Genomic DNA, 65,609 nt, shown 5'->3' on the forward strand with positions numbered 1-65,609 from the left:
GGACCCAGCAGGCATTCACTCCGACGGTGGAGGTGTCGGAGGCAGAGGCAGCTCCTGCTGCTCTGCTCCTGGCAGTGGTGGAGACAAAGGCAGCTCCTGTTGCTCTGCTTCTGCCGGTGGAGTTGGTGGAGGCAGAGGAAGCTCTTGCTGCTCTCCTCCTGGTGGTGGAAGCAGTGGAGGTTAAAGCAGCATGTAGCCTCCTGGCAACGGAGGTGAGTGCAGCGTGTATTCTCCTGGTGATGGAGGTGGGAGCAGCATGTAGTCTCCTGAGTACGAAAGTGGGAGCAGCATGTAGTCTCCTGGCGACAAAGGTGGGAGCAGCGTGTAGTCTCCCCATGTTGCAAGGGACTTGTGAGTCTCTCCTTCACTTGCTGGGGACTGATGAGGCTCTCCGTCACTTGCAGGGGACTGGTGCGGCTCTCCTTCACTTGCAGGGAACCGATGTGGCTCTCCCTCACTTACAGGGGTAGGGGATGGAGGCAGAGGCAGCTCCTGGTCCTCTCCTCCTGGTGGTGATGGTGGGGGAAGTGATACCAGCAGGCATTCACCCTCTGCTGGTGGCTTGGGTCCTAGGGCTATGGGATTCCCCTTCTCAGGCTGTGGATGTACCGGCTCCCCTTTTTGGGCTGTGGAAGCACTGACTTCCCCCTTTTTGGGCTATGGATTCACCGACTCCTCCCTCTTGGGCTGTGGACGCACCGACCCCCCTCTCTTGGGCTTAGGACATCCGGGCTCCTCCCACTCAAGCGTAGGATGTTCGGGCTCCTCCCTCTCAGACATAGGACGGTTGCACTTCTCTCACTCAGACGTAGGATGACCGGGATCCTCATCCTCCTCCTCATCATCATCATAACTGCAGAAGGGACAGGAAGCAAAGTAATGCTTACCCTCACAGAGGGGGCACAACGGTATTGATATGTATAATCAATTCCTTTGCAGTTTTTGTAGTTTCTGGATTGCTTTCTGAATATTCTTTTACAAGTAACATAAATGTTGATAGTTGCAGTAAAGTTGATTTATGATGTATTAGTTGAATTATTCTGCATGCATCTTGACTGTTAAAATACCACTTTGGCACCCATTTTGCATCCACTTGAAATATTTGTTGAATGTGAAGAATCTTTAGTTGAACTGAAACTGTTTGACAGTCTTTTTGATACAAGGACTGCAGGAAGAGGACAGGCTGTGGAACTGAAATCTGTTTCAAACCTTGGAACTTACCAGCAACATGTGCTACATGTTCCCAGAGACCTGATGAATGTGGGAATAGGGGCTTTAATATAAAACATTTGGTCTGTTTTCAGCTTCTTACACATATTCCTGAGTTCATGTTCAGGTTATCGGAAGGAATCTATGAAAAATGAAGCTGAGCACAACTGCATATCATCAGAGCAGCTTAACCTTGTCAAGCGAGGGCATGTCAGGAAGTGCTTGCGACTCAGACTGGTACAAATACAAAGTGGTAAACGAAACATACTGGAGACTTGCAGCTCGAAAATTTAACTGTAGAGCAGACAAGTTTCCAATATACACAAGACTTAAGAAACCTTTTTGGCAATTAACTCAACAATACCCTGTTCTGGCTGGTGAGGCCCAATTTAATGTGTATACAATTATAATCAATTGATCTTATTGATTGATTGAATACATTGCATCTAAATTGCACTCAATCAGTCACAATAAGGACTCCTTTATTTGGAAAATGAACCCAGAAAATCAGAATAAGACAGCTTACTGAAAGATAACTATGCAGAGATACACATTTTGTTTCATCAGATCATAAAGTATGTGAGGTACTTGTAACAGTATAATGCACAGATTTGAACAGAAGGGCATTTAACAGTAGTTTCGCCAGCTGACATGAAAAACTTTCAACAATCCTTCCTGCATTAGCTGTCCAAAGTTTAAAATTAGTATCTATACTAACTGTGACAGAGATCAAATGATTCTTGGTGTTAGATCTCCCTCCCGACCTGTGAGGGTGCTGGGTAAAGGAATAGAGTATCCCGGACTAAATGGCATGACAGTTTATTCCCAGGGTTAGGTGGAAGTCTAGAAAGGGGGCTGAGCTACGGTACACAAACTCAATGACCTGGACAGAAAACAGCGTGGCATCTGTGGATTTGAGGAACGGATGTGCTCGTTAACCAAGGGGTCATGAGTGAGGATATAAATAGGGGACGTAGTAAAGTGATCTGTTCCTTTGTAAATGGTTAGAAACAACCTAAAAGGAGAACCTGTGGAAAATGTGAGTGTTATTTTTGTTTGTATTGTCTTCAGTTAAAACTGTTTGTTTGTTATTTAGACTACTAACACAATCCAGGGCTGTATCCGAAAGCCAGCATCAAAACCAGACACCAGCACACCCCTTGTTTCACGGAGAACTGTATTTGCACCATGAGCACTAATTCACTTTTTAAAGTACCTGTGTATGTGTTTTGTGTTAAGTGTGGGTGTATAAAGGACGGGAATTTTGGTTATCTGACTGTGACCCACACCTGCCTAACCTGGATTTTCTATTCTGTCTCATAGTCCCTCCCTGCTGGTGCTATCATTGGCTGCGTCAAATTTTTATTACAAAAAGGACAGCGATAGGTTGAACCACTCCAATTCATAATATCAGTAATTTTCTTTTTATGGGCCCTTGGAACAACCAATGATATCAGGGATTTCTATTAAGCCGTCCATTGAGAGAAGTGGGATGCAGTTATGGGGAGTGATGCTGTGACGCTTGCTGACGCTTCACTTCCCAAACTGAGCATGGATGAGAGGGGTTTACATTTTGTTTTTCACTAAAGCATTATACTTAAAATAATATTATTTTCCCCACAGTTAAATACTGTTGTGCCATTAAGTTAACATGTTCAACAACACTGATAAAGTGATAACGTGTTTTGATTTTGCTTTTGAATTTCCAGGTCAGGAATATGGTAGTAGGCAACTTGTTAAAAATTGTAATAACCAGCAATACGTACAAGGTGGAGCTCGATAACGACCTGGATGATGACCATTTGCTAGAGGGTACAGAACGGCAGTTTTTCACCTGCCGTTCTGTACCCTCTAGCAAATTATTGATCTATTTAAATGATATTGAAATGTATTCAAATGAAGAAAAGAGCATGGAATTGGGTGGGGATCTGGAATACTAAGCAAGCGCAAACATTATAATGAGGATTTTGCCTTACACTTGGGCAACTGCTGACCCTCTAAAAACTTTGCACCTCTTCTAACAAGGTGCAAACCATTGTAGAAATGAGTAATTAAGGAAAGACGGAGAAGACCCTGCATATTCAAACCCAAGGTCACTTTGTTTGGGATGCCAGAGGATGTGGTGGTAAGGCATCATCATCATACTCCGCAGGTCATCCTAGACCCAATAGATGAATGTCACCTTTTCATCACCTGGTTGACTGTCCTAGTAACACCGACATGCTGAGTGACCTCAACCGTAAGGACTCTCAGCTCCTCCTAGAAAAATGTCCTTTTCTTTTCCATGTGCCAAGGGGACTTTGCTGCCCTTCCTTGGACATATTTTTTTGTTTGGTTTGATTTTTTATGCTCCACAAATCTCATACAGCACCTACTGCTCTCTGTACTCCTAACTCACCTCATCTCTGGACTGCAAGTGCGTCCACTATATATCCTGGTACACAGGTGGTGCTCATTGTAACCCTCATTATCATTATTGCAGCTCATTATTTGTGTCGTGTTGAGTAATTTGAGCTTACATAAGCCGCAGTGCAAAATAATTGCCTGGCCGCTAGGCAAATTGAATTTTGCAGCCGCAATTGTTTGCACTATGCCTATCCTTACATCAGCCCCAAACTATGAACAATATGTTTGTTTCTTGGTTTCTATAGCAAATCCATAAAAACAAATCCATGCAACAAATGTTAATGCCAAAGTTAAAACAAAAAAAAAACAAATGATGCATTAAAAGTCAAAATCCCCCTTTCATATAGTTATCAAAATATTTTCGACAAGTTTCAACAAAATATCTACTGGGCAGAAAGAGATTGATTTGAATAAAAAACAATTGCAAAGGCCTAATAATGCCAACTCATCATTTAGTACTTAATGATTTAGTGGCAAACTCAGGTACTATGCTACTTTATGCTCTAACAAGATGTTTAAGACTGTAACAAAAATGGAAATGAAAGTTATATTGAAATAGGCGATTGATTAATTAAGTCCAAGATGTGTTAGTATTGGTGTTCTCATTAGATACAGATAACATTAAGTATTTTACAGTTGCACAAATTCCATCATGAAAATAGAACGACATGCCACTAAGTATGCTGTAAGAACTGAAACAATGACACATGATTAGCTAAAGTCTTTAGTACAAATATTAACCATGTTCAATACCAAGTAGAATAAAGGTCATGTTTTTAGATAGCTGTGCACATCAAAGTCGTGTACATCACATTATGTTAGAATAACCCAATGCAAATACAAAATGGCGTAACCGTTTCTGGTAATATATAATTTATAACATCCAATATCCCTTTTTGAATTGTAAATTCACCATGACAAATATCTTTGATATTTTCAGAGACAATACGGCAGCAAAACTGTTCATTTGCACTGGATAACATTGTTAAAAGAACTTGGTTGAAAGTGCAGTAGAAAACGGCTGTGTCCTGCTGGGTACCAACTGCAAAAACCCTTAGGCCCTGACGAGATTCCTCAACACTGAAAATATAAGCACTGCATCTGAAATGACTGCAGTTGTAGCAGAGGCAGCAAGAAGAAAGATCTCTGTGACTTCAAAAGGGGCATGACAGTGGGTGCATGTAAAACAGTTGCTGATCCCTCAACAGCTGCATCGACCAGCGTATCAGTCTAGACAGTCTCCCAGGTGTTCCAGGAAACTTTCAACACTGAACAAGACATACCTTTTTCCAAACAAACAATATGCAGAGCTACGTGGTTATACCCTGAAATGTTTAGCTAGTCAATGATGATAATGCAGCCATTCAGAAAACACAAGCAAACCCAGGCTGAATAGATGGAGAGAACTTATGATATAAGGATGTGTAATTTTCTTTTGTGCACCAAGTTTAAAAATTACTTCTATGAGTCTTTTTAGATAGGTCTCTACTAGCTTTAGATTTTGAGCATAAACTCCTTGTTTCAGGTGCTTCCACGACATCTCAGTGGGGTTTAGGCCATTCCAAAACTGTAAATTTCTTGTTCTTCAACCATTCTGATGTATTGTAGACTTGCTTGTGTGTTCCGGATCATTGTCTTGTTTGCTGCATGACCCAGCTGCGCTTCAGCTTCAGTTCACGGACAGATGACCTAACATTCTCCTGTAGAATTCTCTGATACAGAGCAGAATTCATGTTTCCTTCAATGATGGCAAATAGACCAGGACCAGCATCCCCAAATCATGAAACTACCACCACCATGCTTGACCGTTGATATGAGGTTCTTACTGTGGAATGCAGTGTTTGGTTTTCGCCAAACATAATGGGGCCCATGTTGGCCAACAAGTTCCACTTTTGACTCATCTGTCCATAGAACATTGTTCCAGAACTCTTGAGGATCATCTAGGTGCTTTTTGGCAAACTTCAGACAAGCATTCATGTTCTTCTTAGTGAGCAGTGGTTTCCGCCTTGCTACTCTGCCATGAATCCCATTTTTGCCCAGTGTCTTTCTGATTGTGGAGTCATAAACACTGATCTTAACTGAGACTAGAGAGGTCTGTAGATTCTTTGTGACTTCCTGGACGATTTTACGCCTTGCTCTTGGAGAGATTGGCAGGAAGGCTTCTCCTGGGAAGATTCACTACTGTCCCAAACTTTCTCCATTTTGACAATATGGCTCTGACTGTGGTTTGGTGGAGCCCCAGAGCCTTAGAAATGGCCTTGCAACCCTTTCCAGACTGATAGGCATCAACGACTTTTTTCCGGAGGTCTTCAGGAATTTCTTTTTATTGTGGCATGATGTGCCTCTAGAACCTGTGTGCTGACAACTTCACTCTGATGGTAAGGGCCAAAGTTTGTCAAATTTATATTGGGCAGGGCTGGCCCAAATCAGGCCTGCTTTTTAACCAAAGTATTCAAACAGCTGGCCCTAATTATCCCTTTAATTGGGTTGCATTAACTAGGGGGGCAATAACTTTTTCACACCTGAAAATTGCATGTTTGATTACCTTGCACACCAAACAAATGACAGAAGCACCAAACTTTGGTGTCATTTTTTCTCTCAGACTCTCTCTATATACTACTACAACCCACAAAAAGATCTGACCAAATTCAATGTGAAAAATGTGCAAACATGCAGAAAATCACTGATCAAGCCAGTGTCAGAAATATGGGTCACTCCTAGTTCTATGGGGGCTGCCCACCCAGGACCACTACAATTCAGGCAGCAACTCACATCAGTGAGAAGGGGTTTGAAACCCTCTTTTTAAATGTTTTAACTTGTCAGTTTCAGCAGTCAAAAGACACTAGAAAAGATAGATCGTATCTGTATTACATATACTACAAAGCTGTCCTTAGTAAACACATCTAGTTGGCAAATGTATTTTCTTTTAAGTATTTTAAGAAGAAAAAAAACACAGGTACTTTTATTAAAACCAGCTCTGTACACTATTCTGTGAATACCTATTTATCTGGGTGTTAGCAGGTCTACAGCTCCAACATGTACGAATAAGTGTTTACTTAAGACCAAAAACTTCCAGCAGCATGCAATATTAGAATAAATACAATGTGCTTAATTTGCCTTCAACCAAATGCAGAGCTCAGAAATGCAGCTATTGTCAGCACTATTCTTTTCAGAGTTGCTGAGTTTATTTTATGCTGGTCTGGTTTTAGACACTGGGGGGGGCGGGGGGGAGATCTAGGTTTGAGGGAGGCAGGGTATTAAAAGGCAAGCATTTGCCAACTGGAAAGGATTTATGCAAATAGGTCACTCACTAAAAGTATATACTGCAGAATTCAGGAAGGCAGCATATAAATAAAACCACGGTCAAGGGGAAAGGATTTTATGAAGCCTTCTGGGTGGGCATGGTTATCATGCAGAATTTGAAGCCTGCAATCAAAAATTTTGGATACCAAAAAACCTTTCACGAAACTGTTCCTGCTATATATTGCACGGAATCACAATAAAGGTTTGCTTCTGTTCAATTCCATATAGCATTATAAAATTACATAAGTTCATTATTTTAATACAAAAATGGTATATACAGCAAAAACATTTAAGTTACATTGCTAAAATTCAGGGGGGAAATAAAATATATTAAAACTGGTACGCTTATAAGGCATTAAAAGAAAATTGTATTTGGAATAATCATACAAAGAAGGATATACTGTACCATTTGACTTACTGCCATATTATGGAAAGCCAAATTAAAGTTATGCTGTAATTGACAGTCTTTTTAAATGACAGCATCTGATAAGTCTGAATTTTTTCTTTGTTTCACAACAGACAATACAAGGAAAGGAGGCACTTTACTAGCCACAGTCAGGGTATAGCCAGTGCCAGCAAATGGTGCCCTAGGGCTCTGTGGCTTTTACTCGAGGAGGCGAGTATGCTAATTGCATTTAATGCTATAAACAAAACAGTTCTGTTTATAAAATACAAAGAACAAAAAGGAGAATTCCCGTCACAACCTTTATACTCTATTTCCATCTTATTTTATTCACAGACGCAATGTAATTCCACAATGTAATAATTATACAGCAGAAACACGCATGGAATGTCAGCACTCACATCTCATGTAATGAGTGCCCCCTCACAGCTCAGAGCACATTTAACACATGAATTAACCTGGCAGTGCACAATCCTTACACAGCTGTACCCGGACATAGAGGAACCTTCACTGCTTACGCAATCCAGAGTCTCTTTTAAACAACAATCGTCAATTCATTCACATTAATGTTCATTTACAGCACACAATTGAGCACTTATGGGCACAGGGAATGTGGGCTTTTTATATCAGGAACAGTTTGAAGCTTGCACAGTTCATTCACCCCAGTTCATTCACCCCTTTTGAGAGACAGGTAGCTATGCCAGGAATAAATATTCACTGCAAAGCAAAACTTGCATAGAGTATATTGCAAGCTTACACGCACGCAAGCACGCATACAGTGCCGTCAAAAGGTATTTGTCCAGTCTGATTTTCTGCATTTTTGTATATTTTGACACTGAATGTTATCAGATCTTCAACCAAAATCTAATATTAGATAAAAAGGACCCTGAGTGAATAAACAACACAAAATGTTGATACTTATTTTATTTATTTATTAAAGAAATCTATGCAACACCCATTGCCACCGTGTGAAAAAGTAATCTCCCCCTTAGACTCAACAACTGGTTATGCCACTTTTAGCAGCAATAACTGCAACCAAACGCTTTCTGTAGTTATTGATCACTGTCTCTCACAGTGCCGTGGAGAAATTTTAGCCAACTCCTTCATGCAAAACTGCTTCAACTCAGTGACGTTTGTGGGTTTTTGAGCTTAAACTGCTCGTTTCAGGTTCTGCCACAACATCTCAATGGGGTTTAGGTCTGGACTTTGACTAGGCAATTCCAAAACTTAAAATTTATAGTTCTTCAACCATTCTGATGTAGATTTGCTTGTGTGTTTCGGATCATTGTCTTGCTGCATGATCCAGCTGCGCTTCAGCTTCAGCTCACCGACGGATGGCCTGACATTCTCCTGTAGAATTCTCTGATACAGAGCAGAATTTATGGTTCCTTCAATGATGGCAAGTCGTCTAGGTCCTGATGCAGCAAAGCACCCCCAAATCATGACACTACCACCACCATGCTTGACCGGTGGTATGAGGTTCTTACTGTGGAATGCATTGTTTGGTTTTCGCCAGACATAATGGGGCCCATGCTGGCCAAAAAGTTTCACTTTTGACTCATCTGTCATAGAACATTGTTCCAGAACTCTTGAGGATCATCCAGGTGCTTTTCCGCCTTGCTATTTTGCCATGAATCCCATTTTTGCCCAGTGTCTTTCTGATGGTGGAGTCATGAACACTGACCTTAGCCGAGGCGAGAGAGGCTTGCAGATTCTGGATGTTGTTCTAGGGTTTTTGGGACTTCCTGGACGATTTTACGCCTTGCTCTTGTAGAGATTTTGGCAGGACGTCTACTCCTGGGAAGATTCACTACTGTCCCAAACTTTCTCCGATTGGACACTATCGCTCTGACTGTGGTTTGGTGGAGCCCCAGAGCCTTAGAAATGGCTTTGTAACCCTTTCCAGACTGATAGGCATCAAGCACCTGTGTGCTGACAACTTCACTCTGATGGTAAGGGCCAAAGTTTGTCAGATTTATATTGGGCAGGGCTGGTCCAAATCAGGCCTGCTTTTTAACCAAAGTATTCAAACAGCTGGCCCTAATTATCCCTTTAATTGGGTTGCGTTAACTAGGGGGGCAATAACTTATTCACACCTGAAAATTGCATGTTTGATTACCTTGCACACCAGACAAAGGAAAGAAACACCAAACTTTGGTGTTATTTTTTCTCTCAGTCTCCCTCTATATACTACTACAACCCACAAGAAGATCTGACCAAATTCAATGTAAAAAATGCAGAAAATCAAATGGGACAAATACTTTATCACGGCACTGTGTGTGACATTATATATAAAGTGTTTAGATGTAAAACCAGACATATTCATGGTTCCTATTTTTGGTAAATGATCATTCTTTTTAGGTGTTTTTCAAATAGAAAAACTAAACAAATATAAATTTAAAATCAAACAAAATAAAAATGTATTGACACCCTAAAATTGTTCATTTTATTTTTTGTTTTGCAGTAGAAGGTTCTATATCCATGCAAAACCACATTCCACTCAATTAAGCAAATTGATTAATCAAAGTCACAAGGAATTAGCAAACATTCTCAAATTTGAAATCAAATAATATAAATTCTGGAGACAAAAATTACTTTTAGACATTTAAATAACTCAATAAATTAATAAATAAACAAAATCAAATTTTCTGCTTTTACATGGTACATTAACTGTCAAACTGATACCGACATGAGCAAACTCTTAAAAGAAAAGTCAGTGATTTTCAGTATTACAGAGGCACCCTCAAGAGGGTTCATCAAACAAATTGCTTAAAATTAATCAAAATACAATAATATTAGGGTTAGAAACTAACAATATTGTGCCTTTTAAAACTTGCTAGTCCTTATGTGAAGTGCCTAAATTGGAATCAACAACAGTTGGGGTCCCTAAAAATAGGCTTAGATTTTATTTTGCTAAAAAAAAAAAAAAAAAAAAAAAAAAAAAACACAGTTTATATATATATATATATATATATATATATATATATATATATATTATATATATATATATATATATATATATCTTAAACACCTTTGTAAAAGCTCATACAGATCAATCAGCTGTTTCCACCTCGTTACTGAGCAACTACTGTACTGTGTGCTGAGAAACTAACACTGACAGCACCAGACAGGAAGACAGAGGAAAACAATTCTCTCAGCTGTGTCACCTTGCCGACCATGAAGCTCCGCCCAAAACTGACACCGATGACACAAATAAAATGTTTGTTTTATTGTACATTACATGTGTTGCTGTTTACAAAAATGCTGTTTACAAAATTACTATCTATAATAATGAATGTACTCACGTACACATGCGGTCTTCACTAAAGTCCCAATTTAAAGACAGTACGTTTCACTGTAGCCCTCGGGATGCAAGTACAGTAGGATCTGCCAGAACTGACGGACGCTGTATCTACTACAAATACTAATGAGAGCAAAACAAATACAAAAAAAACAAGGGAAACGCAGATCTTTTTAAGAAAGCTGGGTCTTTGTATAAATGGATTTTATATTTTTTAACGCTGCAATAACAGCTCTGTTTGTAAAGCATCCACACTCTAAAATTGACAGGCGATTTATTTGCACCTTATTTTCCCCATTGGTGCTTGAGCCCCGGAGCACTCACGGAATCACTGCCTGTGCACCTATTACACTATGTAACACAATTTTTGTTCCTGGGTAGTAAGTGTTATTTCCTAATTGCTTATGCCTCAAAAGTATAGAAAATGGCTATTATTCCCCACAAACTTTGCTTTTGTGACCAGGACAGTGATATTTCAAAATATCACTATTTCCAATGGGAAAACGGGCAAATGTGTGTCTTTTTGTTCACATAAAGTCAGAAAGAAACAACATATGAATCCAAATTAACATGTATTTATACTAAAGTAATACAAAAATGACTACAAAAGATTTAGAAGTGAGTAGTTTTTCGAGATTTACGATTATACTGTAAATACAGTATAATCGTAAGCGAGAAGGGCACTAGTCAGTGAGGCCACCAAGAGGCCTATGGTAACTCTAAAGGAGTTACAGTCTTCCACGGCTGAGCTGGGAGACACTGTGCATACGGCAACAATAGCCCGGGTGCTTCACAAAACTGTCCTTTATGGGAGAGTGACAAAAAGAAAGCCATTGTTGAAAAAAAACTCACATCAAATCTCGGCTATAGTTTGCCAGAAGACATGTGGGAGACTCTGAGACCAAGTGGAAGAAGATTATGGTCTGATGAGACCAAAATAGAGCTTTTTGGCCTCAACGCTAAGCGCTATTTTTGGCACAAAAATCCTGAGAACAACATCCCTACCGTGAAGCATGGTGGTGGCAGCATCATGCTACGGGGATGCATCTGAGTCGGGGCCTGGAAAACTTGTGAAAGATAGAGGGCAAAATGGATGCAGCAAAGTGTAGAGAAATCCTGTAGGTAAACCTGTTGAAGTCTGCAAGAGAACTGGGACTTGGGAGAAGATTCGTCTTCCAGGACAATAACCCCAAACATACAGCCAAAGCCACACTGGAGTGGCTTTAAAACAAAAAGGTCTATGTCCTGGAATGGCCCAGTCAATGCCCAGACCTCAATCTAATTGAGAATATGTGGAGAGAGTTGAAAATTGCTGTTCACCAAAGGTCCCCATCCAACTTGACGGAGCTTGAGCAATTTTGCAAAGAAGACTGGGCAAAAATTGCAGTGTCCAGATGTGTACTTATCCAAATAGACTCATGGCTGTAATTGCTGCCAAAGGTGCCTCTACCAAATATTGACTCAAGGGGGTGAATACTTATGCAATCAATTATTTTGTTTTGTATTTGTAATTAATTTAGAACAATTTGTAGATTTATTTTTCACTTTGACATTATGGACTTTTTGTGTTGATCAGTGGTAAAAACTCCTAATTAAATCCATTTTGATTCCATGTCGTAACACAATAAAATGGAAAAGTCCAAGGTGGGTGAATACTTTTGAGAGCCACTGTAGCAATGCTAATTCACATGCGGAGGATATTGCCAATGTTCAGCAACCTATACGAGTAGTCTGGCATTGTAAAGAGATGGTTAAGGATTTGAGTGGTCATTATTTTGTAGGCCACCATGGTCAAATTGGCATGGAGTTCTGGGTACTTCTGATATTGTGGTAAATATGTCTATTAGAAGAAGAAGAAGAAGAAGAAGAAGAAGAAGAAGAAGAAGAAGAAGAAGAAGAACTGCCTAGGCTGGAAACTATGGTGAGTTTACCTTGCATTTCACTGGAAGCCTGGTGCTTACAAACTGACTGTACTGATTGCAGGTACTGAAGGCAAGTTTAAGAAAATCATTTAAATTACAATTACCATGGTTAGTCCACATTCTGTACTCACATGGCATCACAGACGAACCATGTCCCAACTTACGCTATGGTCTCATTGAGAAAGAGCATCCCTGGTTAACCATGGTAAAGTTTTCTCATTGTGTTAATGGATGAACATGGTTTGTCTGCACCAAGCACATTCTAGGAATTGTTAACCATGGTAATAGATGGCCAAATCATTGCTGACCATGTTAAAAGTTCATGGTTTAACCATGACAACCATGGAGGCACATGGTTTAAATCTGGCACATAGTACTTGCACAAACAAACTTATCAAATATATTTATTAATGAAACAACATAGGACATTATTTATCCCTGTGTGTTATGTAGCTCTAAGCAACAAATATATTTTCAGTAGCACCCTGTAGGATTAAGATAACCACAATACTGATCATCCAGATGTTGCAAAATAAATTTCTGAACTCCACAATTATGATGAAATATAAAAAAATAACAGGAAACTAACTGTTGGTTCTATAAAAAGGACATAATTTTTAAATGACCACAAGCCACGAAGAAAGATTTATTGTTTACACTATGTGCATTTGTAGGGGAGCCAGTAATGTCAGAAAAACTGTTCTCAAAACTTAAAGTTAACTGTGTATCAAAGCAGTCAAAGTCCTGCTAGAAAGTTCTTCTATACTTTGTAAACAAAAGCAGCATTTTTTCTGGTTGTAATGTGCTGTACTTCTTGGGCAGAGTGCAAAGCAACAGAACATTAATGGTAATATAGGTTGATAAGACAAAACTCATCTTTGACAAGAAAAAAAAACCACAAAAGAAAACAGAAGGAATCCGTCAAAAGCGATATCTTGAGCTTTTATTGGCATTAATTATTAAGACAGCAAGTGGTAAACATACATTGTCTTTATATTATGTAATGAATAAGTTTCCAGTTGTTTTACAAACTTACATTAAATGTCTTCCAGCATGTTAGAGAAATATATATATATTTTTAAACATTTATTGTTCAAATGAAAAGGTAAAATCACTAATAAGTTAACCATGCAGACTGCTTTGATGGTTGCTAACTAATAAGATTTTTCTTAAGACAGTTGTTTTTTTTGTTCTTTTATTCCCCCCCACCCCCCACCCCCCCAAAGTGCATTAACATGTTAATTAAAAAACAAAAAATCCTTCATATAAGAAATCAAAATTTGCATTATTGTTACCACAAAAAAAAAAAAAAAAGTGGCAGGAAGGAACAATATAATAGGGCAAATGTCCAAAAGGCAATTATTGTGATTTTGGGCTACAGTTCATACAAGTTCCAGTTTTAATCTCATCTGGGTAATCTGACCCGCAACTACATGCATAAAATTAAGGTGTAACTGCTGTAATATAGCCTACCTAAACAAGAAAAAAATAAAATGATTTACTCCATAGTGCATATTTAATATTTGTCAGCAAAAGCTTAACGAAACATATACAATTTAAGCTACAACTTAATAAAACCCTCCTAATTAATGTGTTATATTTGTTGGAAACATCAGTAATGCTGATTAAAAATGTTTGATTTTCAGTTACTTAAAAAGGTTTAAAACATTTATTCCAAAAGGCATACCAAGTTAATGATCAATTAATAGAAAAACGTCAGTTTCTGACATCCAGTTTTGGGAACAACATTTTATTTGCATAGAGCTCTTTATTTGCATATGGTTGGCTCAATTTTAGATTGGATTGAAGTACATTTGATAATTACAGACTTTACCTTACTGTAGCAATACAATATGGCTAATCTAAGCAAGACCATTTCCATCTGCAATTTAAAAGTAAACAGAGCTTAATCTGACAATCTTTTGGTTTGGATATTTTCTTTGTTCATTTATTTATTTCCCAGTGACTTTGTATCCAGTTAACTTGGTAGGTTGCAAATTGTCTAGGAATTTCACATCAGGAAGGAATGTTTAGCTACCATCATCTGAAGAAAAAAAAAAAAAAAAAAACCCAAAAAAAAAAAAACATGGAAGCATATTTCAAGTAAAACCACAGCTACAACTTTACAAAAAACAAAAACACATTTTAGAAAAAAATAAAAAATAAAAAATACTGAAATGTTCAGATACTAAATTCTGGTCACATAATATTTGTGTAATTTAACAAAGGTTACATTTTTACTTGCAGACTACACATTTGAAAATATATTACAGAACTTCAATATAATTTATATATATATATATATATATATATATATATATATATATATATATATATATATATATATATATGCACCAAATGAATGAATATGCCCAGGACTAAATATTAAGTACAGTATATACATGTTTTACCTTTACATATTGTTACCTGAGTTCTAAATCTGTTTACTCCTGTATTGTACTTGATAAATATGTAATTATTAATTATAATTATAAGACTTTCACATGGACTGCTAACTTCATTTGGACTGATTGCAAAGCAAATCCTTTCTGACTCAGGAGCTTGATACAAACAGTGAGGCAAAGGAAAAATTACTTATTTTAGTTTTATTGAAGATATTATTAAGCGTTTATATATATATACACAATACAGATACTGACTCTTACCTTTAGTACAAGAAGAAAAACCGTGTTCTATGAGAAGCTGCCATACTCTCGGACATGTTACGAACTTTCAGATAGTTCACAAATCCTCTGATGAACAAGAGGAGGCCTGAAAGAGAACAAACTATTTTAAGTTTCATTCTACTGTTGCATAAATACATGTCCTTCTACATTAACAATACATCCCACCTCATAATGTCTTGCCATCTATGGATTCAAATTGAGTAATAAGATTCCTTTCAAATACTAACAATATCATCAGTACAGGTGAATTTTCACACCACTGAAAATGTCAGCTTAAATTTGTTTCAAATCAAAAACTTCTTGACATACTTTTACCAACATCAATTACGACAACAGTGGTGACACTATATCTAATGCAGAGGACCATGAGGCACTATATTTTTCAAATTTCCAAGAAAGAAAAATCATATAAAATAAGTGTCACTGCCATCTAGTGGATACAACCATTTATCTTAGTTTTTTTTTTTTAAACCTGTGAATATACTACAGTAAGAATACTCTATGTGCCATTACAAAATGCAAATATTTATTTTATTATGGAACTGAAAAATTAGAAACACCAGGTTAAAAATCAAAATCACATAGGAGGCCTGTTTTATATGTTTTGGAAAGTTTATGGTATACAATATGTATAGACTCTTGGTGATCCCAAGTTGAGGACTGGTACAGAACTGAATCAGTGTTGGACAACTGTCAAATTATAAAGGTAGTGTTTTATGCATGAACGGGTTATTACTGTGTACTAGATTGACTTGGTGATCCAGTGGTTAAAGAAAGGGTCTTGTTACCAGGAGGTTCCTGGTTTAATCCTAGTTCAGCCACTGACTCACTGTGAGTGACCCTGAGCAAGTACCTTAACCAACTTATTATTATTACTATTATTATTATACTTAACCAATTATTATTATTACTATTATTATTATACAACTTTCCATCACAAATACAGTAAGCAGTTAAACTATAGAGCTTTTTATGACAGTGGTTTTCCCCAGTAGCAATGATGCAGAAATTGTTAAGAAATTATCTGCCAAAAGTCTATTGGGTTTGTGGTTTATAAAGCCAGTAGTTTACAGATGATGAACAGAGACTATTTGATGCATTGAGAGTTCCTGCTCACTGGTCTGCAAAACAGCTGTGAGACCCAGTGGAGTCACTGAAGATACCACACTATCTGAAAGACTGTTTTTAATGAATAATGAAAGAATAGTAAGCAGGTTCTGGCTAAAGAAACCATACCTTAAACTAAAACAGAATGGGACAATGGACAATATTCATAAAGTCTTTTTTGATCCAGTTCTACGTTTGCAGCATGTTTTTGTAAAAGAAAAAAAAAAAAAAAACAGCTAATGTTACAGATCTAGCAAGACATATTTAAGATTCTCAACCAAGGGCCATCAGACAACAGTTTTAATATTTTAAGGGTTTGAGGGAGAATTTTACTGGTTTTTTTTCCATTTTAAAAAATACTGCTTATTGCAAATGTATTGAATCCAGCTGACTGACACACACACACATACACACACACACATACACAAACACACACTCTGAAGCATAAGGAAGATGGGTTGAATTACTTCTAGAGGACAGCCAAGCTAAAACCCAACCATTCAGGTTATAAACCAGGTAAAGCACTAGAGGGCAGTAGGGGACAAGTACTTATGGGGGAAAAAAGTTAGTCAAGTCAAGCATTATACACACAAAGTTGGTGACACAAAAATATCAGAAGGTTCAGTGAGTAACTGTAGGTTATAAGGGTAAAGGGGATGACTTAACAGTAGTAAGAAATAAACAGGGCTTTTATGGCTTTAAACAGTATGGAGGGTTTTAAGTGAACAAGTTGAAATGAACACACCACAAAAATATTTTTTTTCTTTGCTGTTATTCAATAGTAGAAAAACGTCAAACTTACCAAGAACAAGGAATATCCACCACAGCCAGTACTGACCATTGAAGTATCCAGTAAAATAATCGGAAAACTGAAAGAAAGGAACAGATTCATTCAGTTTCATACATTCTTAAAACACTTACATTTCAGTTGTACAACTGTATAAACCAAGTAAACACAGAAATAAAATAACTAAATAAATAAACAAACACAAAGTTTCATTGTAGATTTGACTGGAGAGGAGGCAAAAGTTAAAATATTCAATTCACATCTAAACCCTTTAAGGCAGGGGTGGCCAACCCTGGTCCAGAAGAGCCTCAGGGTGTCCTGGTTTTTGTTTTACCCCAGCCTCTTAATGATGTAATTGACTTAATGATTGGGCTTAATTGGTCAGAATTACTGTTTGAGGTATTTAGTGATTGATGATTTAGAGCTACCTACAAAACCTGCAGGATTGAGGCTCTCCAGGTACATGGGTTGGTCCCTCCTACTTTAAGGGATAGGTTGCAAATTACTTTTAAAATTAATTTCACAGAGGGGGACCAAAATAGTATCTGGAACCAGACTAAGCAACACATACAGGGCTTGTATATTGCTGTAACTATAATATATAACAGAATTAAAACATTTACATTGTTCAAGTAATAGAGAATTTATTGATAGATGACACTCCTGTGACATCTAATTTTAGTAAGCAAATGTACTTCATGCAAGTTGTAAATTCTGGTCGAATGAGATAGATTGCTTTTAGTACTGGAATATATGCTGAAATGCTGCTACTGTAAACACTTTTTTTGTGGGTTATAAATTGTGTTCAAGTCAATTATATATCTGTATCACTTATTTGAACTTCACAGACTTGTCTATCAAAGAAACCTCTGACCCAGGAATATAGCACCCTGCTGTTTCTAAAATGAACAGCACATTCAAAGGAGTTTAATCGTATCAGACTGGGATGTTCCACTGACCTCTCAAAAGAAGAGCTTCTGACCTTCACAGAACCCCAACCCCCTCTTATGTTTAATCACTTCCAAAAGACACCAAAGTCATAAAAGGCATCAAACTAATTAAAGTCTTTTCTGTTCACCAAGTAGTCTAATATTCTGCTTCCCAGCAGCATGCTGAAAACATTTAATTAACCCTTGGCATTTCAGCTTTTCCTGCTAAATGCCATGGCGAAGTAGCTTCAGCTCAAGGAAGGGCAAAAAGACAGGTATCTTTTTGGTATTTACACCAGACTTCATGCTTCAGCAGGGCTCTACTTTTAAATTTTTAGCTAGTAGCCCCTCAGGCCACTGAGCTAGTGTTTTTACTGGCCCAGATGCAATTTTATCTGGCCCAATATAATTATATATTTATTCATGATCATTTTTATTTTCAGTATGTTTCTAACTGTGTATGGTAACCAAAGAGAGCCCATGTCTCAAAAGAAACTGGCTAAACGAAGTCTTTCAATATATGTTACTTCAGTCATTAAACATGTATATAGCAAGTGCTAAAAAGTATGGTATTCCAAACTTAGGTAACATTGAAATTAGAAACCTATTTTAACATTATGATGAAAGATTCTGAATGGCATTTCTGACCTGAACACATCAGATCCCAAATCAAAAAGTTAGACAATTCGATTGCGTATCTGGGTATCCATCGGGACATCTTACTGTGAGACTGGATAAGATATAAACGAAATGTTTAAAAAACAAATAAAGCTGCTGTTTTCTGCAAGTCTGATGAAATTGATGCCAAACAAGGCAAAACGTTACCTTTTTTTTCTCTGTCATAATGAAGCCTCCACCCTAAATGTTCGTCTTCATTTTTTTTTCACAATTACATTCTTTATGATTTATTGATTTCAGCACTTTCCTTTTGGCTTATTGGTTGCTTAGTAGAAAACCTGATTTGTAAAAGCCCAACATTGCTTTGCTTAAGCATTGCATGGTAAGTTCGATTTGAAGAACTTTTTGCCGTCAGAGACATTGCCCAGGTGTCACTACAAGGAAGTAGCTCTTCTTGACCCCCAGTTCGGAGTTATGTTATTACAAAAAAAAGTGGTTTGCAAACTAATTGTTAGCTTTTTGACACACTGGCTTGTTTTCCTGGATTCATGAAACGGAAGCGACACACACACACACACACACCTCTGTAAAAAATTGAGACCACTGCAAAATTATAATTTTCTCTGGTTTTACTATTTATAGGTATGTGTTTAGGTAAAATGAACATTTTTGTTTTATTCTATAAAATACTGACAACATTTCTCCCAAATTCCAAATAAAAATACTGTCATTTAGAGCATTTATTTGCAGAAAATGACAACTGGTCAAAATAACAAAAAAGATGCAGTGTTGTCAGATCTCGAATAATGCAAAGAAAATAAGTTCATATTCATTTTTAAACAACACAATACTAATGTTTTAACTTAGGAAGAGTTCAGAAATCAATATTTGGTGGAATAACCCTGATTTTCAAGCACAGCTTTCATGCGTCTTGGCATGCTCTCACATTTATATTGGGTGACTTTATGCCACTCCTGGCGCAAAAATTCAAGCAGCTCGGCTTTGTTTGATGGCTTGTGACCATCCATCTTCCTCTTGATCACATTCCAGAGGTTTTCAATGGGGTTCAGGTCTGGAGATTGGGCTGGCCATGACAGGGTCTTGATCTGGTGGTCCTCCATCCACACCTTGATTGACCTGTCGGTGTGGCATGGAGCATTGTCCTGCTGGCAAAACCAATCCTCAGAGTTGGGGAACATTGTCAGAGGAGAAGGAAACAAGTTTTCTTCCAGGACAACCTTGTACTTTGTTTGATTCATGCGCCTTTTACAAAGACAAATCTGCCCTATTCCAGCCTTTCTGAAGCACCCCCAGATAAGTTCAATTTTCAGCTTTGCCCAACACCTGGTCGTCTAATGGTTAGATGGAGACCTGGAGAGGCCTACTTGGTGGAGGATCGGTGATGATCTGGGGGTGCTTCAGCAAGGCTGGAATCATGCAGCTTTGGCATGAATCAAGTCAAGTGGGCCTGTTACATTTAACTAGTATCTATATATATATATATATATATATATATATATATATATATATATATATATATATATATATATATATATATATATATATAGTTAAATGTAACCGGCCCAGTTGGGCCTGTGGTGCTTCATAACTACTGGCCAAACTGCGCTCTCTACCGGCCCCGGGCCACAGAGCCATGGTTAACGTCGAACGCTGTTCAGAGATGAAAAGGCTCAGCACATATTGCAGGGTTGGGTTCAGTTTTCTGCTAAGGACAGTTTGTATTCATTTATTAACTAAAATACATTTATGTATTGATATTAGAATGTATGTGGTTTATTGGAAGCTATCTAAAGTTTCACAAAGTTGGGTGTTTTACCTAAGCATTGTCTGCAAAAAAAAAAAAGAAAAAAAGAAAAAAAAAAGAAACTGGATGCTGCACATCTACCCTTCTCAGAGGATAGATTAACACAAAACAAATATGTAGTAGGTTCAAAGGGAGGCAGAACCGCAAAAATTTGGCTGTCAAACATACCCTCACAATAAGGATCCATTTAATCAGGGAAAGTCCAAATCCACAGATAGCACCATAGCGTCCTGCAATGGTATTGGTCAAGCAGAAGGACAGGCAAAAGCCAACCCAGTTGAAAAGAAATGCCACTGTGTTGAAAATAGAAACATTGGAAAGTTAAATGCCCATCTGTTCAAATAGGAATTTTGGTTTATTTGCACTAAATGTATTAGTCCTCAATTGCATGTGATTGACTAAATTGAACATTTCTTACAGAACACATTACTAGTGCTTGCTACTGTTGAGTCAAATCTTTTCAGCCAGTACTAGGTAGCACCAATCAATTGTTCCATAGTGCACAGATACTGCAATACAAAGGTAGTCAATGGAAGGGGCCACAGTCCAAATCTGGATCGTCAGAACATTTTGAATGGTCTGCCTTGTCATATGCGTCTACAGATATGGACAAAAGTTTTGCATCTTCTAGAATTTTAGGATTGAGAAATAATTTTAAAAGAAAAACTATATGAACATAATTTAGATCTTTTACTTAATATATTGTAATCAAATTAGTTCCCCCCAGTAGGGGAAATGGTGTGCTCACAAGAGACAAGCCTTGATATCGCAAAAAAGTTTAATGAGAGCCATTTAGAAATGCCACATTTTTCAATTTGTCAGTTTTCATTAAGTATATGGAAAACTACAAAACAGTATGTAATTTGTGACATTATCCAGCAAATTTTATTTGACTTTATGAAGCAAAATTAGTTAATTCTATAGGGTAATGCAAAACTTTTGGCCATAGCTGTAGGTTTTGCTTGCATTCACATTGGAAACACTGAATTTTTGGGAACACATAGTTGTGTACACGTAATCCAAAAGGGTACCACAGGTGCACTGTGATAGTAAGTAGTCAATATGCGTCAAGTGCTATGAATGAAACCAATAAAGTGAAACAGCTGTAGCCTGTTTTGGAAGTGTCAACCATTCCCTTCTCTATGGCTAATAAAACAACCGTCATCAGTAAGACACTGTTTCCATACCTTCCGTGTGGTTCAAGTTTGAAAAAAATAAAATAGCACGTCATAAATATAAGACTATTTGTGTTGTACACAACTTTATTTTGCAAGCAATTGGAGCTCCAGACTTTGACCTTGTTGCAACAAAGAATTTTGGAACTTCACATAAAATAATTGTCTACCACTGCTGTAATATCTTAAGCCTTTTCCACATAAATAAATAAATACATGCTGAACAACTACTAGATAAAGTGTTGCTTTAAAAGTTTACAATGAAATGATAACACAATGTTTGTGGTCTCAGTGATTTATAAGCAGTCCTAAGTGTGTCCAACATGTTGCCATGTTGGTCAAATGTTTAGCCTCTAGGTGGAAATAAGAAACCTTCACTTTATAAATCCAACCACAAGATGGCAAACACCTATTATACAATCATCCTGGACATACCCAAGAGTAGACCTTCAACTAGAAGCCAACTTTACCTTGATTTTAGGGCAGTTTACAATTAGTAAGAACCTATGAAGAAAATATCACTCTTTCCTATAAAATGTTTCACAGGGCAATTAGTAGAACAAACACCAATGTCTTTTTTATATCTACAAATATCTTCTATAAAACACCAATATCATCTAATTTCTAAATTAACAGAGATTAAATGTAATTTATAAAAAAAAAAAAAAAAAAAAAAAAAACAACAAAAAAAACAATGCTAGAGCAAAAGGCTCCCAAAACAACAAAGTGGGCTAAAACTGGACTGTCAACAAGGCCTGCTTTCTGATACAATACATGTGCACAAAATGAGAATATAGGAGGATTGTGGAGTACTGTAGCTTTAACTAAACACTGACAACTCACTGAAAAACGCTAGCATGAATACCCCATCATTGCCAACTCTCAGTTGATCTGCATCACTGAAGTCATCTCTTGGTGGATAGTCGTCTTCCTGCGTTGGACAATATATGGCTTAAAGTGAGCAAACATTTCAAGGGTATACTTCCACACAATACCCTATTACAGTGCACTTTTGAATAACTTATCAAAGAACAAATAATAGAAATCCACAAACTTAAAGACAGGGATTGAAATAAGACTCTTATTGCATAGCAGTTGAACCCATTCCAGGTTTTAATACAAGCTTCATTAGCTACAGTGTACTGGTAACAGGCTCAGGTGTGTCTCATTAAACTCAAAGTAAAACCAGGAATCAAAATTCTATGCAATGGGAGTTTCATTTCCATCCCTGATAGAGCATATATACCAAAGACTAAACTATATATGAGAAAGTATATACAAAAACAATATGGAAGTTGAATAGGTCATCCTCAATTTTCTGCTTATTATTTTAGAGTGAAACTTAATTTTAGCAAGCTATGTGATCACATACGTGTCAGACTAAAGAATTTTAAATTGCATTGAGACCAATAATGCAAAAACATAGGACAATGTAAATTTACTCTGTCCAATCTTTATATACCAGATCAATAATTTTCAAAAGGCAAATGATGGGAACTGAGGGTCAAAGCAATCCTAATCCTATAAAACAAAGAAAAAATAAATAAGTAAATAAATAAATGATAACTTGTAATAGGTATCCATATAACAAATTATTAGAACCACTTTTGAATACTACACTACTTATCAGAATTTTAAATTTGCAGCAACAAAAAAGAAAGATTACATGGGGTGAAACCATAATGGTCTATGGTAGGAAATCAAACATATAAGTGCCAGCATTCATAATTACACTATTGAAAACTCCTAAAGGGATGAAGTAAATAAGGACACTTACACTTGGAGCTACATCCGCTGCAGCAGCCACCATTGCTGCAGCTTTAGCGTTTTCTGCTTCATCATAAGTGGGCAATGTGGTAGCAACACTGTATGGAGGTGGCACAGGGTAATTTTGAAAATCTCCTTCTGTGAAAACAAGAATGGCACATTAAGAATTTTCACTCCTCAAAACATATGATTTATCCTGGCCCACTTTTTTTGTGAGAAACTTAACCCTTATGGGCACAGCCCACATATAAGACGTTATACATGTTATAAGAGCAGAGTTCTATTAGAACCCACATGCCGTAAAACAGTGTTTATTTACAATATTTGCCAGTAGCCCTGGTGCCTATTGGAGACCGGCGACTATTTGAGACTCTGCGTTTATTATGTAAGATCACCAACATCTGCAAATACTTCAGATGCAATAATGAAAACGCTGCCTGCACACAACAAACGACATAAGTAAATTACAACATTCCAGCAAAGTCATTAAAAGGTTGCGTAAGTAGGTAATAACAGTTTGTATTGTAATAATAATAAAAACATTAAAATCCACTAAAGATATCCCTGTAAATATCAGAACACACGCGTGTATTTAGGTAGGCTTGCAGCACAATAAAAAGAACAAACATGGTTTTAAAATTAATAAAAGCAGTATGTATCAGGGTTCGGATTTGGACGAATAGTTAGGATTCGGTGAACCAAATCCGAATCATATATCCACCCAGACACACATCCATTCTAATACATCTATTCAATGTATTTAAATAAGACACAGATCCGGTATTGAATGCAACTGTTGTAGTTAATAACAAGAACACATTTAATGAACTCTGTCGCAGCTCTCAACTCCCTAAATGAACTTACTGGTAGTGCATGTACTAAACACGTCACGCAGCTGCTAAATGCAAACATACCCCCGTATACAACAGCACATTCACAAGACACTTTTCAAGCTTTTGTGCTTTGTTGCTTTGTCTAAGACGTGTTCTAGAGATCATACTGAGAGAAAAAATAAAAATAAAATCAGTGCACAGAAATATATATTTTTTGTAACTTTACAACTGTCAGATGTGCAAGATGTTGTTGAACAATATGCTTTAGTAAATTACATTTTATGTTACTGTAATGTGCCAATACAAGTTAAACCATTTGAGATGTGGGTTTTATTTCGCTGGGAGATTCAGGTCCTCATCATGGTAATTTTTTCCTCATAGATCTCAGATAGTGTTGTCAACAGGCTCCAGAACCTTGGGTAGGTCAGGTTTTTTAACTGACCTCTCTAAACTGCAATGTATTCAACATGTAAAGTGAGTGTGAACTGCTTGAGCAGTTTAGTAAATGTATTTAATTGTTTAATTAGCCTCGTAAGAACAATTAATCGTATTGCTTGAATTTTTTTATGCAGTAAACAATATCTATCAAAATAACCCAACACCATTACTATAGATAACTTTGCTCTCACCTGTAATCTTTTATTTAACCTTGTGGCATCAGGAAAAGTTTTTATTTGTTTAATATTTCTTGCTTCACACAGTCTGCCCATCACAGACTTAGAAAGCCAATCAGCTGCTGTATACATCTGATTGATAGAAATAGTCCTAGCAGGCATGTGTGTGCTCTTTGTAACAACTAAGTAAAACAATTCAATTAATTTAGCGAAAGTTCGCACAATTCACACTCACTTTACTGAATACATTGCAGTTTAGAGAGATTACAAAACCTGACTTTCCTTAAAGTGTCCCGAGATTCTGGAGCCTGTTGCAACCTTACTCTCAGATCAGGTGACACAGTTTGAAAAGTCATGAAGGAAAATAGTGGGTTATGGCAAAGATGCAGTAAACGGTTCTGAATTTTGATGTTTCTGTTGTGGGGGGAGGGGGCAACCGGTAAATTGTGTAATTTTCAAAGTGAAATGTTATTCAGGGATATATTTCCATTCGGTAATGAAAATACTTGAACTAAAAGGCTCAAAACAATAGATTGTGCAAGTCCCTTGTTAGTAGCTGCCACTCAACTTTTCATTCAACAATTTTATTGACAGTTTTTGTAGATTCGGTATTTGGCTGAATCTTTTGCAATGGATTCGGCCGAATCCCAAAAACTTGGATTCGGTACATCCCTAATTAACATATATTATATTTATTGTTCAACCTCAAAACATGTACATTGGTAAGCACTTGAAAAAAATAACCAGCAACGAATCTTCATTGCAAAACAACCGCATTAAATACTGCATTAATACGAAAAATAAGTTCCTTACTGTTGGCCCACAACACACTCGAAAATGCTTCAAACTGTTTAAAGATTAACATTAAAATTAGTACAAGTACCAGTTGTATCACAAAATCAAAGTCAAAAAGTGACAAATGTATTTTTATAACGTGTACATTGATAAATAACAATGCTGGAAAAGGAGCAAAATTCTCAAATGCACAAAATACTGTTAATATGAAAAAAACACAAATACACTAAAAGGCAACCCTGTATATATCAGAAAACAAGTTTGTATTTTACTTTGTGACAGAGATTGAACGATTCTTGGTGTTAGATCTCCTTCCTGACCTGTGAGGGCGCTGTGTAAAAGGAACGGAGTACCCTTAACTAAATGGCATGACAATTTAATCCTTAGCGTAGGTGGAAGTCGGTCATTTAGGAAGGGGGCTGAGCTACGGCACCCAAGCTCAATGACTCGGACGGGAGACGGCGTGGCATTCAAGGAATGGAGGAGCGGATGTGCTCGTTAACCTAGGGGTCATGGGTGAGGGTATAAATAAGGGGCGTAGTGAAAGTGATCTTTTCCTTTGTATATGGTTAGCAACAACCTAGAAGGAGTCCCCGTTATTTGTGAAAGAAACTGTGAGTGTTTGTTAGTTCTGTCTTGTTACGCTGTTTGTTTGTATTGTCCGTTTCAAGATTACTAGCATGAGCTCCGGAGCCGCAGTCGCAGGCCAGCATCAAACCCGCATATCACCACTCACTTTTCACTGAGAAACTGTCTTTGCACCATGAGCACTTAATTTACGCACTGTAGGAACTGTGTCTGTGTTTTGTGTGGGTGAGAAAAGCCTGGACTTTTGGTTTCGGGTCAAACCCGTTGGATTTACAAACAGAACTGATACACGCCGCTGTACCACTGCAATCATTACTATTGTTTACAGGTTTTGCCATAAGGCTCTGGACATTATAATCATTAATAAACACCCTTGCACCTGTGAATCATTGTCTGTGTGATTAATCAACTCTGCACTGCACTCACCTGCACACTCACCACTTTGCCACATACTTTCAGCATGCTCAAAAAAGCTTCAAAACTGGTTTTAAAATGAATAACATCATAAAAAAAAAAAAAAAAAAAAAAAAAAAAACTATGCATTACATGTACCTTTTAAAATAAATTAAACTCAGTTGTCTTATTCACCTTGAGCCTCAGGGTCTCTTCATCGCTGTTGAAAAACAAATTGGAAAGCTCGCTGTACAGCCATGTGTGTGTATTGGCTGGAACATTCAGTATGACATGCATTATATTATTATTCATAACCCAGAGTTTACAAGAGACCTGGCATCTATTTACCATATTTACCAGCAGCCCTTGCGCTTAGTAGAGACCCAGCGAGTATTGGAGACTGCCGATTATTTGAAGTTTTATAACATTTTGCCTAGTACCGAATGCACAGAAAATGATTGGATAATTCTTTGATTCACTTTGACCATACATTTTTTTTTTTTTCATTTTACAAAGAAAAATATTGTACAATTTATTTATAAGGTGTTTCTGTTGGATTTCACACTTGTGTGTTTTGGGGGATAATCTTTGTCTCACAAGAACCACCATTTTATGTGTGTCTGTGTTTTGTTCTTCTGCCAAAGTGTCCTTACATTCAGTCTTCCTGTCCTTGTTTTAGTTAAACCAAAGTTATTGAATCCTTTTCAAGAGGCGTTTCTTGGCACTAACATAACCTATTGTGTTTTGCATTAGCTTAGTTAACTCTAATGTTTTGCATTAGACATGTTTTTCTGGCAAAGATATTTTCCACGAGCTGTACGTGTTTTTGATGTTTTAGATTCAATAAACAGCCTAATACTGAAAAAGAAGGATTTTTTTTGTACAAAAGCACTTCTCCATCACAATAAATACCTAAAATTCCCAAATAACACTCAAATAATATTTTCTAAATAATCTCTAGAGCCTCTTATACTTAGCTGCTCTCACAATACTTTACCATTTACTGTACACCAGAGGGTTCTCTGCACACGCCTAGTTGGAATATTGGTAGGCTACTTGAAACATTGCGATTTCCATCCGTGCTTTTATTTTATTTGATCAGTTTATAAAATGCCTTGAAACTTCAGTACTTTTGGGAAAGAACTGGTCTTTTAACTTTTTTAACAGTATATGTAAAATATATAAGCCCCGATTAAAATAGATTTATGCCAAGCTACAGAAATATTGAAAGTTAAAAAAAAAAAAAAAAAACACTGAAAAAAGGGATCAAATAGGCACTGCAAAACAGAAGCCCCAAGTATATTGTGTGTCTGAATAGGAATGTTTTCAATTCATGGTTTACCTGGAGCTGCAGTTGCTCCTGCTGCAACACTGCTGTATGGAGGCGGAGGAGTGTCTGACTCCAGTGACTCTGCAGTCTGTGAAAGGGGCGCAGTCTGTGCCGAACCAGAGGGCCCCTCACTCACAGAGGACTCGGAGACCTCATCCTCATTGTTTAACTAAATTGAGGGAAAAAAAAAAGAGATAAAAGTTCCCCTCCTACAGTCAAAAGTGTAAACACCACATCTTCAATAAACTTCTTCAGTACACTAGTCTCTGGCTAAAAGAACCCCTCATTGTTCTTCTAGCCGAAGTGTTCTTCAAGACACAGTTAGCCATGAATCAATCAATAAATAAAAAAATAATAAAAAAATAAAAGACACACGTGTTGCTTGTCATGACGTGCACCAACATATGAATGAGCTGAATAAGTAAAAGCAGAACAATAGGCAAGTGTATGTTAATAAACTATAATAACAAAGTCACAGACAAACTAATGTTAATAAAACTAAAGCAAAACATGGCCCAAAAAGCTTAAATCGCTCTGTACTATGAATTTAGCTGGCAGGTGTGTTTTGGTCTATCACAATAGCAGAGGCAAAAATAATTAGGGATAGAGTTAGGGTTAACTTAACGTTAAACAAACTGCCAAACTAAATTAACACAGCACCCCTACACACGTTACAAGACATGCACATTATTTAACACAATGGTGAAGCAACTCACCAGAATGGAAAACACCAAATTGTCGGTGACTCGTGTCTGATTCAGTCCCCCCCCAAAATTTGTGTAGCAAGAGAAACAGCGGAGCATTTTGCCATCTGTTTACATGCCGTACCTGCATATGTCAAGTTTCCCATTCTATTCTATGATCGGTTTCTCAGTCTAGCGTTTCAGGTTTCATTCTCTAAGGCAGTGCTAGTAGGTTTCATTCTCTAAGGCAGTGGTAGTACTGTGGAATGTGCAATGAAAGTCGGGGGAGGGTCAGGTGACACTTGTATCCAATTGTGTGTTATGTAGCGATTCCAACCTGTGGGCGTTTAGAAGACTGAGATATATTGCGGGAAATCATTCAACTTTTACAAGTGTATATATACAGTGTTTTAAATTATTTTTTGTTTTATTATTAGTTTTACTTGTTTAGTTATAGTTTATATGGTTTTTAGCGAAAGCTAAACATGCAACGTACGTGGTCTTTCAATAATGAGCAAAGGGAGTGAAGTTGGTTTGGAGGATTTCAATACCAGCGACAGTGATGCTGACTTATCACTCAGCAATGATGATGATGACGATGATGATGAAGAGGAAAACACAGCACAGGGTACAAGGCAATGAAGCACAAACTGTAGCAAGACATACAGAGCATGCAAAGTACTTGTACATGCATTTGTGACTATCGCTCCAACACAAGGGAAGCTGTTTGGTTTGAAATGGCAGTGCTGCTACAAAAATGAAAACAAAAAAAAAAAAAAAGACACAAGAAAAATGTGCAGTGGTTGCGAAGGCAAACCCAGGTTTTGTGTATTGAACATTTCAATAAATGGCACAGAGCCAGTCGATAATGGCACACGTTTTGATGTTATTTGATTCTTATTTAATAATTACTGTTTACTGATTATTATTGTTATAAGCAGCGTTTTTGTTTTCATTGTTCAAAAAAAAAAAAAAAAAAAAACAAAGAAAAAGGAATGCATTTTTATCTCTATATTGAACATGAGTATGTAGTACACATGGGTATGTAGTACATCATATGTTAACATTTTACAGCAATTACAGGTTTGAAAACATTATTATTATTTTCAAAATCTGGTACCTGGGAATGGGTTTCATTTTTACATCTGGACTTGAAGTGGTTAAAGGTAAGAAGAATTTTAAAATCAACTTGAAACCTGACAGGCAACCAGTGCAAGGACTGATGTGATCACTTGCATGTGACCTAGTGAGGACTCTAGCTGCTGAGTTCTGAACATATTGTAATTTGGTAAGTGTGCTTTTAGAGACGCCTGCGAGCAAGGCGTTACGATAATCTATCCGTGAGAAAACAAAAGCATGAACCAGTTTTTTAGCTACAGATGCAGAGAGCATACTGTGCCGAGAAAAAGGTTTGTGAACCCCAGTGATAATTATGGAAATTCCACAGTTTTACCATGATAGTCTTCTTGAATCAAATATTAAATATCCAGTAAGGTTTATATTAACCAATTCCATGTCTTTTGAAACAAAATGATGCATGAATTAGACAAACAATGAGAAATTAAGATTCAGGGTATGTGAAAAAATAAGTGAACTCCTGGTTTTATCAGCTCAATTAAGGGGATAATTAGAATCAGGTGTTTAAACAATTAGGTAGATCTTCAGGGGTGCGTTTGGGAGGCCCCACCCTATATAAAGATCAGAAACTTTGCGAGTTTGGTCTTCACCATACAGGTGTGTGGAAACATATCATGCCATGATCAAAAGTAATCTGAGGACCTCAGAAAAAGTTATTGATGCTCATCAAGTCTAGAAAGGGTTACAAAACCATTTCTAAAGATTTGGGGCTGCACCAATCCACTGTCAGTGGTCACTGTAGAGACAGCTAGGTCAAAAGGGCCAAGTTCCAGGAACAATCCGCGGACAAAGGACAGCAAGTATCCGAACCAGTCGCAGCAAAAACAAGGACTCTTCACAGCATAGCAGCTGCGAGCACCAACACAGATGGCAAGCACACACACGTAGCAACAGCTGTGAGAGCACTACCCACTGCAGCCACAGGCAGGCCACATGCAACCACCTCTCCAGCAAGCCAGCACACAAGACAAGTGAGACACAGCAATCACTCGGGAGACCAATATCACAGGAAATAAGTTAGCTGAGAAATAAGTTAGTGCTTAACTTTTTGAGCCTTTCTACGCATGTGCGAATCTTAGAACTTAAAAAGGCAAGGTTCTCTGAGGAGATTCATCGAAAATTACAGGACGCCATTTGTATTTTTTTTTTGCACTGCAGACAGTAATTTTTGTTTAAATATGCTGGTTTTTTTTTTTTTTTGTAAAATGTAGATTTAAGTTTATTTTTTTTATAAATGCATTTTATCTTCAGGAAATAGTTTGCTGTATTTTATTTTTTTTTATTTTATTTTTTTACCATAAATATTTTAAAAACATTGGCATAATTTATTTCTATGCATAGTTAAAATCACAACTTGCCAAATGTGTATTTCATTTAATTTAAATGTGTATTTCATTTCAATATCGTTCGTGGGCATGTCAAATACTGTGGGGTAAGCAATAAGTGTTTAATAACTGTTTATGTAGGCTCACTTTAACAAAGTTATATTATTTTCATGGTAAATTGCTCGGTGACTTTGAACCTTTTCAATAAATTGAGTGGGAAAGTGGGTACAAACACTTTTCTTCATGTAGAGAATAATGTTTTTGATGTTGTAATAAAGTCTACATGGGATATCTAAACCTTTTAATATAGAAAATGTACATGTTTTTAGTGGAAGATGGTGTTTTAAGGTATTAAATTTGAGAAACGCACAAAATAATTGGCTTCATGTACATACTGCCCTAAAGTGCAATTATATTATTTATAGTATGAACATCTGTAATCCTACTTGATAGCACCAAATACTGTGCTACTAATTTAGACAGCTCTCCAATTTAATGCAGTACCCTGTGCAAATCTCTCATCCTCACTTCTACAATAAAAGTCTCCACTCAGTCGTAATATATTTCAGGAAAGATAAAACATCATATCACAGGTTTTACTTGTCGATTAGTATGTGAGAACTTGGTCTTAACTTTATCTGATTTGTTTTAATTATTATGTTTTACACGAGAGCTCATTAATCAAATATAAAGATCATGAATATAATGTAGATATCACACAGCATTAAAGTAATACTTGTCTACATTTCTCAATAATTTTTTATTAAAACAAAACAATACACACAATACATGTACATGAACACAATTCAAAATATACAATACAAAATAATACAATAAAAACAAAGGTGTAAGGGTGGGTATGGGATGGGAAGGATATATTTACAGAAGGGGTGGTTTAATTCCACGCTGGAGGTTTTGTATGAATATATCAATAACATACCAGTGTCATTCATATGGACAGCCCCTCCTAAAAAGCCCAACCTGATCATATTTAATTTCAGGCTGCCAAATTGAATCCCCTTACGAATTCCAAACTTACATTGTTCACCCAGTTACTTGCTTTGCTTTTTTTAAATTGATTTATTTTTTTGGTTCTCAAATGCCTTTACATCTTTCCAAAGACGTTGCTGGGTGATGCACGAGAAAATTATTTTTGTATTTGGAAATAGCTCATGTTAATTTTTTTTTTTTTTATTGTAATAACCAATTCTACACTTTTCAATTTACCTAAATAATTGCCTCAATCATGAATCACCGGGATGTCAGGTTTGAAAGAAGGGGAATTAAAAAAATAAATCATAAACAAAACAAAAAAAAGCCACCTAAGCCCCCTCCGTCCGAACCAGAGGACAGAGGAGTTTGGTTGCTGCAGGTCCAGCCCAAGGCGTGTGTACACTGTAAAATATATATATATATATATATATATATATATATATATATATATATATATATATATATATATATATATATATATATATAATATAATTGATATATATATATATATGACGAATTCTTGCTTCTGGTTGCACTCTATGACTGTATAGTATAGTCTACACACTTCCAAGTGTGTTTAAATAACAAACACTGACAACAGTAGTCCAGTTACCCTCCATGGGTTGTATTTATTTTAGAAAAACAAAATCAAATAAACAAACAAAACCTAACCCTTTCTTGGGTCCTAAACTAAACACTTATTTTTAACTCCAAACTAAACAGGGGCAAGCTAATTCTGCTTAACCTGAAACAAACTATCCATTCAGTTTTAAAGTCCTTTGTTACCTCAGCATTTGGTCTCTTCTCTTTGTTCTCCCCTCCTCCTACCATCTCAACTTTACCATCTTTAACTGCTAAACAATCAGACAATTAAACATAACATAATACCTTTCTAACATAATACCTTTTTTTTTTTTTTTCAACAAAACATAACATAAACCCAAGTCTGTGATTGCACCTAATACATCAATCTGTGGGAAACAATTTACATTAATTTATTAACTATAATTTTACTTTTAAACACATACATTATTTCACAGTTTGTTTACAACCCAGTTGGTTTATGTTGTCTTCACATTTTATTATTTTAGTTTTCTTTGAAACCATCACCACAACCTTTATCCAGATGGAGTGTGCATTCTTTACAGCCACGGCCTCACAGCTGACCAAGTTTGCTCTGGAATGTACACTCCATCACATAACCTCCCCCTCTGCACGATCCTGTGGGGTCTGGCATAACAATTTTCGGTTGTCATCGGGACTCTTGACAAAAAGTCAGCGTTGCCATGCTCTTTACCTTTCCGGTGTTGTATGTCAAAGCAGTATGGCGGCAGTGCCAAAAACCAATGTGCTACTCTAGCATTATTATCCTTCTGTCTATGCATCCATTTTAAAGGTGCACGATCTGCTACCAACACAAATTTTCTACCCCAAAGATAATAACGTAGGGCTTCTATGGCCTACTTTACCACCAGGCACTCTTTTTCAACAACTGCATAATTTCTTTCTCTAGGGAGAAGTTTCCGGCTCAAGTATAACACTGGATGTTCCTCCCCTTTAACCCCCTGTGACAACACTGCGCCTAGACCAACCTCTGAAGCATCAGTCTGCAATATAAAGGGTTAGTCAAAATGGGGGCTGATCAGCACAGTATCAGAGCACAATGCTGTCTAAGTCTGTAAAAGCCGCTTCCGTTACGGCTGTCCATTTTACCATATTTGGAGCCGACCCCCCTCATGAGTCTTTGAAAAGTGGCTGGTGCGCCATGTAGTCCGAACGGCAACACTGTAAACGCAGTTTTTCTTTGGACTTGGGTGACAAAGGGACCTGCCAGTATCCCTTAGTTAAGTCTAGTGTGGTTATAAATTTTGTGTTGCACAGCTTTTCCAACAGCTCATCCACACGAGGCATTGGATAGGCATCAAATTTGGCGATTTCATTTATGAGTCTGAAATCCATGCAAAATCTTACGGTTCCATCGGGTTTTGGGACCATTAACACAGGGCTGCACCAGTCACTGCTCGACTCTTCAATAACCCATAACTCTAAGATAGCCTTTATTTCATTTTCAAACTCTGTCCTTTTAGACTCTGGGATCCGATATGGTTTCTTTTAATTTTTACGCCGGGGGAGTTACAACGTGGTGTTCTACTAGATTTGTTTTAACTGGTACCTCAGAAAACACATCAGCATTTCTTTCAACTAGTGCTTTAATCTCCTCCTTCTGAGAGGAGGTCAGTCCCTCTCCAAGGTTTAATGAAGTGGTATTACTCTGGGGGGAAAATATACCCAAATCAGTTTCAACACTGCTGTACTGTCCCTACTAATGTTTCTCTTTCTTTCCAAGGTTTTAACAGGTTAATATGGTAAATTTGGTAGGGTTTTCTCTTTCCGGGTTGAAAAAGCTTGTAATTTACATCTCCCACCCTTTCCATGACTTGGTAGGGGCCCTTCCATTTAGCAAGAAACTTGTGCAGGTTTGAGGGTAACAAGACAAGGACTTTGTCCCCCACCTTAAACTCCCTGGATCGGGCTCCTGTATTGTAATTTTTTTTTTTATTCTCCTGTGCTTTAATTAAAATTATCATTAACAATACCACTAACCTTCTCCATTCTATCTTTAATTTTCAGTACAAAATCAAATACACTATCCCCTAAAGCGGGCTTTTCTTCCCAAATTTCATGCACTATATCCAGAATACCCCTCGGCCGCCTCCCATATAAAAGTTTAAATGGAGAAAAGCCAGTCAAAGCTTGTGGAACCTCCCTTATAGCAAACATCAAATAAGGAGGAAAGACATCCCTATCTTTCCCATCCTGCTGTATTACCTTTTTTAACATACTTTTAAGTTTTATTAAAACGTTCAACAAGCCCGTCAGATTGTGGATGATAAACAGAAGTATTTAATTTTTTTATACGACACAGACAGCAGAGCTCTTTCATTATAGTAGACGTGAACTGTGTCCCATGATCAGCAAGTATCTCTTTTGGTATGCCCACCCTTGCAAACAATTCTAAGTGTGCCTTGGCTAAGATTTTACTACTGGTACTTCGTAAAGGAATGGCTTCGGGATATCTAGTGGCATAGTCTAGAATTACTAGACTATATTGGTAACCCGCTTTAGATTTTTCCAGGGGACCAACTATATCCATGGCTATTCTTTCAAAACAGGCAAAGGAATTAGGGGAGCCGGTTTAGACTTTTGACCCGATCCCAACTGGCAATCTGGGCAGGCTTGGCAAAATTGTTCCGTCTCTTTATACACCACTGGCCAGTAAAACTTTAATATCTTTTCCCTAGTTTTGGTTATCCCTAGATGGCCCCCCAATAAGTGGTTATAAGACAAGCGCAAACTCTTTAAACTTCATGGGGACCAACAACTGTTCGACCCAATCTCCCCCAACAGACTTACCAACACGATAAAGTAAATCATCTTTAATAATAAAATGTGGTACACTGACATCATCCCTGTTTTCCCAATAACTCTGATCGGTAGTCACAATACGGCTTTAGGCATACGGTAAATTAGAATCTGCAGCCTGCTCCTGTTTAAAATCTAAAGGAGAAAGCTGTAAATCTTCACACTCTCTAGTCTGACACAGTTCTAGATCTTGGGGAACTTCTACACTCTCAGTACCTCTGTCTGGTATCTGAGATCGGTCAGTCCTTTTCCCAGTCCACTTTCCCCTGTGGAGTCTTTGTGGTTTGGCTTGAACTCTCTGTTTCTGACTACGTGATTTACGAATTTTCCCTGGGTTCCCACATACATACTGGTCAAAGGGAAACAACTCACACATTGTGTCAGACTCTGCAGAAGAGGGCGCTGGTTGCTCCTCATTAAAAACCAAGACCTCCCGCTCTTGAATTCGTTTGTCAAATTCACAATAGTCATGTCCCATAACCACAGGGTAGGATAATCTGGCCACCACCCCCATTTTAAGTTTCACCTCTTGTGACCCGGATTTAACCCCAACTAGAACAGCTGGATAGGACTTAACATCTCAGTGTATTTACTCAATCCTTCAGAATTATCTAACATCTTACAGTGTTTAACCAGCTCAGCTGAGACCAAATTTTGACCACAACCTGAATCCAACAAAGCTAAAGTGTTTTTACCCTATATTTCTATAGGGATGAGGTATTCCCCAGTACTATCAGTAACTGTAAACAAATGATTTACCGTACTGACCATGTGACACTCCATCTGCTCTATTTTTTCCCTATGGGGATAGGAGCGGGCTATATGTCCCCAACCATGACATTCATAACATTGAACCTCGTTAGTACTAAATCTTTTTACATCATCTATTTTTTTTCTTTCCCCAGCCCAAGGTCCCTTCACGGTTCCAGACCGCTCTTCAGCGTCCCCGACCCAAACTCAGTCTTAACGGAACTTTGCTCATGACGGGGCTTCAGGTTCAGTGGTCGCCAGGTCCTTCTGGACGAGGTGGGCGAGACTGGGAGAACAACATCCAGTGTGGCCCTTATAACGTTCGACCAAAGTAATTAGGTCGTCGGCAGATTGTGGATCGCCTTAGGCTACCCACCTTCTCAAATGGGGTGGTAGTTTCCGTAAAAAATGATCCAGGACCAACAACTCAACAACTCATGCTGAATTGTTCACCTCAGGCTTTAACCACATCCTTGCCAGATGAATCGGGTCAAACAGCTGTGACCGGGGAGCTTTCCCTTCTTCATACGCCCAGCTGTGAAATTCTTACACTCGTTCTTGCCAGAATCTCTCCTTTTAAAACTTTGTAATCCTCTGCGTCCTTTGGCTCAAGGTCAAAGTAGGCTTTTTGTGCTTCTCCACTGAGAAAGGGGGCAACAATGCCTGCCCACTGTTCGACCGGTCAGGTCCCTCGCTGAGCCGTCCTCTCAAACGCCAGCAGGTAGGCTTCCACATCATGCGTTGAAGTCATTTTCTGAAGAAAGTGACTGGCTCGTACCGGGTGCTGAGCATAGCTGTTGGCTCCCTGGTCGACTGAGTGGCACACAGCTGCTGAACCACGGCGTGCCATTCGAGGCGATCCTGTGCGGCTTGTTCTGCAAGAATTCAGTTATTTTCCTGCAGCACAATTCTCTGAAGAATTGGCACGCCCTCCCCTTATGCCAGGACTTCCTGGATTTGGTGCGCTCCTCCTGGGGCATCCCAGCATCTCCACCCTCAGCCTCCAGAACAGCAGCGTCTCTGCTTTTGACTGCAGGAGCCCAAGAAGCAGGCCTAGGTGCATTCCCCACTATCAGGGACACAATCATGGTGTTGGTGAAAGGTTCTACCTTCAGCAAGGGGGATAAGGACCCAACCTTCTTCAACCTTGAATGCATCCACTTCTTGCTTGGGTGAATAAACTCAAGGTGCACCTGGTCAGAGATCGGTACCAGTTGGTGTGAGTGTCCAGACAATGCCGGAAGACACTGGAGTGGTGGCTCCGTCCCAGCAGTCTGCGTCCCGGACCTCCCCTTGGATCCCCTCACAGAAGGGACGTGATCACTACAGATGCCTCCAGCCTGGGCTAGGGAGCGGTCTGGAACGGGTGAGGAATAAGAGGTCAGAGGAAGAGCTGCAAGCAGTGAACCTGGCGTTATCTAATTTTCGCCAGCAGTTACTGCACAAACATGTGCTAGTCCGGACGGACAATACCACAGTGGTAGCCTACATAAACCACCAAGGCGGCTTGCGCTCGCCAGGCCTTCACCACGCAGCACACAGACTCCTGTCCTGGACACACAGAAACTTGCGTTCCATCAGGGCAGTTCAGCTCCCCGGTGTGGACAACAAGGCAGCAGACCTCCTATCCAGAACAGTTCCAGAGAGCTCGGAGTGGAGGCTGCATCCTCAAGTGGTGAAACAGCCTTGCATTGCCCCCTATGATTCTCCGTGGAAAGAGATGGGGGGCCCTGGGAGTAGATGCGCTAGCTCACCCCTAGCCACAAGGGCTATTGTATGCGTTCTCTCCGCTACCATTACTACCCCTGACATTAGAAAGGATCAGGATGGAGAGCACAGGTTTTGCTGGTTGCTCCCAGATGGCCGAGATGCCTCTGGTTTACACTCCTCCGACATGTTGTCGGATCAGCCGTGGCAGCTCCTGCTGCACAAGGACCTCCTGAGCCAAGCGGAGGGGCTATTATGGCACCCGACCCCAGCCCAGCTCCAACTCTGCGTCTGGCCGTTGAATGGAGCCATCTATTCAGACGAGGTTTGCCAGAGGTAGTAGTAGAAACACTACAGTCTGCTAGGGCGCCGAGCACTAGAGCCCAGTACTCACATAAATGGAAAGTTTTCCCCAAGACTGGTGCCTTGCCGAAGGTCACGATCCAGTGACTTGCCCTACTGAGACAATATTAACCTTCTTACAACACTTGTTTGATGCAGGAAAATCAGCATCCACTTTGAAGGTATACCTGGCAGCAATATCAGTGTGCCGTGACAAAATTGACTCTGTGTCCCCTGGGGCACATTTCCTGGCAGTGCAATTTCTTAAAGGGGCTCGGAGGCTTCGTCCTCCCATGAAAAGTATGGTCCCCAAGTGGGATCTAGAACTGGTACCGTGGGCCCTTATGGGTCCACCATTTGAGCCCATGGCGTAAGCAGAACTGCGCCGTTTCATTGAAAGTGGCATTTTTAATAGCCATATGTCTGCCAGACGAGTAAGCAAGCTTCATGCGCTGTCCATCGATGACACATGTATGGCTTTCACTGGAAGTGACTCGCGGGTAACATTAAGAACAAATCCATCCTTTTTGCCAAAGGTGGTATCCTCATTCCATATTAACCAATCAGTGATTCTGGAAACTTTCAGACCTCCCCCGCACGAGTCAGAAGAGGACCGTAGACAACAAACGCTATACCCAGTTAGGGCTTTACGCTGTTATTTGGATAGGATGGCGTCCTGGAGAGTCCAACCAGCTGTTTGTCCCGCTCTAGAGGTCAGGCCCTATCGAAGCAACGTCTAGCACACTGGGTAACAGATGCGATATGCTTGGCATATGAACAGACGGACTCCCCGTTACCGGGGGACATTACAGCCCATTCTACCAGGGGCCAGGCAACTTCATGGGCTTTCCTTCATGGCGCCTCCTTAGATGAGTTATGCAATGCTGCTATGTGAACAGGTAGTCAGGCATTTGTGCATTTTTACAGCCTTGATGTTACAAACCGAACGAGACCCTCTCTGGGCTCAAGAGTTTTGCAGGCAGCATGCCCTTAAGCATCATGTGGGCTCTGATGCTATCGCCGTGGGGCTGTACTGTCGGTAATCTGGAGCCACGACAGCTTTGGTACAGCTTTCCTATTTGGTAATGGTTGTCATTCGAATTGAAAGGGAATGTTAGGTTATTACCATAACCCTGGTTCCCTGAAAAAAGAGAATGACAACCATTACCCTTTGAGGCTGTGTACCCAGCTGACCTCTGTTTTCGAAAGAAAATGCCAATGTGTTACTGTGAGGACATCCCTCTTCAACAGCAGGTGGGAGGGTCTTCCCCCTCACAGCAGGGCCCTGATAGTGCAGCTTTTGTATATATGCTCAGTGATTGATGGTCAGAGAGGCTCTTCCCATTTGTTAATGGTTGTCATTCTCTTTCAGGGAACCAGGGTTATGGTAATAACCTAATGTTTTCAACTCTTTCCACATATTCTCAATTGCACTGAGGTCCGGGCTTTAACTGGGCCACTCCAGGACATTGACCTTTTTGTTTTTAAGCCACTCCAGTGTGGCTTTGGCTGTATGTTTGGGGTCGTTGTCCTGTTGTAAGATGAATCTTCTCCCAAGTCCCAGCTCTCGTGCATAATTCAGCAGGTTTTCCTCTAGTATTTCTCTGTACTTTGCTGCATTCATTTTGCCCTCTATCTTCACAAGCTTTCCAGGCCCTGACGCAGGGAAGCATCCCCATAGCATAATGCTGCCACCACCATGCTTCACGGTAGGGATGGTGTTCTCAGGATGATGTGCAGTGTTAGGCTTGCGCCAAAAATAGCGCTTAGCGTTGATGCCAAAAAGCTCTATTTTGGTCTCATCAGACCATAGAATCTTCTTCCACTTGGTCTCAGAGTCTCCCACATGTCTTCTGGCAAACTGCAGCCGAGATTTGATGTTTTTTTTTTCAACAATGGCTTTCTTTTTGCCACTCTCCCATAAAGGACAGTTTTGTGAAGCACCCGGGCTATTGTTGCCGTATGCACAGTGTCTCCCAGCTCAGCCGTGGAAGACTGTAACTCCTTTAGAGTTGCCATAGGCCTCTTGGTGGCCTCCCTAACTAATGCCCTTCTCGCATGGATACTCAGTTTTTGAAGACTGCCTGTTCCAGACAGATTCACAGTTGTGCCATATTCTCTCCATTTCTTAATAATGGACTTTACTGTGCTCCAGGGGATATTCAATGCCTTGGTAATGTTCTTATATCCTACCCCCGATTGGTGCTTTTGAAGAACCTTATCCGAGATTTGCTTTCAATGTTCCTTTGTCTTCATAATGTAGTTATTGTTAAGAAATGTACTAACCAACTGTGGGACCTCAAAGAGACAGATGTATTTAACCTGAAATTATTAAACACCTTAATTGCACATAGGTGGACTCTATTCAACTAATTATGTGACTTCTAAAGACAATTGGTTGCACCAGAGCTTATTTTGGTGTGTCATAGCAAAGGGGATGAAAATGTATGCAATCAATTATTTTCTAGTCAATTATATGGACTTTTTTTGTGTTGATCAGTGGCAAAAACTCCTAATTAAATCAATTTTGATTCCATGTTGTAACACAATAAAATGTGGAAAAGTCCAAGGGGGTGAATACTGTGGCTCTCAAAAGTATATATATATACACACACACACACACTTCAACACATTTTAACACAAATATAATTACTGCAGTCAAGCCATCAGCTAGTTTTGAAATGGCGGTCAAGCTATCAGACACTTGTATAGATAGTTTCCCTGTTTCAAGCAGTGAAATTCTTCACTCCGAGAGATTTAGAACTGCACTGGAATAAAACTAGCAATGAAATACACTTTCATACATTTTCAAAAAGAATGACAAATGTAATATTTAATAAGTATGAAATAAATATAACTAATAGCTTATTGCAACACAGTCCTTCCATTGGACCTTACTAATTTGTTTACTGCAGATGTGTTGTACACATGCCCCTCTCTCATATATCAAAGTATGATGTAAGTGTACTGTAGCTTTTTTATTTACAGTAAGCCCAATAGTCGTTATATGCTATTTATGCAACTATAGGGCTGATATTGGGCTTACTGTAAATAAAAAAACAACCTAAATAATAATAATAATAATAATAATAATAAGTAACATTATATTATACTTTGATATATGAGAGAAGGGGCATGTGTATAACACATCTGCAGTGAACTCAGGGAGGTCCAGTAGAAGATGTGTTACACACACACACACACACACACACATTTTTTGTCAAACACATTTTAATTGTAAGCTGCAATAATGTATGTTCTCAGTAATTTAAACATGGAATCGTCCTTTGACTGTGTTACAATAAGCTATTAGTGAGATTTCTTATTAAATATTATATTTTTCATTCCTTTTGAAAATGTATGAAAATGTATTTCATCACTCATTTTACTCCAGTGTATCTCTAAATCTCTTGGAGTGAAGAAGTTAAGCGTCTGATTGTGAGGAAAGTGTCTGATGATAGCTTGACCGGCATTTCACAACTGGCTGATAGCTTTCAAAACTTGTCTTAAGACTGCTGTATATAATTGCGCATCAAAATAAATCGCAAGCCAAATGCATAATGGTTTCTGATACAGTATATCAATACATACAAATTATACATGTATTCATTTCTTTTTCGCTGTATTATTTGTATGAAGAAAACCTAATATAAATATCTGTGGCGATTACAAAATTAAAATTACAACGCTGGTGAGAGTTTGCCATGCTTTGTAAGCTGGGAATTAAACTGAACACCTATTATTAAATAATAGATAGTATTACTGTTATTACATTTTAATCACAAATATAATTGCACATAAAAATAAATCGCACGAGAAATGATACATTATTTCTGCTTATATCATAACCCATATACTGTATGTATTTCTCTTTCGCTAACACTTGCAAATATATTGCAAGTACATATACGAAGAAAACCTATAATATAAAGTAGCCAGCGATTAAATGTAAACTTTGTAAACTGCATAGCCTACAGTTAACCTATTAAATAATAATACCAAAAAACATGTTATTAATATTACAATGTGTTTCTGTTGTTTACCACATATAATGTAGCTTTTAATAAAGACCCTGACAACATTAAGAGTAAAACAATTTACAAGACACATTGGAAACATTGCAATAACAGTCTGTTCTGAATAAAAGTTTACAGGCAGAACGTCAACGTCTTAACCTTGACTTTAAGCTCTAAGATTCGCACATGCGTAGAAAAGCTCAAAAAGGCAAACGCCAACTTATTTCCCGAGGTTTGACAAAAGCCAGGTTTTTGGGATGGAAACGCACAAGTGTCTCGCGATTTGATTGGTCCATGTGTCACACGAATATGTCGTCACACGAGTGGAAAAGCTTGAAGGCATTTTTAACATTACGTACAAAAAGAACAACAATAATAATGCCGGGCTTACACTGCACGATTTTTGTTGATTGGCGATGAGCTGAGGTGTCAGCGACTAATTTCTTAAAATCTGGGGCAAAATGAGGTTGTCCGGGAACAAAAAGTTCGGTAAATCTGAGAGGGTCTACGATGCCCTGTTAATAGCATCTGCAATCTCCCGACGCTCTTACGACATTCCGACAAATTTCTAACACGTCAGAAAACTTTAGTCCCCGACAAAGGGATTCATGAAATGTGTGAGGGGTTATGTGCTGATTTCTTGACAAATGCTGAGCATCCAATAGGACAAGCTAGCAGCAATAGCGAAGAAGAGAAAGGTTGTGCCCCTCCATGACATAAGTGACATTTTCTATCGTGATCGCTCATTGAAGGTACCTGATAAGTAAATAATTGTTAGACATTGTTAAAGCCGAAGCAGATACTGTGTGCGATAGTGTGTGCTCTCATGGCAATCAACTTCTACAGTCACTCGTATTCGATATCCCTTTCAAACCCATACTGTATGCTTGTATTGCTAATTTATTCAAAATACGAGGAGGAGGAGTGCGCGTCTGTGTGTGAGAGAAAGAGAGAATGTAGAATATGTTGTTGCATATTTAAACCTATAACAAACTTGTAGTAGCCTACTATTAAAGTTGTATTCTAGTCTGTTCAAAAGCGCAACACTCGCTCGTAGTACAAAATATTTCTTAGTTTAAAAGTCTTCAAATTATTTATCAGAATTTGGTATTCTGATGAAGATCGCTTGAAGACCAATCTTTTAATCTAATAAATTTTTTGTACTACAAGCAAGTGTTGCGCATTTTGAACAGATTAGGTTTTATTTTTTTTGGACGCTCCTCGACTCAAGTTGCATCATCAGTCTGTACTAGCCACTTCTATTAAGCCAATTGCGCGTAAAAACGGATCTTCTCCATGTTTTCTTATTTTTTTCTGTTCAAAATAATGCACAGACAACAGTGATCGCCTCCTCACTGGAATCCACGATTCTCCTGAATGATGTGTACGATTCTGCAATGAAAATAGGTGTTCCAGAGGCGGGTCCTAAAGGCTAGAGCCAACAGAGCAGTGGGGCTGGGATCTCCTTCTAGCAGGGGATCTCATTATGTGTCTGTTCCCCCTTCGAGTGGTACAGCATCATCTCCTGCTCGCCTGCAACTATCCAGGTCACCCTCCCCGACTCTCAGGCGACGCTCTCGCTCACCTACCAGGAGTGTGGGGCAGGTTCGGCAACTCCCCTCCTAATGAGGGGTCACTCTCGCCTGAGCTTGAGCCTGAGGCCATCTCAGACTATGAAGAGGACATCCTCTCTCTGCAGGCGTCTGGTGATGACAAGCTCGTGCAGGAGGGACCTTCTTGCAACTCGGTGGACGAGCTGCAACAGGAACTGGAGGTATCTCCAGGGCCAGCATTTGAGACTTTGGTTGAGCGAGCGGCTCAACATCTATGGGTGGAATGGCACAGAGACAAGGAGCCCCAGCTCCTGGTTCTCCTCGGTTAAGCCAGTACAGGACAGGACAATACCCCCTTTCTCCGACTGTCATGGTGATCCAGTCTTCCTGGTCCAACCCAGCATCAGCACCTATCACGGCGGCTGGAGCTTGGGTTTTTTCTTCCATGCAGGGAGCGGAGAGTGCCGGCTTGGCAGCCTTCCCCCTGGTGGACTCCATGATTGCAGCCCTCATACAGGCACCGGGCATTGGACCTGCCAAGGACCTACAATGTCCTAACAGACAGTGTCGGATAACAGAGATGCACCTCAAGAAGGCGTATGCCGCTTGCTCCCAAGCTGCCCAGCTTTCCTATGTGTCAAGCATGCTCTCTGTCTATCAGGCCATCCTTATTAAGGAGCTCCCTGGTATGGTCACCACTGCTCACAGACAAGAGCTGAACCAGGTCTCTGAGGCAGTCACCAGACTGGCACAACTCACGGCCAGAGCGGAGGCCCGATGCCTTGCGGCGCTGGTGGTCACCAGACGGCAACTCTGGCTTTCCCAGGCTAGAGTTCAGTGAGCAGGACAAGTCCTCTCTCCTGGACGTCCCCACCTGGCCATACGTTTGGCCCCGCAGTGGAGGAGATGCTTCAAAGAACTCTGAAGACCAGGGAAGCATCAAGGCAGTATGCCCAGCTGCTTCCACGGAAGCCTGCCTTGCCTGCTAGGACTTCCCCTCTGTGGGGTCGTCAGCCTATGCCCAGGCCTGTTCGTGCTCCTACAACATGCCCGGCAGCACCTGCCCCGCAGCACGGTCGGCCTGCAAAGAGGGAGCAACCCAAGGGTTCCGCGACCAGCCCCCCCCCGCGGCCTAAGGCTACAGCAGCCTTCAACCCCTGTCTCCCAGTTAGTATACTGGCAAACCAGCACCAACTACAGTTAGGTGCTCAAGACTATGCGGGCTAGTTACAGCCTTCAGTTCCATTTAAAACCATTTTTTTTACTGGAGTGAAAAGACCCGCTCCAAGATGCGGCTCTCAACACAGAAATCCTGGAGCTTCTCGAAGTGTGCCATTCGCGAAGCAGATCCCTCCTCTTGCAGGGAGGGGTTCTATTCAATGTACTTCCTAGTGCCCAAGAAGGATGGCAGGTTCCGCCCTATCTTGTTATGTTCGGGTGTTATGTTTTAAGATGCTCAAACACCGCCATGTCGTCCAGGCCATTCGGCCGGGTGACTGGTTTACCACCGTGAACCTGAAGGATGCGTATTTTCACATAACCATCAGGCCCGGGCACTGGAAATACCTTTGCTTCGCGTTTCAGGGCAGGTTCTACGAGTACTGCGTACTCCCCTTTGGCCTGCACCTTGCTCCTCACACCATTCCCAAGTGCATGGGCACCATTCTGGCCCCCCTGAGGGTTCAGGGCATTTGACTGATGAATTGTCTAGATGACTGGCTTGGCTGCACTCAGTCACAGGAGCAAGCCCTGGCACATACAGCGTTGTTCACAGACCACCTCCAGCGGCTCTTTCTCAGGATGAACTTGTAAAAGTGCCGCCTTACGCCAAGCCAGTAATCGGATTTTCTGGGCATCCACCTAGACTCTGTGTCTATGAAAGCCACGTTAACAGCTCAGAGAGTTACCGCAATAGTCTCTTGCCTCTCCCTATTCAAGTTGAGAGAGACAGTAAGCATGTTGCTGTGTCAGCGCATGCTGGGGTTGATGGCTGCTACCTCACAGGCCCTTCCTTTGGGCCTTCTCCACCAAAGGCCTCCAGGCCTAGTTCAACTCGCTTCACCCGCAATGAGACAGACATCGCAAGCTGGTGATATCCCAGTCCTGCTGGAGAACCCAGCGTTGCTGGAGGATCCTCTCCAACTTTCGTCAAGGAACAACCATGGGTCCCATCTTCCGGAGGGAAGTAATCACCACAGGTGCCTCCAACCACAGCTGGAACGCTGTGGGGACTCGGGGAGTGTGGACGGTGACTTGGGCCTCATCCCACATCAATGCGCTGGAACTCAGGTCAGTAGATCTCGCCCTACAGCACTTTCTTCCGGTGGTCCGGAAACAAACATGTGCTGGTGCGGTCAGACAACACCACGGTCGTGGCATATAACAACTGCCAGGGCGTCCTGAGATATCCGAGCCTTCACCGCATGGCGGTTCAGCTGTTACTGTGGTCACAACCCCGGCTGGCTTCTCTTCGAGCAGTCCACTTACCAGGCCGACTACCATGCCGCGGATCTCCTCTCCAGAGGAGGTCCCCCGGCCTCGGAATGGCGTCTCCACCCCAGGGCGGTGGAATACATCTGGGAGTGGTTCGGCAGTGCAGACGTAGATCTCTTCACCTCGCGGGAGTCTAAGCACTGCCCTCTTTGGTTCTCAATGAGAGACCTCGACAGTCCCTTAGGAGTCGACGCCCTGGCCCACGGGTGGCCCGCTTGTCTCCTATATGCCTTCCTAGAGGTGGTTAGGGTAGAGAAAGCTACAGTGCTGCTGGTAGCTCCTTGGTGGCCCCGAAGGACCTGGTTTTCAACCCTGGTGCAACTCCTGCACATCCAGCCAAGGCAGATCCCCCTGTGGGTGGATCTCCTCTCTCAGGCCCAAAGATCTGTGGCACCCAAACCCCCAGCTGATGCAGCTATGTGTCTGGCCCCTGAACTGGCACGCCTATTAGCTTCAGGGCTGTTATCGGCACCTTACCCATGGCAGTTATCTTACAGTTTCTCCAGAGACTATTAGATGACAGTAGGTCCCCTTCCACATTGAAGGTGTACCTGGCAGCCATATCTGCTTGTCACACTCGCATAGATGAGTTATCACCTGGAAACCATTTCCTGGCGTCCCAATTTCTTAAGGGTGCGAGGAGGCTGCGTCCTCCTAGGACATCTAGCCTCCCCTTGTGGCACCCTGATGTGGTGCTGGAAGCCCTTACAAAAGCCCTATTTGAGCCACTCCACACTGTGGATCTGAAGCTCATGTCCTTAATGACTGCGTTTTTGCTGGCTATTGCTTCAGCAAAACGGGTGAGTGAGCTGCATGCACTTTCAGTGCACCCTTCTTGCACTCGCTTCGCTGGAGACGGGTCTAGAGTGTCCATGCAACCAAACTCTGCATTTTTGCCAAAAGTAATATCCCTGTTCCACGTGAACCAATCTGTGGAGTTGATGGCATTCCATCCTCCTCCCTTCTCTTCTCTGGAGGACCAATTGTTGCACATGCTCTGCCCGGAGCCGGCATTGAGGTGCTATATTGACCATACAAGGGGTGTCAGACACACTGAACAGTTGTTTGGGTGCTATGGTTCTAGGATGCTGCATCAGGCATTGTCTAAACAGCGCATGTTCCACTGGATAGTGGACACCATTGCTCTGGCTTAAGAATCTGCTGTCCCTTCCCCTCCGGGGCAATTGAAGGCTCATTCTACCAGGGGTATGGTGACGTCCTGGGCCCTCTTTCGAGGTGTCCCAGTGTCTGAAATATGTGCTGCGGTTAGCTGGGCTACACCACAAACTTTCATGAGGTTCTACAGACTGAATATGCTGGATTCCTCTGCTTCGCGCCTGCTTTGGTACACAGTACCCATTAGTTGATGGCTATTTTCAAATTGAAAGAGAATGTAAGGTTGCAGATGTAACCCCTGTTCTCTGAAAGAGAAAATAGCCATCAAGCAGCAAGGTCGCTTCAGTAGCCCTTGCGGCCTGAAGCGAGGCTGGCATTCCTACGCTCTGCATAGTCATTCAGCACCGAGGCACAGGGCGCTGACGTGAGAGCTATGGAGGCCTAAAGACAGCTTTTATATTAAGCTCAGCATAATCCTATGACCTGACTGTGATACCCATTAGTTGATGGCTGTTTTCTCTTTCAGAGAACCGGGGTTGCATCCGCAACCTTACGTTCCCTCTGCTGTTGCAAACTGGAATTGCATTTTCGTAGATGTTAACTGGGAAGATTCCTGGACACTGTAATAAATACTTATTGACCATCAACGTTAAGAGCTCACATAGGATTATCCATAAATATTACCCAGTTAAATACAACCAAAAAAAATAAAACCTGACATTGACCTTAACTGCTCCTTCTGCAATACTTACTCTGAAAATATGACTCATTTATTTTGGAACTGTAGTTACTCAATTTTTTTTGGACTGACCTAACCAACTATATACATACAAAGATAAATAATACAATTAAATTAAATCTGGGCTATATCTTATTCTGAATAACAAAATATGTGAAAACAGACCAAAATGAAATCTTTCGGGTAAATCTCTTGATCTTGTTGGCTAAATTCCATATCCATAAAGGTAAATTTACTCTCCACAATCCTAATTTTTTCATGTTTTCACAAGAAATGGAACAATATGTTATATTTTATACATTTTATACAAAAAAGCTGTTAAGACCTATAATATATGCAAAAGCTATAAAGTCTATGTATAATTATAAATTGAGATTCTTCTCCCCCTGTCCATGATAATTTTATGTTACAACTGATGTCTATTGTATGGAACTATTTTGTCTCTATTTTCTGGTTTGCCCATTTCTTGACTTTTGATCCAATAAAAATTTTTATTAAAAAAAAACACACAACATTACGATCAGAGAGAAAGAGAGCAAGAGATCTACTTTCCACAACCTTTCAATTAAAATATAACGTATAACGTTGCTGTACTAACATAACAAACTATGGGTTATTACTTTATATGAATTATCATGTTATGCACGAATGTAAGATTTTTGTTTTTTTTTATTTCTGTACTGGTGTACTATTTTCTTTCAAATAGCATACATCTATAATCGTTTGAGTGATGGATTTTAATATCAGATATATACACTAGTGCAGTTTTGTTACAGGATACATTAGTTTATACACTAACGTAATCACAGTTTTAAATATAGGCTGCCCCTGTTTTCATTTATTTCCCAAACGCTGGGACGATTTGCTTTTCAGATAATGTCACAACTTCGGAGCCGCTTTGGTTTTTAGATAATTTTCGAATTCAGCCCAGTTTTTGGGACTCAGCTGACAGACAAGTTTCTAAGCACACACCACCATGCAACCCCTGCATGCACACACCTAGACATCACTTTAACTGCATGTTTCTGGAACAGAAGCACCTAGAACCACCATTCAAATGGTTCTCGACTCGGGGGACCAGACTGAATGTAACATGCCCAGTTTTGTAGCAATTCTTTACAAAATAATAATAAATAAATAAATAAATAAATAAAATAAAAAATGAGGGTGTTCAGCCCCATTCATGGCTATGGCAGTGTTAAAAAAAAAAAACACATTTTCAGTCATATCTCTGGACCCAGAGCACCTACAACCACCTTTCGAAGGGTTCTAGACTCAGGGCCACAGCCTGAATCTAACATGCCATGAATTTGTAGCAATTCTTTGCAAAAAAAAAATATTTTCAGGGTGTTCCGCCTTAATCATGTCTATGGCAGGGTTGAAAAACACATTTTCATGCATATCTCTTGAACCCCAGCATGTAGAACCACCATTGAAAACAAGTACCACCTGGTTGAAAGTTTGGGACAGATATCCAGGGAACCCCAGTACCTTTTCCTATATCTCCGATCATTCAAAATGATCTAGACAAGATTCAGAACTGGGCAGATACATGGCAAATGACATTTAATAGAGAAAAGTGTAAGGTACTGCACGCAGGAAATAAAAATGTACATTATAAATATCATATGGGAGATATTGAAATTGGAGAAGGAATCTATGAAAAAGACCTAGGAGTTTTTGTTGACTCAGAAATGTCTTCATCTAGACAATGTGGGGAAGCTATAAAAAAGGCCAACAAGATGCTCGGATACATTGTGAAAAGTGTTGAATTTAAATCAAGGGAAGTAATGTTAAAACTGTACAATGCACTTGTAAGACCTCATCTTGAATATTGTGTGCAGTTCTGGTCACCTCGCTATAAAAAAGATATTGCTGCTCTAGAAAGAGTGCAAAGAAGAGCGACCAGAATTATTCCGGGCTTAAAAGGCATGTCATATGCAGACAGGCTAAAAGAATTGAATCTGTTCAGTCTTGAACAAAGAAGACTACGCAGCGACCTAATTCAAGCATTCAAAATTCTAAAAGGTATTGACAGTGTCGACGCAAGGGACTTTTTCAGCCTGAAAAAAGAAACAAGGACCAGGGGTCACAAATGGAGTTTAGAAAAAGGGGCATTCAGAACAGAAAATAGGAGACACTTTTTTACACAGAGAATTGTGAGGGTCTGGAATCAACTCCCCAGTAATGTTGTTGAAGCTGACACCCTGGGATCCTTCAAGAAGCTGCTTGATGAGATTCTGGGATCAATAAGCTACTAACAACCAAACGAGCAAGATGGGCCGAATGGCCTCCTCTCGTTTGTAAACTTTCTTATGTTCTTATGTTCTAAAATGGCGCAGTGGTTGTGTCAAAGTGTCTGAATTAAAAAGCTGAATGTCGCCGAACTGTGTGTGTGTGTGTGTGTGTGTGTGTGTGTGTGTGTGTGAGAGAGAGAGAAAACCAGAACCAGGGTTGGATATCGGAGAGTGAGTACGTAAGTCAAAACCACCGACAGCTGGGCGAGGAGCAGGAGTTTGTTTATTATTGAACACAGTAGATTCATTCAGAGATTGTAAATCCCAAAGTTTTCATACACTGTGTTTGTATTTGCTCTGCGAGTTTCTGATAGTGTCACATGAGCTGCTCAGTGTTGACATGTAAATAAATAATGTTCATCTGCGGGGTGTATCAACTTCAATCTGTCTCGATCTCCTGCCTGCGACCAAGCAGCGAATGCACACACCCACACGGCTACCCTGTCCAAACATTAATATCCTGTATCTTTCTAAACAAGGGACTGAGGGGAGCTCACTAATAAAAGCTGAATCTCAAAACAATAATTGTGTGAATATAGTCAAAACGTGATTCATTCATCTAACTTCTTACATATCCACTCTTACTCTGGTCCCACCGCATACAGGACAGACTACCGCATTAGTTTGACTGATAAAAGGTTGGGGAGGTGGGTCCAAAATCAACAACATTTTAACTCTGCTTTATAACTTTAGGTTAGGCTGAGAACACATATGTTGGGGTTTTGCCTTGAAAATCCCAGAGCAATGAGTTGGGTGAAAATCAGAGATGATGAGGTGTTAAATCCAATATTTTGTGTGTGTGTTTGTGATGGAGGGGGGGGGCAGGACTGATTCTAGAGATTTACTTCAATCAAACGCCACAATTTCTGTGAGAATAATACTGTGCAGTCTACAGTAGTATGAGATTTGCCTATGAACATTGATCAAATTACAAGGAGTTCTAACTAAAGGGATAGACAGTGTTATTTAAAGGGAAAACGATCATTTTATTTACATTGGTAACATTGTGTGTGTGTGTGTGTGTGTGTATATATATATATATACATATAGATACACACACAGTACAGTGCACAAGCTTTAGGCAGGTGTGAAAAAATGCTGTAAAGTAAGAATACTTTAGAAAATAGACATGTTAATAGATTTATTAATCAATTAACAAAATGCAAAGTGAGTGAACAGAAGAAAAATCTACATCAAATCAATATTTGGTGTGACCACCCTTTGCCTTCAAAACAGCATCAATTCTTCTAGGTACACTTGCACACAGTTTTTGAAGGAACTCGGCAGGTAGGTTGGCCCAAACATCTTGGAGAACTACCACAGTTCTTCTGTGGATTTAGGCAGCCTCAGTTGCTTCTCTCTCTTCATGTAATCCCAGACAGACTCGATGATGTTGAGATCAGGGCTCTGTGGTGCCATACCATCACTTCCAGGACTCCTAGTTCTTCTTTACGCTGAAGATAGTTCTTAATGACTTTCGCTGTCCCCGAGTTGGGGATTTGGTCAGAATTAATGGTCTCCTCAATGCTGAGAAGTACAGGCAGATACTTGTCCATCATGCAGTACCATCAGGGAGGCATCTGATTGGCCCCAAATTTATTGTGCAGAATGACAACGACCCCAAACATGCAGCGAAAGTCATTAAGAACTATCTTCACCGTAAAGAACAGTGTCCTTGAAGTGATGGTATGGCCCCACTGAGCCCTGATCTCAACATCATCGAGTCATTTTACATCAATGAAAATCCAGCCTCAGTTAAAACTGCTTCAGCCAATAATATTTAGAAGGGCGTTTGAAAAGATATTCTACTTAACAAGATACTCGACTCCGCTGACTTTCAATGGAGACTTCCGTCTCAATGCGCGCATAGTATATAAGAGTTAGGCAAAAAAAAAAAAAAAAAAAAATATGGAAAGTCAATGCAGATGTACGAAATGTTGCTGGTTTTCGCCATGTTAATAAAAAAAAAAAATACCGGTAGTTTATGTACTGTACTATATGGCAAGTGAATCGGTGCCTTGTGTCAGTTAAACTGGAAACTACAACAGCAAACAGTCAAATGAGTAACGAGAACACGTTTAACAAGAACATTTCTGACATAACGGAACGGACATACACCCACCAAATAGTTTGAAAGTCGCAGTACAATAAACGCATTAATGATACACTGATACAAACAACAAATACACTGGAGGTGTTTATCATATCAAACATCCACAAATTATTTAAGTAAAAAAAAATAACAAACTGTGATCAGATTTGCCGAATCTAAAAGTAGTAAGTAACGACTTTCACTAATAGCTTTGGTTTGGAATACGATACGGCATACACAACACACAAAAACATCTGATGTACTGCTCTCGTAGATTTACTTACCACTTGGTATCTGCTCACTGCCTGGTGTTGGTGATCCATCTTGTCGATTTCCCTGACACAACAGAACTGGAAGCGATGTGGCACCTCCCTCACTATCCGCACACAAATATACGCGTTCCACTTTATTATTATTATTGTTATCTTTCGTTCATTCCTTCATTAAAGTAAATATGTTGCATACAGCCTACTTATGCTGTACAGAGTCCAAAAAAAAAAAAAAAAAAAAAGCATAAACATCCGAAGACGCCAAAGAAAAACTTCAGATGGAAAAAAAAAAAAAAGCTCTTTGTGACGTACTTACGTGTAGGCGTGGTACGCACAACTAGGAAGTATACCGGGGCAGAATTAGGAATTTGTAGGTATGAAAGGATCAAATTCTTATCATGAAAAAGCATATTGGTTAATTGACTATATAATTTCCATTATAGAATGATAGATTACTTTAGAGCAAATGAGAGCAAATCTTTACTTGCGTCAGGTCAGGTGATGCAGGATTCACGAGTTAGTGCTGAAGGTTATGTTATGCACACCGCCACACGACAGAGGACGTAACAGTTTATTTGTGAAAATATGTATAAACACCAAATAACTAAAATAACTATATTAAGAATGAATAATCTTTTCAAACCACAGAGCCATATCCTAGTTACTACTACTAATTTAAATATAACACCATCGAGAAATAACTGTTAAGTGTAATAATGTAAGTTTGACAGAAGTGGGATGCAGGTTTCGGAGTTGTGGGTTAGTTTTGCTTTGTTCACAGATACCTCTACTACCTGAAGGAATGCATTCATTTAACACCTTTTGCATAATTACAGGGGTGAGTAACCATTTAACATTTGATAAGCATTGTCAGTGTTTCAATGGCAATTTCAAAATGCAAAAGAAAAGGGTTAAACTGAATAGATGTACCTACTATGCAGACAGTAACATAGTTCCTTATTTCTTCTGCATTACCATTATATGAATACATTTCACATGCCACAGTGTATTTTACAGCGATGGGAAATTGTCCCAGTTTGTATCAACCATATATCCTTAATTATCCAGAGTTTACCATAGAATCAAGTGCTTGGTGGAATCCAGGTGGATATTCTCTGGCACTTTAAAATGCTGTACAAAATACAGCCTTGGCTTATCCCTGCAGGCTACAGGCTGATCAAATCAGCCCTGTAGTCACAAATTACTATTTTGTATTAATTGCTATAGTACCGATGTAATACCAGGCAATGAAAAAATAGCCAAAAATCTGCAGATAAATTAGAGGTGTCAATAAGGCCTGGGTTTTGCAAAATAAATATTGATGAAAACTTCTGTCTGAATATACCAGCAAAATGAACTACACAAGCACCTGTGCAAATGAACATCTGAGGTAGTACCATTATCATTGGACTCTAGAGAATGACTTTAATAATAATCTTGTCTACAAGAAGGGTGACACTGACAGTAAAAGTAAACACTGACACCCAAACAGTAATACACAATTATGCATTAAAATCTACTTTGATTCGTTTTTTTTATTTTATTTTTTTATGTTGGGGGGTATGTTATCTTTAATTGCAATTTTTTATTCTTAAAGGCATATAATCCAGCATTATTTTGCTCTTTCCTGTGTGCATACTGATGGTCAGTTTGCCTAAAAGCATTGACAGCAATGTAGTTACATAAAAATTTGATTTCAGCTGCTGCCACTACCTGTTGTATAATGCAAGTAATTAAGTTTGAAAAGGTATGTGCATTTGCTTATGAGCAGTTTTCAGTTTCACTGATTCATTTGGGAGAGCCATCCAACCACGCCAGTATCACTTTTATCTAAGTTATGACAATATCTGTGAGATGTATTGGACCTTGCTGTGATGCTTCTTCCCATCCCGGATAACTTTCCATAACATTCTATACTTTTTAGGGATAATGAACATCTTCGGGCGACTCGGATCTTTTCCAAAGCTGGTTGCAGTGTTGAACTTCTTGCTCCTGTCCTGGAATTAGCATCTTCATGCTTTCCAGTCTGGTACCAGCTTGGTGAACCCTGATAAAGGCAAATCTATTCTCACTCGAGAGATCCCCTGAGCTAAATCACAGACACATTACAGTGTGTGAGGGAGCACACTCACTGGGGCATGACTGTTTACAATGAGTCGTTTTGTTGTACTATATTATATATAACACACTCTGAGGTGGTATTTTTATTGTTGTAATATGAAGCCGTGTTAGTTTAATTATGTCTGCAGCTTAGCCACGGTGTTTTATATCAATAACGGTATATTGCATAATAAGCCTAACCCTAAGTACTTAATGTCGAGAAAATAAATGAAACGCTTGCATGTTTGTAGGTACTATTATGCATTGTTAAAAATACTGTGTGTGCGAGTGCATAGCATAATAAAAAAATAAATAACTTAAATAAGGTTTTATATATGATGTTTTATAATGTAACTATTTAAAGATAGATTTGTGCTAAATTGTTTAAGGCAGTTAAATGTGGGCGTGGCTAGCTCTTTAAAAGACTGCTGCTCTGTAAGGGGGATAATCAATTGAGAGGTATGTATGCTTAATATTACTTCAAAGAAAATACATGTTTGAACCTGAAAAACAAAAGAAGGAAGCTCTGAGTGTCTCTGTGATCCAGATGTGCAAGGTTGGCATGTCACCTCGTCATACAGTGTATAGGTATTTTTCAGCTGAAGATGTGCTTCCCCGTGATAGAATTTTTGAATGACATTTCGAGTCACGTGATCCATATTGCGTATCTCGAGCTGGTGGGCAGACAGGCTGTATCTCTGATTCACTTACAGCGGTTTCAGACCTTAAAAAGTTTAGTTTGCGTTTATGAAAAAATGGTGAACACTCGTGGTGTTAGTGGCTGTTGCAGTAGGCACGGATAAGACAACATTTAATTTTAGGGGAGAAAAAATAAGATATAACGCAACAAAGATAGGCAAGTGACTAGCTAATATATCAAGGGCAGACCTGAAGGAGTGTAGCTACTTGTCCTCAAGAGTATGTTCACGATATTTAATTTTAGGCATGTTACTCTTACCGCATTACACTTATCATCAATTACGTCACAATAATATAGTTTATTCAACGCAGTTAAATGAGAGTATTAACTGAGTTTATATATTATATATATATATCTATATATATATATAATGAAGTAACTTACAAAAAATGATGGTGATTAAGTAGATTCAAGAAAATGCACAGAGTCCTTTTCTTCAATCAGTTGCCAGGTTTATTGAAATATGCAGGGAGTCTGGTCCCAGGTACAGGACAAACAGAATACTCATCATTACAATGTTTGCATGACATTAAATACCCTTCTGTATAGATGGTCCACCTCCTCTTTCTCTGACACTTAACCAATTGCAGAGGTCATTTAATTTATTTGTGTGTTGTGTGTGTGTGTGTGTGTGGGTGTGTGTGTGTGTGTGTGTGTGTGTGTCAGTGTCACACTTGACAAAAGGTCTGTGTGTGTAGTCTAGTATGACAGCTCTGACTCAAAAATTGTAGAAAAAACTAAAGAAGTAAAAATAATTTTTAATTTTTTTTAATTTATTGTTTTTTTACATTTTGACCACTTTTTTTTTTTTTTTTTTTATATAATTTATTTTTTTTTTTAATTTTTTGTAAAATTATATTAGACTCTTACAACAGTAAGATATTTTTTTTTTTGTATTATTATTATTATTTTTCCATAAATCTGCCTTTTGTTATCTTGTTGAGACCCCCTTTGATCCCAGTGGCATTATCTCTTTCGATCTCTCTAAAGTCTTTAGAGCCTGTGGTCCACAGCATTGTTATCTCGTTAGCTTGTAAAAAAATTATATTAATTTATTATTTAAGTCAATTTTTGGGCAAGAGCTTGTAGACGCAACGTCTTTATCAATGGTTATTTTTAAATTTTTTTTTTTTATTTTTATTATTTATTTTTTTGTTATATTGTTAACAATAAAATCATAAACTTTTTTAATTTTTATTTTTTTTGTTTTTTTTTTTTTTTTTTATATATATTTTTTTTTTTTATTTTTATTTTAATTTTTTTTTTTTTATTTTATTTTTTTATTTTTTTATTTATTTTTTTTTTTTTTTTTTTTTTTTTTTTTTTTTTTTTTTTCATTTTTATTTTTTATTTATTTTTATTAATTATTGAAATTATTAATTAAACTTTTTGGGGTAATATTTAAACAACTAACCTAAATAATTTGAAAACGAAAAACATAAGAGCGTCGATAAAATAAGTTGGTGAGTAAAACAAAATGATTCACGTAAGAAGTCTGGACTAAAAAATGTAAATAAAAATAAAGTTTAAAACGAACACGAATAGATGAAAGCGCCTAATTAAAAACATAAGTGTCACCGAATAGATAATAAGGACTAGAATATATTTTCATATTTTTATTTATTTTAATTTTTAAACTTTTATAAACAATATAATATAAATCGGAACATATAAAGTTACAACGAGTACAACGATCTCGTTTTTTTTTTTTTTTATGGAGTAGTTACCAATCGTTCATGTACTGTTCAAACTTGTTGTTGGGTAAATTATTTATATACGTTATAATAAAAGAGAAAAATATTAATTCAGTTTTTTTTTTTTACATATTTAAATTAATATATTTTAATATAATTTCGTAAAAGAAAAAAATAATATATGTATAAATTAAGTAATAAATAATTAATAAAATTATTTTTTTAATTTTTTTTATTTTTTTTAATTTTTTAAAATTTATTTATTTACCTTTTTTTTTTTTTTTAAACATATTAAATAAAAAAATAAATAATTTTAAAAAACATTAAAATATTATAAAATAATGTTTACTATTAAAATTTTTTAAAAAAATAATAGGTTTTAAAATCTAATTACGGTTATTTAATTATTTTTTTTTTTTATTTAATTAATTTTTTTTTTTTTTTTTTTTTATTTTTATTTTTTATTTTTTTATTTTTATTTTTTTATTTTATTTATTTATTTATATTTATTAAATTATTTATTTATTTATTTATTAAAATTAATTTATATTTAATATTTACAATTTTATATAAAAATATAAAATAAAATTAAATAATTTTAATTTTATTTATTTTTTTTTTTAAAATTTTTTTTTTTTTTTTTTAATTTTAAAAAAGAAAATTTAAAATTATCAAAGACCATAATAAAATGAAAAAATCAAATAAAATAATTTAAACTTTAATTAAAAATTGTTTTTTTTTTGTTTTTTGTTATTTTTTTTAAGATTTTTTTTTTTTTTTATTTTTATTTTTTTTTTTAATTTTTTATTTTTTTTATTACATTGATATAAAATAAAATATTTAAAGGATTAAATTTAAAAACAAAAACTAATAAACATTAAAAAATTATTTTTAACAATATTTAAAAATTATTAACAATTAAATAATTAAAAATTAAAAAAATATAATTATTTTTTTTTCATAAATTTTAAACGTATTAAATAATAAATAAAAAATTTTAATAAAAATCTTAAATATCATTTACTATATTTTAGTATTAATACAAATAATACAAATAAATAAGGAAAAAAATAATATGTTAATAATAAAAAAAAATAATTTAATAAAGTTAAATCGTGGGTAGTTTAAAATGGGACGAGACGGCTTTGCTCAGAAATTATTTATGGATCTTGATTACCAATTATATGTATCTATTTATATTTTTATAAAATAATAAAATTTTTAGAACTGTATATTTAAAATCTTAGATTATCCATCTAATTTTTTTTTTAATATAGTTTTTAACAAAGGTTTAAAATCGAACGGATTACTACTAAACTACATTTAAAAAATTATTTTTTTTTTAAACATTAAATTTTTTTTAATGGTTGTAAATAATAACAAAGATACACATAAAATGCGCTAACAATTCAATTTTACAATTTTTTTTTTTTTTTTTTTATTTTATTTTTTTTTTTTTTTTATGCAATTATTAATTTATTAAAATTAAAATAAGAAACTATTATTTATAACTTTTTAAACAAAGATAAATCCACAGGTAGGGGGGTGGGGGGAAATGTCTTATGTCATCTGGTCTCCACCGGTGTTAAAAAATTAAAATTTTATAAAACTCACGCTAATAATTATCTGGTAAAATACGATGTAAATAATTAAAATTTTTTAAAAAATTTATTTTTTTTTTTTTTTTTGTATTTTTTATTTTATTTTATTTTATTTATTTATTATTTTATTTATTTATAAAATTAATTTGTTTATAAAATCATAACATTTTATTTTGTGGTATTTTAATTTATTTTTTTTAGTCTTTAGAGCCTGTGGTCCACAGCATTGTTATCTCGTTAGCTTGCAGTCAATGTTGGGCAAGAGCTTGTAGACGCAACGTCTCTATCAATGGTTAGCAGTACATGCAATTTGAACCAAACAGTCTGCTATCTGCAATATTAGTCTCTTTTCAGAAAAGAACACCAGTATAGCTCTGCCAGTCCACATGCGTAGCAAACTGCTAATCAATTCTTGATCCATGTTTTCCAACACATTATATATATATATATACACATACACATATATAAAATGATTAAATACCTCAATATATTAATTGTTTGATTTTGTAGCATGCAGGAAGCAGTGTTATAACAAAGAGGATTAGTCAAGAGATAATTCCTGTATTTAAAAAAAAGTGTGTGTGTACTAATCATATAATTTGTTATGTCCGGAAAACAAACGCTTAGCAATAACTGCATGTCCTGGCTTTGCTCAGAAATAGCATATGGATCTTGATTACCAATTATATGTATCTTTTCACTGTATCTTTTCTTAGATGATTCATCTAATTTCCTAAAATAGTGAAAAAATGCTGTAATGATGATGTGTATCGGTAAAATTCACATAGGAGCCCACCAACATGGCCGCCTTCTCTGTTAAGAACGGTTGTTAGATGATTTATGACATCATTGAAAAAATGATCTATTAGGTGTCATCTAGCATGAAACAGTAGACCAGAGGTGCCCAACCTTTTTGCATGGGTGGACCACATAGACCTCAGGGCAACTATGCGTCGGCCAAACAAGATATTTTAATAAGATTTTAAAAGAACCATAAATATAGGTGGGCAGCGTGGTGGTTAGCGCTGCTGCCTCACACAGCCAGGGTTCTAGGTTTGATTCTGGCATAGGGATCTGTGTGTGTGGAATTTGCATGTTCTCCCCGTGTTTGCGTGGGTTTTCTCCGGGTACTCCGGTTTCCTCCCACAGTCAAAAGACATGCTGTTCAGATTGACTGGTCCCTCTAAATTGCCGTCCCCTCCAAGGTGTAGTCACGCCTTGCGCCCTGTATCTGCCGGGTTAGGGTCCAGCTCACCACAACCCTGTAAAGGATTAAGCGGTTAATATAATGGATGGATGGCTGGATAAATATAGGTTCCTGTTTTCAATGTCTGCCAATTTAAAGTCATCTGTATTTATTTATTTGTGTTTAGCTTGTTATTAGCTTAAAATGTCACACAACACACTGTACCTGTCAAATAAAACAAGCATCAGGAAAAAAAAAACAGTAAAAAATCACATAACTATCTCTCTAATTCTGAATAAAGAAAAATATGCACTTACTGATTTAGTGAGAACTTTGAGGTTGTTTCTGAGCATACAGGTGGTCGTCTGACAAACGCGACCTCAGGAGATTTTTCACAGATTTTGGAATTGATCGCTGGGAAGCAGAGAGTAAAACTCAGCCAATTTCTTCTCGTGAAACATATCCTTTAAACTAGAGTTACACTGCAGATCAGTACATTCCATTTGAAGAGAAGTGGGGACGTTATCCACCTCGGCAACAAAGGGGTTTTCAAACAGACAGATGTTGTTTGTGTGTGACTTGGAAAATCTGCAGAAGCTTAAAGATTCAGTTTATTAAGTTTATTTTAGCTAGTCATGTTTTTTTTTCAGCTTTATTTTACACAAAACATACAGAAGGAAAAAAATACAATTTCAACCACTTTTTTTTTATTATTTTGATCTTTATTTCCTGTAATCAAATTGGTTTTTTTTTGTTTGTTTTTTTTCACAGTACTGGACAGCATTTCTTTTGACTTGACCCAAAGTTTTTTTTTTTTATTTTTTTATTTATTTTAAATCTTCTTTCTTGTGCAGTCATAGTATAGATATTACAGTGCAGTTACAATAGCCAATGTAGATATTAAGACGTCAAAAGAAATGCTGTCCAGTTGATTACAGGAAATATAAATATTTTTTGTATTTCTTCTGTAAGAGTTTTGTGTAGAGTTGAAACCCATGGTTAAAATAAACTTAACAACTCCACCTTGACGATTCTGCGATGAGAGTTACCATGGTTAACATAGGCAGCCTACCTCATTTTGTTTCTACTCGTGGGGACGGCTTGGTGTGCTTTGATTACTGAGCAGTTTATGTGGTTTGCTTTAAACGCTAAAAAACTTTGCAAGTACCGTATGCGAAACATGAAAATTATAATATAAAACCCATGAATCTCTGTAAGTTATGCTGTGCCAGCAAGCAGGTCGCGGGCCGTATGAGATGCTGTGGTGGGCCGTATCAGACCTGCAGGCCGTAGATTGGGCACCCCTGCAGTAGACTATCCGTTTTAGTTTTATTGTTGTATTTTTGGACACAATTAAAATGCAAATGCCTACTACAGTGATAATTATAGAAATGGATACCAAGACCAGGGATGCGTTTTCAAACCTGCTTTGGTTGTGACCTGAGCGAGGTATATCATTATTGTATTTAATGAAGTTAATAAATGAAGCTAGAAGAAATGAGACAGCAACAGGAATTTGAGGAGCTGGCACACCCACAATTCATGGAAGTCTGCACCACCCCTAACAGACTGAAAGCCACCAAGGAGATAGAAGGTCAAAACAGTTGGGTTCAGGTTGGCAGAAGCAGGGAAAAACAGAAACGTCATCAAACATAACCACCAGGAAATCAAAACACCCAACAAATTTGAGTCACTTCAAAATTTAGATGACCAAAACAACATCATGAGAATGAAAGTAGCAACATCCAGGACCCTATTAACAGTGGTGGCAAGGCAGCAAAAAAAAAGGAGGTCATGATTGTTGAGGACTTCATATTGAGAAACACAGCAAGTTCAGTTCGCAATTTGGACCCCCTTACTACAACAACATGCTGCCTTCCAGGAGCCTTTGTCATGCACATCACTGAGAACGAGGACAGGCTCCTAGAACGAACAGGAGACAACCTGGTAGCAGTCATCCACATCTGTACTAACAACACTGGAAGAGACAGACCAAAATCCCTGCAAAACAACTTCAAAGAGCTAGGAAGGAAATTAAAAGACAAGACAAAAACTGTGGTATTCTCTGGGATACTGCCGGCACCTTGCAAAGGAGCATACAGACAGCTGGAAATAATTAATCTAAACGCATGGTTGAAAATGTGCACACAGGAAGGCTTCATCTATCTTGAACATTGGAGCAGATTCTACAACAAGGACTATCTATATAGGCTGTACGGACTGCACTTAAATAAAAAGGGAACCAATCTCCTTGCCGAAAAGATCCTCAAAGAGGTTCAGAAGCATAGAAAGGGGGGAGAAATCAACAAAAGAACAGAAGGGAGACTACATCAGAACATAGGCAACAACTAAGATAAGACAGCAATTAAATATATTTATCTAAATGCTATCAAGTATCAGAAACAAAATGTTAGAACTTGAAGCTACTGTACACATGTAATTATGACGCGATAGGTGTTGCAGAAACTTGGTTGTATGAGAGTGACGGAGATGAATATAATATTTGTGGGTATGCACTGTATAGGAAAGACAGGCAGGACAGAACAGGCTTGACAGTAACAGTCTTGAAGCCTAGGTGTTATATCTGGACGAAGAAAACAATGCCGACTCAATATGGGTGAGAATAATGGACAGAAATTCAAAGTGCATAATAATAGGAGCATGCTATAGACAAATTCGTGTACCAAAGGAGAAGCCATACTAATGAGGGATTTCAACTTCCCCCTGTGGCAATGTTGCCCCGCCATTAGGTGTATTTCTGTGTTATATGTTGCTGTGTTGTAGTTAGTACATGGGATATAAAATGGATTATGCGCACAAGTGTTTAAAATGTATATTTGTATTTAGGCATGAGGATTGCACAGCACTTCACGTGCAGGTAAAATGTAATAATATGTGAGCACAGGGAATTGCACTAAGTAAATTCACATGCAGTTGAACTGAGACTCCAGTTGAATGATTGATTAGCAATCGAGTCTTAGTACAGCTGCATAAAAGCAGCATGTTTTCACTTACTCGGGGTTGTGTGTTCAGGGTGAAAGAACGGGAGAGAGACGGAGAGAAAAAGGAAGCAATTTCTACGTTGCGCTGGTGGACCAGCACGGTACTTGTTTGCTTAGTGTTCGAGCCCTGTTTGTTAGTGTCTGTTCATTTTGTTTGTCTATTTATTTTGGCTCAAGTGCCGTGTTCTGTTTTGAAAAGCATCTTTATTTTCTGTGTGTTCATTTATTAAATGCTGAGCACCAGCAAGCGCTCAGCTTCACCAAAATTCTGTCCTGTGTGTTATTGTTCCGGGTCTGACCTCACCACTCAGACAGCCTTATGACATATGGTGTCCGAAGTGGGATAAACCACATCCTCCAAGTCAGACCAGGGAAAGTGCATTTTTTTGTTTGTTTTTGGAAGTGTTTTTTGTGTTGGTTTTTGGAAATAAATAAATAATAAAGAAATGGAAGGCTGGAGCTGGAGAGATGGCTGCCAGGAACTGGAGGACCTCCTCGGTGGTCTAGAGGACCAAGGCTGGTGCCTTGCCTGTGGAAAGTTTGGGCACCAGGTGGTGCGCTGTCCCTACCAAGAGGGAGAGGAGGAACCAGCCAGGAGAGGAAGGTGAGAAGACGACAGAGAGGGGGAAATGTGAGGAGGAAGCAGAAGGATCCAAGGTGGTGCACCTTGTCCATTGCCTATGGGCATGAGGACGAGGACTGCCCAGAGCAGGAGCCAGAGGATGAGGAGCCCGAACGTCCTACACCTGAGTGGGAGGAGTCTGAGCACCCAGCCTCCAGAAGAGGGGAGCACTGGCGTCTACAGCCCATAAAGAGGGGGTCGTGCGTCCACAGCTCCAAAAGGGGAAGGCAGAGTGTCCACAGCCCAAGTCTACACCAGCAGAGGCAGAATACCTGCTGTTCCTACCTCCACCAGCAGAGGGAGAATGCCTGCTGGTTTCACCTCCACCGCTGTGGGAAGAGTACCTGCCAATGCCTCTCCAGGGTCCCCTCCTGCCGTGGCTCCCAAGTGTCCAGTGTCGGTGGGAGAGACCCTGCCAGAGGGAGAGCGGCACTGGTCCCCTGCAAGTGAGGGAGAGTGGCACTAGTTCCCTGCAAGTGAGGGAGAGCTGTGCCAATCCCCTGCAAGTGAGGGAGAGCCGCACCAGTCCTCTGCAACGGGGAGACTACACGCCGCTCCCACCTCCGTCGCCAGGAGACTACACTCCACTCCCACCTCTGTCGTTGGGAGAATATACGCGGCTCCCACCTCCGTCACTAGGAGACTACACACTGCCTCCGCCACTGCCAGGAGCAGAGCAGCAGGAGCTGCCTCAGCCTCTGCCACCTCCACCGCCAGGAGCAGAGCAGCAGGAGCTGTCTATGTCTCCGCCACCTCCACCAGCAGAGGGTGAATGCCTGTTGGGTCCCTTTCCACCAGCAGAGGGTGAATGCCTGCTGGGTCCCTTTCCACCAGCAGAAGGTGAATGTCTGGAGCTGCCTTTCCCTTCACCAGAAGGACAAGGACTAAATGCTGGCACGTCCTCAGCAGCCCATGCATAGGCTGCTGAGGGAAGCACGGGGAAGAACCGTCCGGCTGCAGTGGCCAAGAAGAGGGCCAAAACCCGCACCCCAGCTTGTCCTGACTCCCCGCACATTATCAACCAAGGATGCCTGCCTCACTTCGCCCAAGGATCCCTGCCTGGGGTTGCCGACAGCTCCGCTTCGCCTGGGGTTTCCGGCTGCTCCGCATCGCCAGGGGTTGCCTGCTGCTCCGCATCGCCTTGGGCTGCCTCTGTGTCCGCATTGCCTGTGGAGCCATGGGTGGCAAGGTACGAGGGAGAAGCGGATCGCCCGCTGCCGCCTCTATGGCCAGGGGCTCCCCTCCTGAGTTCGCCTCCTGAGGGTGCGCTGTTGCCTTTGCCTGGGGTCACCAGACCTGCTTCGCCAGGGTTCGCCGTCAGCTCTGCTTGGCCGCAGGGGTCACTGTGGCCAGAACCCCATCAGAGGGAGCTGCCGGCTATGAAGAAGGGGGGAGAGGTCAGGAGACCACCTCCCCCCGCAGCAATTTCACTGCAGGAGTTCTTGTGGCTGGAGTCCCACAGGAGGGAGTTGCTAGCTGAGAAGGGAGGAAAGGTCAGGAGACCACCTTCCTCAGCAGCCTTTCTGCTGCGGGAATGGACCACCATGCTGTCAGCCGTGCCACTACCAGCAGGAGAGCTGACCGCATCTTCAGCCATGGGCCTAGTGAAGCTTCCCTTCCCGGCCCAAGACTTCGACAGGGACAGAGACAGCATGGTCTCATTTGAAGTGATTTTTAAATCCCAAAAAGTAATGACTAAAGCTAAATTTTAGAAAGGCGAACTATGAAGGAATGAAACAGAGACTAACAGAAGTAGATTGGAGTAAAATAGAGAAAA

General features: G+C 38.8%; 1 protein-coding gene across 1 annotated transcript; it reads right to left on the minus strand.

Annotated features, from left to right (window-relative positions):
* Window positions 1–13,468: 13,468 nt before the first annotated feature.
* Window positions 13,469–53,171, minus strand: LOC121327966 (NEDD4 family-interacting protein 2-like). The gene is made up of 8 exons (XM_041272355.1): window positions 52,943–53,171; window positions 28,005–28,161; window positions 23,450–23,577; window positions 22,516–22,603; window positions 20,666–20,790; window positions 17,141–17,207; window positions 15,211–15,316; window positions 13,469–14,588 (listed from the first exon to the last, which is right to left on the minus strand). Exons 1-7 carry the CDS (start codon window positions 52,979–52,981, stop codon window positions 15,213–15,215), a joined length of 708 nt encoding a protein of 235 aa, XP_041128289.1. The 5' UTR covers window positions 52,982–53,171; the 3' UTR covers window positions 13,469–14,588; window positions 15,211–15,212.
* Window positions 53,172–65,609: the final 12,438 nt, after the last annotated feature.

The sequence above is a fragment of the Polyodon spathula genome, chromosome 15 (genome assembly GCF_017654505.1).
Source record: "Polyodon spathula isolate WHYD16114869_AA chromosome 15, ASM1765450v1, whole genome shotgun sequence".
Taxonomy (NCBI): Eukaryota; Metazoa; Chordata; class Actinopteri; order Acipenseriformes; family Polyodontidae; genus Polyodon; species Polyodon spathula.

What these genes read in the sequence shown, in the direction of transcription:
- LOC121327966 (XM_041272355.1), bottom strand. Translation starts at nt 52,981, where the DNA reads ATGGATCACCAACACCAGGCAGTGAGCAGATACCAAGTG. An exon ending in CAGTGAGCAGATACCAAGTG is followed by an intron (nt 28,162 to 52,942) that starts GTAAGTAAATCT and finishes CCCTCAATTTAG; the next exon opens with TTAAACAATGAGGATGAGGT. An exon ending in CAGCGGATGTAGCTCCAAGT is followed by an intron (nt 22,604 to 23,449) that starts GTAAGTGTCCTT and finishes TGTCCAACGCAG; the next exon opens with GAAGACGACTATCCACCAAG.